This window comes from Amblyomma americanum, chromosome 1 (assembly GCF_052857255.1).
Source record: "Amblyomma americanum isolate KBUSLIRL-KWMA chromosome 1, ASM5285725v1, whole genome shotgun sequence".
Taxonomy (NCBI): domain Eukaryota; kingdom Metazoa; phylum Arthropoda; class Arachnida; order Ixodida; family Ixodidae; genus Amblyomma; species Amblyomma americanum.
The window spans coordinates 56898654-56970742 of NC_135497.1; the positions used below are offsets into that span (position 1 = coordinate 56898654).

The 72089-nt window shown below is 48.8% G+C and overlaps 1 protein-coding gene across 1 annotated transcript; it reads left to right on the plus strand.

Annotated features, from left to right (window-relative positions):
- Positions 1–29684: 29684 nt before the first annotated feature.
- On the plus strand, positions 29685–34191 carry LOC144132927 (uncharacterized). Its single transcript, XM_077665675.1, has 4 exons — positions 29685–29942; positions 31521–31595; positions 31679–31869; positions 32439–34191. Exons 1-4 carry the CDS (start codon positions 29703–29705, stop codon positions 33409–33411), a joined length of 1479 nt encoding a protein of 492 aa, XP_077521801.1. The 5' UTR covers positions 29685–29702; the 3' UTR covers positions 33412–34191.
- Positions 34192–72089: the final 37898 nt, after the last annotated feature.

Consider the following 72089-nt stretch of genomic DNA (forward strand, 5'->3'; position numbering starts at 1 on the left):
CATCCCCTGCGACATTAAGCTGTAGTCAATGGTCGTTTGCCTGTTACGGGATACCCACGTGATTTGTTCCTCACACTTAGTTTCTCTGTTTGCAATAACTAGGTTGTGTCGCTCACAGAAGTCTAGCACCAACCTCCCGTTACATCTGTGTATCCATCCAGATCCTCGATGCGGCCATTCTTGTCACCCGGCCAGCAGAATAATATCGACACCTTCTTCAAACTGCTTTATATCGCGATTGAGGCACTTAGCTAGATCCTTGTTTTCTTGCCTGCATTTGTCCCCTGTCCCTAAATAAACTACTCCTAGCCATGTCCTTTTACCGGCAATTGTACCCGATACCCAGACATGCTCTTTGCAAGTTGACTTTATTCTTTGCCAATTTGTTCCTCCATGTATCAGCACACCTACTCCTCCTCCCTTCGTCTCCGTTGTTCTGTTGCTCCCTTCCCAGACGTAGCCATCAATAAACGGTGGATCTTCTAGATCCCTGAAATGTGTCGCGCATAGCGCATATACACCTACTTTTTCGTCCTTTAACTGGTGTCCTATTTCTAACCACTTCGCTCTCTTTCTACCGCCTTGCATGTTTTCTGTGCCTGATCCTGGTGTTAAATTTCTTTTTTGTAGTTTTCTTCCTGGACCTCCATGTGGCCATTTTGTCGGGGTCAGCCGCCATTGTTCCACTTTCTACTATGCTTCTACCTACCCCTTCGCCGTGAGCTGCAGTGGACCCCCTAAAAAGCCGCAGCCCTTTTTTTCTATCGCAAAGCGGCGTAGGTGTGCCGGCTGGGACCCGCTGCGGTCGCTCAGTTGGGAGGGCGCCCGGCTACTCAGCCGGATTTCCTGGGTTCGAAAACCGGCCGCGGCGGCCGCGTTTTGATGGAGGAGAAACGCAAAGGCACCCGTGTTCGGTGTGGTGTTGCATCTTTCGCTCCCCCTTTGACACCACTCAGGGTGCCAGGTGTCCGCCTAGAAGTGTCACAGTACTATACTCCGGATCATAGGTAGCAGGCAATGCTGCCAAAGACTAACAAAAGGCTTGGTGTAGAGCCGAAGCGAAGTGCTTCCGCTGTCCCCCCCCCCCCCCCCCCATCTTCAGCGTTAGCAATTGTTCCGAATAACTGCATTACGGGCCCTCTTTCTGTCTGCGTGCTTTGGCTTCCTTGATTGAGGTGCCGTCCGTTAGTGGCAGCAAATTCCTCTTTCGTTTCATCTTCACCGTTTCCTTCATTCACCGCTTCCTTTATTCCTTCTCGGAATACTCGGTGTAGGCGTGCACCGACAGCCAGACACTGCACCTTGCCTCTCCTCGTAAACATCTTTCTCGTCCGCCCAGGGCTTCCTCGGCCAATGTTCCCCGGCTTGCGTCGTATATGAGCCGTCATCAATACTTATTTATGTGCCCCCATTTCTGCAAACAGCCGCAACATGATCTTGGATCAGTGCCGCCATGTGCTCGTCTTAGCGCTATCCGTTAGCGGCGAAACGTTAAGGGCGCGACGTGATGAGAGGCACAGATACACGTGTTGTCAGTGAGAAAGTGCTGGCAGCGCATAAGGGCGATTTAACGGAGGAGGGTGGCGCCCTGGCAGTACAGGGCTGGGATCTATAGGAGCTCTCGCCAATATTGCATGGGCTCCTTGTCACTGAGTGTTATCTGTTGCTGAAGCGCCGTCGTCGTTTCAGATGACGCCGTTGTTGCGAAGCGCGTCTTGTGTTTGTATCTTTCCTCTAGCAACTCTTTCAACTCTCCTCTATCTGCACATGGCGGCGATTGTGGCTCAGCTTGAGCCAGTGGACAGGCCCGTCCACTTTCCTTTCCATGCTTCCTTCAGTCGCAATAACAACAACAGGGGCGATTTAACTGTGTTGCAGTGCTTTCGCTAAGGCTCTTCCGTTTCACTAGTCCATGGGTGTGTTACTTCTGCCTTTCGTGCCTCCTGAACGCAGGCGGCACACGGAGTCATCATCATCATACAAACTTCGTTATCATATAACTGGCAGACAGAGACAGAAAAACTTTAACAGAAAGAAGGTTTGGTTTGGTTTGGTTTATCGGTGTGTAACTTTCCAAAGCGACGCAGGGTATGAGGGACGCCGTAGTGAAGCGCTCTGGTAATTTCGACCACCTGGGACTTCGGAGCGCTCGGGTCACTGGGTCCCCCCTACGACCCCACTACACTCCGGCGTTTATGCTCCTTCGGTCCACGACACTGGCAGCCCGGTCGGTAGCGACGGTTTCCGCGACAGGGTCATCGAAGCGCAGCAGAATCTCCCCGTTCTCCCAGGTTTACCAGCGCTCTAGGCCTCGCCGGGAAGAATGCGCCGGGGAATGTGAAAGGAGATGGAAAGCAGAAAGGAGAGGTTCGCGACAGAGTACACACGATTACTTGAGGAAAAGAGGGTGATAGCGCGAAAGTGTGAAAGGAGAGGGGAGAGGGCGTGTAATTTGCGCTAAAGGGTTGCCTGTCCTCTCCCCCTTCCCTTACGGCGCGGTTCAGATGTCCAACGATATATGAGACAGATACTGCGCCATTTACTTTCTCCCCAAGAACCAAATACTTACTCCCCCCATCGCCCCTTCCCGAGAGGACTGGGAGGCGGCCCTGCTCGGCTGCCAGGAACTATCGCCCCAACAGGTTCTGGTTCGGCGGACCGGCGCAGCGGTCGGGATAAACGGGATCCCGGAATGAGGGACGCCGCCTTTTATTGTAAGGGGCGAGACCCACTAGGGGCCCCTCCCCGAGCAAATCTCTAAATATAGACAAATAAATGCTTTTCACCACCACCACCATCACGCAGATGGACACCGCTGAAACCCGGGCAGTGAGCCAAGAAGTGCTTTCGCACTCGAAGATAAAAAATAAATAAAGAAAATAAATTATTTAAAAATGTTTTCGGGTTCAATACAGATAAGTAGTAGTAAGTGCCATGCGTAATTTTCATGCTTACGGCTGTTCGAACGCGTCAGCAGAGTTTTAACATATACCCCTGCAGACAAAGCGCGTGATGTACAAAAAAATTCGCAGTGACTTAGATCGGCTATGCCAGGATGTACGTAACGAGAGGTAGTACGTTTCCCTGGCTGAGCTGGTTGTGGTCCCTATATGTTTAGCAATGAGAGACATTGGGTATACACATCTTGAATTCATTTTGCTTGATAGAGACGAAAACTGCCCGAAGATCTGTGAAGTAGCATGCAGCGGTCTCCATTTTGTCGATACAGTATTTCGATTTGGTAGTGCCTCTTTAGTATACAAGCTCTATAGTAGTTCCCCATTGTGTAGTCAGGACGTGAGGGTCCGAGGCTAAGTTGAAGTCAAACTTTTCTTTCATACACTAACAGAATCCTGTTTCCTGTTGAAATCCCCCAAAGTCGCACACAACTGTGAAACCGTACCGTAGGCTGGTATACACGTGGCAACCACATCAATCGTCTACTTGACAGATGTTCCCAGTGCCACATAGACTCCTTGCATGATAATGCCGTTTTCCAGAAGCGCGAACACAGCAGGCTTCACCATTATTCACCGCGATCAAAGGGAGATTCCTCATAGCGGTGATACCTTGTTTTACGTACACTACACACGGACTCCAGCGTTCTTATTTGGTTCAAGCTAACTGCCAGGCGACAACCTCAGGATCGGAAGAGTTAATCATCTCTCATCTATACCGCCGTTTACCAGCGGCTGGACTCTCTGTGCATGCATGTCAAACGTTGTGATACAGACGCCCACTACATCTCCGCCTTTTATACGCAGTCCTGCGCATGACACGCCGGGTTCGTGGGATAGAGCGGCGTGCGGCGAGGCGACGACGAAGAACGCGGCGCAACTGTGCACGGCGTCTCTCTGGTTACCATGGTATCGGCGCATGCGCACAACTTTCCTCTCCAATGTACCGCGAAATGCTCTACTGGTAGCCCAGTGTAGCTCTCGCGACAAAAATTAAGCCTACACACCACCAACCAATGTACATTGCTACCGTGCACTACGCTACGTTTTCCTGTCCGGCATTATACGCGGGCCGCGAGTGGATCTATGGTACATGCCAACATGACTCAAAAGATCCTATATTAATAATATTAATTGGTTGTTGGGGAAAGGAAATGGCGCAGTATCTGTCTCGTATATCGTTGGACACCTGAACCGCGCCGTAAGGGAAGGGATAAAGGAGGGAGTTAAAGAAAGGAAGAGGTGCCGCAATGGAGGGCTCCAGAATAATTTCGATCACCTGGGGATCTTTAACGGGCACTGACATCGTCAGCACACGGGCGCCTTAGCGTTTTGCCTCCATAATCCTCCATAGATCCTATCTACCCCGAGGAATTCGCGACGCAATTCGATGCTTTCATGACTGAAGAAGTCACCTCAATTCGGGACGTATGACTTTAATCAACCAAATGATCAGGCAGGCTTTCGTAAAGGATATTCCACAATAGATCATATTCACACTATCAATCAGGTGATAGAGAAATGCGCAGAATATAACCAACCTCTATATATAGCTTTCATTGATTACGAGAAAGCATTCGACTCAGTGGAAACCTCAGCAGTCATACAGGCATTGCGGAATCAGGGGGTAGAAGAGCCTTATGTCAAAATACTGGAAGATATATATAGCAACTGCACAGCTACTATAGTCCTCCATAAAGTCAGCAATAAAATTCCAATAAGGAAGAGCGTCAGGCAAGCAGACACGATCTCGCCAATGCTGTTCACCGCATGTTTGCAGGAGGTATTTCGAGGCCTGAATTGGGAACAGTTGGGAATAAGAATAAATGGAGAATACCTAAATAATCTGAGATTTGCTGATGACATTGCCTTGCTGAGTCACTCAGGAGGTGCACTGCAAATCATGATCAACGAGTTAGACAGGCAGAGCAGATCGATGGGTCTAAAAATTAACATGCAGAAAACCAAGATAATGTTCGACAGCCTAGCAAGGGAACAACAGTTCACAATTGGCAGCGAGAGCCTAGAAATTGTGCCAGAATACGTCTACTTAGGGCAGGTAGTGACAGCTGATCCGGATCTTGAGAGGGAGATAACTAGAAGGATAAGAATGGGGTGGAGCGCATATGGCAAATTCTCGCAGATCATGAGTGGCAGTTTACCAATTTCCCTCAAGAGGAAAGTGTACAACAGCATAATCTTACCGGTGCTCACCTACGGGGCAGAAACGTGGAGGCTAACGAAAAGAGTTCAGCTTAAGTTAAGGACAACGCAGCGAGCCATGGAAAGAAAAATGATAGGTGTAACGTTAAGAGATCGGAAGCGGGCAGAGTGGGTGAGGGAACAAACACGGGTTAATGACATCCTAGTCGAAATCAAGAGAAAGAAATGGGCTTGGGCAGGGCATGTAATGCGAAGGCAAGATAACCGCTGGCCTTTAAGGGTAACGGAGTGGGTTCCAAGAGAAAGTAAGCGTAGCAGGGGGCGGCAGAAGGTTAGATGGGCGGAGGAGATTAAGAAGTTTGCAGGCAAAGGGTGGATGCAGCTGACAAAGGATAGGGTTAATTGGAGAGACATGGGAGAGGCCTTTGCCCTGCAGTGAGTGTAGTAAGGCTGATGATGATGATGATGATGATGATGATGACGACTTAACTGCACTTGACGGCCCTACTTATAGGTTGCCAAAACTGCACAGGTGCTTCTGTGAAGACATGACCGTAGATGAAGCTTTTTTTTTTTCCTTAATTTCCAAATTGACGTAAAAAAACGTTCGGCTTAAAACAGCACACATATACACGACACTGTCCGCTAAACCAAGCATTCTGCTGCAGCTGCTCCGCCAGACCATTCTGTAGAAGGCGCAAAGGCGCGCTGGTTTCCAGCGTAAGTTGCGCTTAACTACGTGTGGTATTTAAAATACACACATTATCCTGCAGGATTAACGGAATCGCTTGCAAAAGAACCCTTTGCCTTCTTATCCAGAGGTTAGGCAAACAACCTAACAACGCAACAAAATTAGTATAGGCTGTTGCTTTCGCACAACTTTGAAGGTTGACGTTTCACTGAGGCTACATGTCTGTGCACAGCGCGAGAGTGTCAGTAAAAATGAACATTGGTTTAGAGGAAAGTAAATGTCTCACACGTTTTGCTGGACACCCGAACAGCGCCGTAAGGGAAGGGATAAAGGAGGGAGTGAAAGAAGAAAGGCAGAAAAAAATTGCGGCAGTTCAGCTATGCTGAACCTGGTTAGAGAGCGAAAGCTGTGGTGTATCCGGCAAGTAGATGCGGCTTGGCCTCTATGAGTGCGTTCCGCACACTGGACAACGCGCCTACCCTGCCAGGTGGCGGTTAAATTAATGCTTAATCGCGAGAGGTTGGTCACCCAACGAAAGCTGATACGGCTTTTTGCCGCCGCGGTGGCTCAGTGGTTAGGGCGCTCGACTACTGATCCGGAGTTCCCGGGTTCGAACCTGACCGCGGCGGCTGCGTTTTTATGGAGGAAAATCGCTAAGGCGCCCGTGTGCTGTGCGATGTCAGTGCACGTTAAAGATCCCCAGGTGGTCGAAATTATCCCGGAGCCCTCCACTATGGCACCTCTTCTTTCTTTCTTCTTTCACTCCCTCCTTTTCCTTTCCCTTACGGCGCGGTTCAGGTGTCCAACAATATATGAGACAGATACTGCGCCATTTCCTTTCCCCCAAAACCAATTATTATTATTACTTTTTGCTGCAGTGGTGTGTCTGCCACAACGTTGAAAATTGGTTGGTTGTTGGGGAAAGGAAACGGCGCAGTATGTGTCTCACATCTCGGCTGACACCTGAACCGCGCCTAAAGGGAAGGGATAAAGGACGGATTAAAAGAAAGAGGTGCCGTAGTGGAGGTCTCCAACAAAAATTTCGACCACCTGGGTATCTTAAACTAGGACTAACATCGCACAGCACACGGGTTCCTTTTGCGTTTCGCCTCAATCGAAACGCTGCCGCCGCGGTCGGGTTCGAACCCGGGTACACCGGATCAGTAGCCGCGCGTCCTAATCACTGAGCCACCGCGGCAACGTTCTCAGCGCTAATGCATGCAGCCGACATTTCTCTCTCCCCACCGTCACATACCTGAAAGCGCGATTGAGGCGTCTACTGCCCCAGGGAGGCAGTTATGCATGCGCCTTCGTTTCCCCAATATCATCGGAGTCTAGAGGAGTATAGATTGTTGTGAACGCTAACGCCAATGAACAAAGAACGCAGACGGTCTATAGCTTCAGTGTCGCGTTTCTGCTACAACTTTGTGAATGCCAACGCATGGAGCACACATCTGTCACGACCGCCACGTAGCTTAAAGCGCGACTGAGGTGTCAACCATCCCAGGGGGCCAGTTATTAGCCTTTGTTTTGCTTTATATGAAAATTTAAGATTGATTCGGTGGACACCCGAACGCCCCCACCACGGCACCTCTTTCTCCCTTTATTCTTTCACTTCCTCCTTTATCCCTTCCCTTACGGCGCGGTTCAGGTGTCCGCCGATATGTGAGACAAATACTGCGCCATTTCCTTTCCCTAAAAACCAACCAACCCGAACCGCGCCATAAGAGGTTGGACCTCTGGCTCACTTGAAGGTCAAAACCAGATGCAATACGAAATCGTTACGAGGTAGCGATGGCTTGTAGAGAATGATCATTTTAGTTACGAGCTACAAATACGAGGGCAAGAGGTCATAAAAGTGAGGCAATGCGAATATACGTCAAACGGGGTACATTATTATAGAAGTAGTCTCGATGAGCATTTCGACTTTTGTCCCACAGACTAACGAGTCACGTGATTCCCGTCTCATAAAAATGCTTTGGTTGCTGGTTCAAAATGTCTGTACGTTACTCTCTCACGTCATCGTTCGACACGAATCTGATTCCGTTGAGCTGTTTTCTCAAGCGCCCAAAAATGTGGAAGTCGCAAGGCGACAGGTCTGGGCTGTAAGGCGGATGTTGTAGCGTTTCCCTCTTGACTTTTCCAGTTTTGTGGTAACCACATCAGCGACGTGAGGACGGGCATTGTCTTAGAGCAAGATGACTCATTCGTCAATTTTCTACGTCGTTTGTACCCGCCGCGGTGGCTCAGTGGTTAGCGCGCTCGACTACTGATGCGGAGCTCCCGGGTTCGAACCCGACCGCAGCGGCTGCGTTTTTACAGAGGAAAAACGCAAAGGCGGCCGTGTGCTGTGCGATGTCAGGGCACGTTAAAGATCCCCAGGTGGTCGAAATTATTCCGGAGCCCTCCACTACGGCACCTCTTCCTCTTCTTTCAATCCCTCCTTTTTCCCTTCCTTACGGCGTGGTTCAGGTGCTCAACGATATATGAGACAGATACTGCGCCTCTTCCTTTCCCCCAAAACCAATTATTATTATTATGGTAACCACATCAGCGACGTGGGGACGGGCATTGTCGTGGAGCAAGATGACCGCATTCGTCAATTTTGTACATCGTTTTTTCTTGATTTCCACATGCATACAGCCGCTGCAGCTTTTCACAATATCGGAAAAGATTGGTAGTCTGCAGGTTTACAAAGTTCGAGCAGTAATGGTCCCTGACGATCGAAATAAAAAAGTGAACAGAACCTCTCCGGTGGAAACGACGGCTCATCAGCTCATCAACCTTTGCAATTGTGTCGGGGGTAATTGCACGGTGTTGGATTGCCATTGCAACTTTCACGTTCTTTTTTGAACCGTTTACCCCAACGCTTCACAGTGGCCAATGAAATGCAATGTTCGCCGTACACGGCAGCCCCACGGCGACTAATCAGTTATTGGGAAACACCTTCAGCTGTCAAAAACCTCACGACACCACGCTGCTCAACTTTTGGAGCGTCCATTATGTGGCCCAACCGTGTTCAACCCTGAGTATGTGACCATTAAAGAACATTGATCCTCACACCTGAGTGTCAATTTCGGAAATGAGAGATGCTTGTGTGCTACCCGCATGCCCCGCAGCTAATGGACCGAACCATTATTGCGCGAGGCGGGTTGGCTAACTTTCATCTGACTCGCCCTCGTCTCGTATTTGTATAAAAAAAGAAAACAGAGTACAACAAAAAGTGTCGATATAGCTGCTCTTTGCTGTTCGGCTTTTTGCTTTCACTGCCTGGGCATTGGGCGCTTACAGTAACTACTTTTTTCTAGCATTTTAGGAAGAAATAAATCAATTCAGACCTAGTTGCCATAATGAGCAAAGTGCATCCGACACTCGCAATGGCAGTTTAGTAACGACTGTAAAGGCAACGACTTCCACGGATGCTGCTCAATCCCTACCGGATGGCTTAAAGACACCTCTAACCCGCCGTCCCCTGGCTCTAAACTTTTGAGAAAAACTGTACGCCCACCAAGTATAGAGCCCCTCAATGTTCTTCAGCTCTTGCTTTTCGTGACTGTCGATTTCTGCGGTCATATCATGCACATGTTCTGGCCTTGCGATTATGCAGCGCTATCGGTAATGTTGAAGCACGAATAAATTTTTAAATGCATCTGTAAAAAAATCATGCCAGCATGTACGACGACTTTGATGACAGAGGGAAGCAGTGAAAGAAAACTGCAACGAAGTCCCAAGCAGCCCATTTCCTCATTATCCTTTGCGCATTCTTTAAAAACGCGCCTCGCTATTTAGTCACTTGAAAGTTTGCTAATCACAAATTAAGACAGCAAAAGAAGTGAGCCAAAGGAAAAAAGATAGAGCCAAATAAAAGTAAACATAACCTCAAAGTTCATCACATGGGTGTCTTACAACGGTAAGAGTTTACGTGCTATATTGGACATGCATGGTTCCAGGAAGTGAACGCATTAACGATTTAAAGGGAAATGGTAGTTGTTGCCATGCTGCGACATACGCCTTAATGTACTGTATTTTTTACACTGCTTTTGAGATTGGTTTTAGTTTTGCACTCTATGTATGCCTGTGGATTGAAAAAAATAGCGACTCTGTCAGTCTGTAGTGTGTGTACTGAAGATTAACTTAATTACTTTGCAGGATTGAACAGCGCACACAGGGCGAGGACACTATCGATCCTTGCAAAGCGTGAAAGTACCCTCACACTGGCGGGTCTGCATGCTCGTGCAGGGTTTTGCTTCATTGTTTTCGAGACTATGTTACATTTATGTTGTTTAAATGTTTACGTAATGTTAGGAAAAGATTATTTGAACATTTCGAACATTTGACAAGAGAAGGATAACTCTTCCGATCCTCAGGTTGTAGCCTGGCAGTTGGCTTGAACCAAATGAGAACGCTGGAGTCAGTGTGTACGTGAAACAAGATATCACCGCTGTCGGACATCTGCCTTCGATCGCGGTGAATAATGATGAATCCTGCTGTGGTCGGCTTCGATAATGCGGCATTATCATCCAAGGGGTCTACGTGGCACCGGGAATATCTGTCAAGCAGGCGATTGATGTGGTTGCCACGTGTATACCACCCCACGGCACGGTTTCACAGTTGTATGTGACTTTGGGTGATTTCCACGGGAAACAGGACTCTCTTAGTCAATGTATGAAACAAAAGTTTGTTTTTAAGTTTGCTTCGGACCCTCACGTCCAGGCTACACAATGAGGAACTACTATAGAACTTGTATACTAAAGAGGCTCTACCAAATCGAAAGACTGTATCGACAAAATTGAGACTACTGCAACCTACTTCACAGAACACCAGGCAGTATTCGAAACAGTCAAGCAAAATGAATAAAAGATGTGCATACCCAATGTCTCTCATTGCAAAACATAGAGTGACCACAAGCTCAGCCAGGGAAACGTACCTCTCGCTACGTATATCCTGGCATAGCTGAGCTAAGCCACTGCCAATTTTTTATTCTTAATCTTGTGCTGTGAATATGGATTAGCACGTAACTGACAGCGCGTGCATTAGGCCCACACACACCGTCAGCGCACATACGAAGCGCGTTCACCACGAAGCTTGGGGCTTGCTGCCCGTTCGTTCGGCGCGGAAGCTATGCTGGAGTTCGTGGCATCGGGTTTGTCGAGAACGATGTGCCGAGGAACTACGACTGCAACTTGTGTCCCGCACGTTTCAGCAAGGCGCCTGGCAGCATATCATCAAATCACCGCATTCTACAAATTCAGCCGCATGACATTACCACCACCCCACAGTACTTTGTCGCCCTTATCCAGCGCCACATGGCGACAATTATAGACGGGCTGCTTTATTTCACCGGCCGTCTCTCATGCTTTCACCCCACCTTTCCTCCTCACTGTAACACCTGTGGCGTGCCCAGATCCACACTTTTTCACTACGTTTGGGAATGTCCTTCCCCAGAGGCAGTACCCCCCATCCCTAATCCCACTCATTCTTCCTGCGAGGCTGCTTTACGGACCGCTCAGCCCGCCGGCCAGAAATGGCTGGTGGATCGGGCCTTATGTGAGGCACAAGCCCGTGGACTCCTGGACCTGTAGGAGACCACCCTGGAAGATTTTTTCTTTCCTTTTTTTCTATAAAAGTTGTTTCCATCCATCCACGCTGCCGCCGCGGTCGGGTTCCAACCCGGGTACACCGGATCAGTAGCCGCGCGCCCTAACCACTGAGCCACCGCGGCAACGTTCTCAGCGCTAATGCATGCAGCCGACATTTCTCTCTGCCCACCGCCACGTAACTCAAAGCGCGATTGAGGCGTCTACTCCCCCGGGAGATAGTTATGCATGCGCCTTCCTTTTCTCAATATCATCGAAGTCTGGGGTGTTTCGAACGCTAACGCCAACGAATAAAGAACGCCGACGGTCTATAGCTTCAGAGCCGCGTTTCTGCTACAACGTTGTGAATGCCAACGCTTGCAGCGCACATCTCTCACTACCGCCATGTAGCTTAAATCGCGACTGAGGTTTCAACCGTCCCAGGGTCTAGTTATTCGCCTTTGCTTTGCTTTCGAGGAAAATTGAAGATTGATTCGGTGGACACCCGAACCGTGCCATAAGAGGTTTGACCTATGGCTCACTTGAAGGCGGTGGGGAGAGAGAAATGTCGGCTGCATGCATTAGCGCTGAGAACGTTGCCGCGGTCGCTCAGTGATTAGAGCGCGCAGCTACTGATCCGGTGTACCCGGGTTCGAACCCGACCGCGGCGGCAGCGTACTTGTCGGGCTCCCGCATGGTTCTCGCCTGCGGTAATTCTCAGGCCCGACTAATCGCATCAGGCTCTGTCAATACAGACTCATCGGAAATTGCAGAGGAAGCGGCCATTGCACTCGCTCTCATCTCCACCTCTGCCACCAAATTATTTGCGACTCAAAGTCCGCCCTATCCAATTTCGCCAAAGGCCTGATATCCCGCACCGCAGCTCGGCTTCTACGCTTCTGGCACACCACCCACCCCGTAACCCTTATCTGGACCCCCGCACACGCAGGTCTCCCGGGTAACGAGGAGGTCCCCTCCCTCGCCCGAGGTCTCACATTCCGGGCCGGAGTTGGACCTCCTCCACCATCCCAGGAGCGTCTGCTTACGTTCTAAGATATTCTTAACTACTACCGAGATACCCGGCGCGTTTACGCACCGCCGGCTCCCTCCCTAACCTTAAGCCAGGCCTCCCACTGGCGCCGACTCCAGACTCGAGCTGCTCCCTACCCTATTCTCCTTCATGCCCGCTGCCCCGATCAATTCCTTTATTCTTGTAAGCTCTGCGGGAAACCGGGAGACTTCCTTCATGTCCTCTTCACATGTGCTGCCTTCCCACACCCTGCATCCCCAACCACGGCGGAGTCATACTGGGAGACTCTCCTGGCCAGCTCCGCTGCTGCTGACTAGCGCCGCATAATTAGCGACACCCTGAAGCGGATAGCCCTCCAAGGGCTGTCCTTTGCCCTGTAAGGGCAGCCCCCTAAGCGTTACCTCGTGCCATGTTAGGGGTTTTCCCCCAATTTTCCCAAATCACTCAAAACTTAATATGGTCTATTCATATTGACTACGTGAATAATAACGCTAACCGCATGTTAGGTTACTTACATCGCAATTTCTTTGCCGCTCCCTCATCCCTTAAACTTATACTCTACAAAACAATCATACGTCCTAAACTAGAATACGCAGCATCAACATGGGACCCTACGCATGAAAACCTCGTATATTCCTTGGAATTAGTCAAAAATAATTCCGTTCGCTTCACTCTTTCAAATTACAACCGTACGGCAAGCATCACAGCCATGAAATCTAACGCCTCACTCCCACCGTTACAATATCGCCGCAAAATTGGTCGCCTAACACAATTTCACAAGCTATATCTTCACTTTGCGCTTTACGACTATTTCGTGTAAGCCCCCGAATACATTTCACGCCGCATCGATCACCGCCACAAGGTTGGCATCCCAACATGCCACACCAAATCATCTTTTCAGTCACAACTTCCCCGCACATCTGCGGAATGAAACTGCCTTCCCCCCGATAATGCAGCGATTGCTGATAAAATCTTTCACGACGCTGTAGCTAATATTGTTTATTCTGAAGAAAGTTGATTGTGTGTTATATCTGCTTCCACTGTATTTTATACATAGCTTTTATGCTATTTACGTTTTCTGGATGTTGTTGTGTGTTCTGGAGGAAATTTATTTTGTAATATCTATTTTCACTGTATTCTATTCATTGTTGCTTATCCTAATTAACCCACTCCCCTCTGTAACGCCTTTGGCCCTGTGGGTACAACATATAAATGAATAAACAAATCTGCTTAGACCTTTCTTTTGGTTTTTGATATATAGGGACGAGGCTGCTTGGGTAGGCCCAGCCTCCACGCTTCTTCTTCACGTATTACGGGTTGCAGGACCACATGTCGCCTCCTTATATACCCGCCGGAAAGGTCACGTGACGATGGGGCACGCGAAACAAACGACCACGCGCCCCTGCGCGCTCGGCTTTTTTTTTCTTGGTCACGTGGGGGTTGAATTTCTTTCTGCATTGAAAATTGGTTTTTGGGGAAAGGAAATGGTGCAGTGTCTCTATCACGTATAGGCGGATGCATGAACCGCGCCGTAAGGGAAGGGATAAAGGAGGGAGTGAAAGAACAAAGGAAGAAAGAGGTGCTGCACTGGAGGGCTCCGGAATAATTTCGACTACCTGGGGATCTTTAACGTGCACTGACATCGCACAGCACACAGACGACTTTGCGTTTCGCCTCCATCGAAACGCTGCCGCCGCGGTCGGGTTCGAACCCGGGTACTCCGGATCAGTAGCCGAGCGCCCTAACTTCTTTCGGCATTGCTGCAATTTTCACTACGGAGAGAGAGAGAAAAAACTTTATTGTTGGAGAGGAAGTCGGGGCACGCCCCTGGGTCTCCGCACGACCCCACTGCACTCAAGTGTTTATGTCCCTAAGGTCCATAACACTGGCAGCCCGGCCGGTGGCGATTGTCTGCACGGCCGGGTCCTCCGAGCGCAGTAGGGTCCCCAGTCCTCTCAGGTCTTGAGGTCCACTAGGCCGCGCGGGGGAGGGTCCGCCGGGCAGAGGGAGAGGATGTGGAGGGAAGAGGCGAATGGTTCTGGGCACAAGGTGCAGGCAGGAGTGGGGAAGGAGGGGTGATAGTGGGCTAGGGTCAGGGGTGATTATTACTTCACCCCTGACCCTAGCCCACTATCACCCCTCCTTCCCCACTCCTGCCTGCACCTTGTGCCCAGAACCATTCGCCTATTACTTCACCCCTGACCCTAGCCCACTATCACCCCTCCTTCCCCACTCCTGCCTGCACCTTGTGCCCAGAACCATTCGCCTATTACTTCACCCCTGACCCTAGCCCACTATCACCCCTCCTTCCCCACTCCTGCCTGCACCTTGTGCCCAGAACCATTCGCCTATTACTTCACCCCTGACCCTAGCCCACTATCACCCCTCCTTGCCCACTCCTGCCTGCACCTTGTGCCCAGAACCATTCGCCTATTACTTCACCCCTGACCCTAGCCCACTATCACCCCTCCTTCCCCACTCCTGCCTGCACCTTGTGCCCAGAACCATTCGCCTATTACTTCACCCCTGACCCTAGCCCACTATCACCCCTCCTTCCCCACTCCTGCCTGCACCTTGTGCCCAGAACCATTCGCCTATTCCCTCCACATCCTCTCCCTCTGCCCGGCGGACCCTCCCCCGCACAGCCTAGTGGACCTCAAGACCTGAGAGGACTGGGAGACCCTACTGCGCTCGGAGGACCCGGCCGTGCAGACAATCGCCACCGGCCGGGCTGCCAGTGTTATGGACCTTAGGGACATAAACACTTGAGTGCAGTGGGGTCGTGCGGAGACCCAGGGGTGAAGGGAGTGTGTGTGTCTGTAGTTTGCGCCAGAGTGTTGCGTGTTTGTTATCTAGGGAGGGGTGGGGCGGGGGGTAGAGCTGGCGCGAGGCTCTGTAGGCCTGCGTCATGTCGCTGAACGAGTGCATTCGCTCCCTCGCGAATCCCCGATCCGAGGCCACCTGAACCCGGTTTAAAGAACCTCGGGCTAAAAGTTTGGCGGCCTCGTTTCCGGGATTCCCGGAGTGCGCAGGCACCCATATAAGCTCTACATGGCGGGGTGGGGGTGCATCGGGCGAGCCCAGTATGCCAAAAGCAGGGACGTGGACTCGGCCTCGCGAAAAATTTAGAATTGCAGTTTTAGAGTCTGGTTCGAACCCGGGAACTCCGGATCAGTAGTCGAGCGCCCTAACCACTGAGCCACCGCGGCGGCTGCGTTTTTATGGAGGAAAAACGCTAAGGCGCCCGTGTGCTGTGCGATGTCAGTGCACGTTAAAGATCCCCAGGTGGTCGAAATTATTCCGGAGCCCTCCACTGCGGCACCTCATTCTTACTTTCTTCTTTCACTCCCTCCCTTATCCCTTCCCTTAAGGCGCGGTTCAGGTGTCCAACGATATATGAGACAGATACTGCGCCATTTCCTTTCCCCAAAAACCAATTATTATTATTATTATTATTAATATTATTATTATTATTATTATTATTATTATTATTAATATTATTATTATTATTATTATTATTATTATTATTATTATTATTATTATTATTATTATTATTATTATTATTATTATTATTATTATTTTAGTCTGTTAAAATGTACTGGGCTTCCGTGCGGGTGATGGCAATTGCGATGGCGGCTTCCTCTGCAGCCTCTGGGGTGGTGTCAGGGGGGAGAGGTAGTGTGAGGAGGGCGGATGAAGAGCAGTCCACCACGGCTGCGGTTGCTTCGTCACCCGTGCAGGCGGCGTCCGGCTCGGAGCCGTACACTCGGTGGAGTGCCTTCGCACGGGCTCTGCGGCGCTGCTCATGGTGGGAGGGGCGCATATTTTTTGGCAGTGGCTTGATGACCAGCTCTCGGTGAAGGGATCAAGGAATGGGGAGGAGGGTTGGGTCGTTCGCCGGTATTCTGATTCGGAGGGAGTCCAGGATATACCGGCCTGTGGAGGTTTGTGTAAACCTTATGTATTGGGCCTGTCGATGGGTCTCCACGAGTTCCCCGATCGTGTTGTGGAGGCCCAGGCCTAGTAATCTGTCTGTAGGGGTGTTGAGGGGAAGATGAAGTGGTACTTTGAATGCCTTGCGGATCAAGGCATCCAAACTATTTATGTCGTGTTTGGATAGTTCTAGGTATGGGGTAGTGTAGAGCACATGGCTGAGGACAAAGGCATGAATGAGGCGACAGAGGTCGCGCTCCTTCATGCCTCTATGATGGCCCGAAACTCTGCGGATGAGATGCGATATCGCGCCTGCAACCTGCTTGAGTTTCTTGAGGGTGGTGGTGTTTTTGCCAACGTTCTGGATATGCAGGCCCAATACGCGGAGGGTGTCAACCTCCGGTACCGGGTCCCCATTCAGTTCGACATCAATGGGGGAGCGGGGGGAGCGTTGGTTCTTAGGCCGGATGAGGAGCAGTTCGGACTTCTCTGGGGAACAAGACAGTCCGATGTTCTGTGCATAAGTTTGGGTGAGGGTGGCTGTTTCCTGTAAGGTGTTCTCTATGTCGCCGTCACTGCCGTGGGTGGTCCACAGTGTGATGTCGTCGGCATAAAGAGTGTTCTTAAGGTGGAGAATAGTTGCCAATTTTCGGGCGAGGGGGATGAGGGTGATGTTAAAGAGGAAGGGGGAGAGGACGGACCCTTGAGGGGTTCCGATACTCTGAAGCGTGTAGGAGGGGGAAGAGAGAGGGCCAAAATGTATCTCAGCCGTGCGGTCAGTGAGGAATGCTTGAATTTATGCGTACGTGCGCGCACCCACATTCAATGGAGATAGGGCAGTCATGATCGCCTGATGTTCGATGCGATCAAAAGCTTTGGAGAGATCCAAAGCTAAGACTGTCTTTGTGTGACCAGGCAGAAGCGGATCGAAAATGTCACGTGTAAGTTGCAGCATGGCGTCCTGTGCGGATAGATGGGGCGGAATCCCACCATGCTATGCGGGTATAGATTGTTGTCCGCCATGTGCGTTGTGAGTCTTGCTAACACAACATGCTCGAAGAGCTTTCCGAGGCATGAGGTTAGCGAAATCGGGCGAAGGTTTTGAAGTTAAGTGTTTTGTTGGGTTTGGGTATGAATATTACCTTCGCGTGGCGCCAGGACTGCGGGAGGATACCCTCCCTCCAGCACTGGTTGAAGTATTGCGTAATTTGGGTGATCGATTGGTCGTCCAGATTACGGAGCATGGAGTTTGTGATTTGGTCTGCACTAGGTGCGGAGTCGGTTCGGAGTGTCAGGAGGGCCGCTCTGGCTTCCGTCTCAGTGATTTCTGTGTCGAGTGTTGGATTGGCTGGTCCTGTGTAGGTGGGTAGAGGTGTGGGGGCACCCGGAGAGGTGTATGTGTTCTGAAGTGTGTTTATGAGGGCCTCGGGATCGTCAATATGTCACGTGGTGTTGTGTTGATGATTTAGTGTTTGTGGGGTCGATGAGGTGCCGGAGGAGTTGCCATGCGCGTTTGCTGGACAGGTTTCCGGCGATGCCGTCACATATCTGTCCCCAGTTGGATCGGCAGAGCTCCTCCGAGTGTTGTTGGATTTTTGTCTGCAGCGCGGCCAGCCGCTTTTCCAGTGTCTTATTATATTTATTGCCTTTCCAGCGTTCCAGGAGGCTGTGATAAGCCTCCCAGAGGTGGACTAGGTGTGTGTCCAGGGTAGGGGTTTCGGTGGTCGTTTCAATGTGTTGCGTGTTGTGGTGAACGTCATGCTTGAGTGATTGCACCCACGCGTCGATCTCTGTGATAGGAGTGTCTGGGTGGGCGGTGCGTGCAGCGCGAAGTGCGTCCCAGTTAACCAGTTTGTGTTGTATAGGAGTGACGGGGTGGTTTGTACGGGACAGTGATTCGTATAATGTAATGATCACTGCCCAATGTATGTTGAGTTCTGTTCCAGGATGTAGCGGCTCAGCGTCAGGTCCGGACTGGTGTCCATGCTGACACTGTGGACTTAGGCTCACCTTATTCCGGCACGAGAAATTTAAAAGCAGGAGAATTAAAAGCGCACACACTGGTAGCCAAGTCCCTGGGCGGTTTTTATGCGAAGCATATTAACGTAGGTTTCGGGCCTTCGCGCGACGCCCGGCGGTGGCCACCATTGACCCTGAAGTGGGGTCACGTGACATGACGTCACGTGATGACGTCACACAGGCTGCAGATGGGGCCTCATATCGCGCCGTCGGTCGCCTCCCGGCGGTGGCCCCATTGACCTTCAAGTGACCTTCAAGTAGGTCACGTGACATGATGCCACGTGATGACGTCACACCGGCTGCAGATGGGGCCTCATATCGCGCCGTCGGTCGCCTCCCGGCGGTGGCCACCATTGACCCTGAAGTGAGATCACATGATGTGACGTCACGTGATGACGTCACACCGGCTGCAGATGGGGCCTCATATCTCGCCGTCGGACGTCGCCCGGCGGAGGCCTCCACGCTTCGGTTCGCGCCGTCGCGCGCGACTGGGCGGCGGCGCCACCATCGCTGCATCACGTGATATGTGACGTCACGCCAGGGATGAAGCGGCGCGCGCCCGCCGTCGCGTCAGTCTCTGTGCCCGCAACCGCGCCAGCGTCTTTGCGCCGGGCGTGCAAACCAAGAGTCATGCATTTACGGACCATAAGAGTGTGTTTGTCGGGCTGCAAAGAATAAAGTACGACGATTAACCTAAAACCACGTCTCCGTTACTTAGCCCCATCCACACTGAGGCAGCTGCTTAACATGATTCGCATCCACTGGGCTTAACCTTGATAAGCCTCCAATTATTATTATTATTATTATTATTATTATTATTATTATTATTAATATTATTATTATTATTATTATAGTTGTTTTCTGGGGAAAGGAAATAGCGCAGTATCTGTCTCATATATCTTTGGACACCTGAACCGCGCCGTAAGGGAAGGTATAAAGGAGGGAGTGAAAGAAGAAAGGAAGGAAGAGGTGCCGTAGTGGAGGGCTCCGGAATAATTTCGACCACCTGGGGATCTTTAACGTGGACTGACATCGCACAGCACACGGGCGCCCTAGCGTTTTGCCTCTTATCAGTGCCCTTCTCGAGCGACATTAAGCAATCTTTGACCCACGTGGTCAGGAAGCGATGTCGAAAAAAGATTGACGAATTCAGTTTGAGTGAGAGCGGATGAAGCGTTTTCGTCAGAGCATTGCTGTTTTAATCCCGGCACGCAGCGAATAAGGCGCGCAAAAGGGAATTGAGTAATGACAATCTCAGTACCTATTCTATTTGGGAAATTTATGAAAGTTTTATTAGTCTCGAATCAGTACAGTTAGGGAGTAGTTTAGGCTAATCATTAGCATAACCATGAACACTATCTTGTTAGCTGTGTCCCGAGCACAACACAGATGAAGTGAAGGCAGCATTGACGTAACCATCAACGTTTTTTTTTTATAAAGCAGCGCAGATTAAGAAGAATCATTCGTTATATTTTTAACGATTACCATTCCGCATTCCTCTCTTACCGTCCCTCTTAACCTTGTCTCAAGTGCCTATTTTCTACTGCAGCCTTTTCAGCCGGCTGCAGGTCAAGTGTCTGAGGAATTATGGCCGTTTCCGCTGTCGGCACTCTCAATTTTCTAGTTGAAATTGAAACACACAATTGTAGCTGCCGCCAGGCAATGTACGTTTTGCTGTTTTCTGCGTAAATTCATTTACTATGGTAATATTATAGAATTTTATTTTGCAAACACAAGTATCAGACACCCTTTTTAGCAGTTCTTGCTTTTGTACCGCACCCGCCGCGGTGGCTCAGTGGTTAGGGAGGGTGGCTCAGTGGTTAAGGCGCTCGGATACTGATCCGGAGTTCCAGGGTTCGAACCCGACCGCGGCGGCTGCGTTTTTATGGAGGCAAAACGCTAAGGCGCCCGTGTGCTGTGCGATGTCAGTGCACGTTAAAGGTCCCCAGGTGGTCTAAATTATTCCGCAGCCCTCCACAACGGCACCTCTTTCTTCCTTTCTTCTTTCACTCCCTCCTTTATCCCTTCCCTTACGGCGTGGTTCAGGTGTGCAACGATATGTGAGACAGATACTTCGCGATTTCCTTTCCCCAAAAACCAATCATCATCATCATCATCATCATCATCATCATCATCATCATTATATTATTATTATTATTATTATTATTATTATTATTATTATTATTATTATTATTATTATTATTATTATTATTATTATTATTATTTGTACCGCGTGTACATACAGGGACTTCCGTTTTTATGTGCCGGATTTTAAAATCTTCCTGTGCGCAAAATACTCGCCTAATTAGGAGCAAACACCACCCACAAGGTAGAATATTATTGCCTAAGTTCTTCCAGATCTAAATAAACATCGGTACCTGTCTCTATTTGGTGGAACTAGCGAGAAACTGTTTTCGGCTACGAGTACAGTTTTTGCAGACGCGAGCCAAGCAGCCGGTCTAGGGTGCCTCGAAGCGCCGCCCCGCTTAGGGTGAAGTCACCCTTTGAACCACTCGACGCCGCCGAAACCTGTTTTCGCGAGCTCCCTCCGCCATTGCGTTCCCCGCGTCGACCTCGCCGCTCTGCTGTCGTGCGGGCGTCACTGCTGTGTGCCTGCGTATGCGCGCCTTTCATCGCTGTGCAATGCCTGTATGTTGTTCTCCTCAGTGCTCCAACCATTCGAGATATGGTTGGAGGATGTTCCATTTTCCAAGAGGCCCGAAAAGGAGGCTTCTGTGGCTGGTCCGGATCAAGCGTGACAAGTGGCAAGCGACGAACTCCTCATGTGTCTGTAGTGTAAGTGCCGCATGTTGGTTCAGTGCTGTTTTTGTTGCGATTTACCGCTTTTGCGTTTAGCCAGCTAAGTGTAGTACTACATTTGTATTGGTCAGATGTCATTTCGCACAATTCGTTTTGCTCGGCGTAAAAAAAAAAAAGGCACGCTTCTGCGCCGAACCGTCCATTGCCTGCCACTTGCTTGTTTGCATCCGAAATTGCATGACACAACGTTTTCGCTCTTGAATGCGTACCGAACGTGCTTTCGCCGCTCCTGTTCATTGGAGAATAATTGCTTTTACGAGGCGTTTGTCAGCGAACCGCGGCCGGCACGAATCAAGGCACAGAGCACGAGAACAAGCGATGGCACATACGCTGTTGCAATTACTGCGCATTTGGGTCGTCTAGGAACCAATACAGATTAATTTACTTAAGATTTTTTTAGTTTTTGACACGTATGCTGCGTTGGGTAGCGTGCGCTGACTGTTAGCTCGATGCTTCGTCCAACGACGCCGCATTAGATCAGTAAATGAGATTAACACAATATGTTATGTGCAGATTGAGGCGTTCATTATAATAATTCAACAGATATATTTGGACTATTTTGTTTTCTTGCCTTCTTTGTTCATTGTTTTGATTCTCAAGCAGGAAATGTGGGGCTAATTCCAATAAAAAATTCATCTGCAGGCTCATTTTGAAGACAAGAACTTCGAACAAAACCGCGCGGAAGGATGGAAGAAGCTCAAGCCCAATGCTGTCCCAATGGTGTTCCCATTCAAAGCACAGATACCTGCTAACCTTAAAGTGTTTGTTGCCATGTTGCTCATCACCTCGTCGTCTACATTTGAAAATATTGAGGGAGGAAGTGGTTGGTGTGCCAAACCAGCTTTGCAGTAAAAAAAAGGTGCAATGCTGCAGACATATATAGGCTGAACAATGCCGCGTTCCTTTCCTTTACACGACAAGATGTCGGGATAAAGGAATTAGCACCAGCTTTGCCTAGCCACTCCTTTTGTTGAAGGGGGGTGAACAATAGCTGCACCTGACGTTTAAGATGGGCCGCGTGGTGAAGGGTCCTTTGCAATGCAGAAAAGCTTACTTTCGGAGTTTTGCGAAAGGACCACTATTTAAAATATGGAATGTGCTATTTTCGCTTATCTGCTTCCAGAACTTGCTAAAGAGCGAAGGCCACCAAGGGACCGAAGTGTGCATGTGCCTGCATTATTCAGTGATGACGCTGCTGCACAAGGTTCGTCGCCAGAAGTGAGAAACATCCTTCCCTTAAACACGCAAGAATATCCTCCAGCATATTCATCGTCAGACGGAGTAATAAATGAGTCATTGGTGGGGACAGAAGACAGCAATGCTAGTGAGTCCGACCACCACGGACGTACAGCCTCAAGAAACTGCAGTGGTTCGTGCGACCCAACAGTAATTTTTTGATGGTCCGTTGGGTTCTTCGGAAGGGTGCAGACCCTTCCAAACGTTTTTGTTCGGCGGTGATGAAGGGAGATGTGCAAATGAAGGTCAAAGAGAGAATATATTTACAGTATGTACAAGGGCGAACTGCGTTACAAGTTGAGTCACACAGACGGTCAAGCTGTAACTGACAAAGACAATTCTCACACAGAGAAACACTCTCTACAAGCCCTTACTCATCGACGCGAGGTTAGAGTCTAGGGTTGCAGAATTACGTGCCACTGCACGGAGCCAGGACTGCCCTCCAATGATTTTACATGCAGTTTTAAAGCTTTTGCAAACAAAGAAATTAGGGCGGCCATATATCGAGGCCCACCCTAAGCTTCGATAACCAATGGAGGTAGCCACAGCCCCTGAAGGTTGGACCCAACTTCGAGCCCGGGGCTTGGCTATAAAGAAAAAGAAACATATACAGAAAACATTTCGAAAACCCTCTCCCCGAGGGGAGTTCTCGGCCTTAGCGCTTGATGCTTTCCCTTTCCCTGCCGCACCCGCGCGTCGCCTCTCAAAGGATGAAGCGTTTTTTTTAGCTAATTGGCGGGACCACTGACCCACTGGCTCGCCGCAGGAATGTCAGACGGCGGAGAACAGCGACGCCTCGGTGCCATCGAGAATGCCAGAAAAAAAAGGGGGCCCATCGCGGAATGCGGGGTGGTTCGCATTCTGCCGCCGTGGGAATGCTGCCTGAGATCAAGCGGCCCCACGTGCTAGTTATTCGCGCCTCGCATGCTTTCTTGGCGCCAGGTGTCCTCGGCCCTCACAGTGGTGCTGTCAAGCAGCCAGTGCTTCCTGCGCCTTTGCCACTGCTTGCGGGGGTAGGGGGGGGGGGGGGCGTAGACCGCAGACCCGCAGTGACCACAAGCTAAAGGAATAAAAAAGATATGCGCGTTGATGAAGCGCGGCCATACACCAACCCTTTGATTCGGAGGCAGCAGAGCTTAGAAAGAAGATAGTAGATCTCACAGCAGCCACTAATAATATGAAACAACACCATAGAGAATCTAAGAACACTGTCAGAAAACTACAGAAGCGGAATCGCAAGCTGCAGAAAGAGGCAGCTAATTTCTCACGAAATACGAAGTTTTTAAATAAAGACGTAATTCGCGGCCTTTCTAGGAACAACAATCGTGGCAATTCATGGTCAGCGCAAACAGTAAAGCAAGGCCTAAAAATTAAATTTGCTTGTGGAACCCCTGGGTATGAAACTCTCAGAAAGATTGGCTACCTTCTCCCATCAAGAAGAACGCTAGCAAGAAGAATGCAGAGCCTGAAGTTTCTGCCACGCAGCCTGCATGAAGTGATGGACGTAATCAGGTCGAAAACAGAGGGAATGGAGGACGCGGAAAAGGCTGTGTTCGCTTTCTAGATGAAATGGAGATAGCACCCGGATTTGAACTCGACCGTGGAGAAAACGTGCTTTTGGGAAGAACGACCTTGCCCTCGAAGCCTGAAGAGGCAGCCAACCATGCTTTAGTGTTTATGCTAGGTGGGGTAAACCAAAGATGGAAGCAAGTGATAGCCTATGAATTTACTGGTAGGCACGTGGACGGCTCTGTACTCAAGACATAGGTTCTGGAAATAGTCCAGATATGCAGCCAGATTTCTCAAAGAGTACGGTTAGTCACCTGTGACATGGGTGCAGCAAACCGCGCTATGTGGAGAGAATTTCGCTTTTCGAGTCACCGCCATTCGACAACTTCGTACTCAATACCCCACCCAACCTTAGACGGGAAGGAACTTTTTTTCATCTCTGACCCAGCACATGTCCTTAAGGACCTGAAAGGACAGCTTCTAAGCTCTAAAGTTTTCACACTCAGTGATGATACAGTAAGGATGAACGGATTGACTTCCTCGAAGGTGAATCTAGAGCATGTGCAGGCCGTTTTGGTCTATGACGCTGCCAGTGAACTTAAGGTAGCACCAAATTGATCAGAAATCCACATTAGTGGTGGACGCTTCACCAAGATGAAAGTTGGAGTCGCTGTCCAGCCCTTCGGCAAATCCCCGCCAGCTATTCGGCTCCCAATAAAAGAAGGAGTGATTGAACCAGAGGCCGAAACAGCAGCGTGGTTTACAGACCGCGTTTCTAGGTGGTACGCCCTTATGTAATCGCGTCATTCCACCATAGCGCTAAGCGGCAGAAACATGACTAAATATCATGCCGCCTTGGACACACTGCGTATGGTAATAGACACGATCAGAGAACTGAAAACGGTCACTCTCAGTGGAAGCCATCGCAAGCAGGGGTCCTAATTGCAACAACGCTGTCCTTCGCCTTCAAGAAGTGCTTCTTGGCAGTGAAAGGTATGAATTCTTTCTCATGAGCAGGCTCTTGCAAGACTGCCTAGAAAATCTTTTTTCTGTGGTGCGGCTCATGAAGCCAGTGCCCACTGCGTACGACTTGAAGTGTGCACTTCGGCTCATCAGCGTCAGCCACTTCCTTCATACTCTCAGGTATTCAAGTTACGAGCTTGACGACCGCGAATACCTTGTCGATCTGCTTGCACACGCCAAGAAGGAAGGTACAGACGAAATCAATGATCCGCAAATCCTGTTCATTGAAGAGCTCACGTCAACCGAGTGCCGTATCTGTTTTACCTTGGCGGTTTTATTTTGAGGGTAATTCTAAAATCCACAACTTGTGCGCAGCGCAAGGCTGCTCTCCTTGGCAACACTGACGATGAGTATGCTTCCCTCACTGCACTCAATGAATACGTCAGGGATGGACAAAAGCTCATATATCTCAGCAGGGATGTGATGAAAACACTGAAAAACTATGAAGAGCATTTTACCGTCGTCAATTCATGGTGTACCGGCACATTGTTCAGAATGAAGTCGCCGCTTCGTTCTTTGATCGCACATCTTGAAGAGATAGACAAGCCCTCTGTGAAGACTTGCATGGCTCACAAAGAGCGAATAAGAAAAATGTTGACTGCTGCGTATGCCAGAGTGCGGCTCCGAATTCATCTTCGGCAAATTCTGAGCCCTCATTATAGTGGCCACGGAAGCAAAACTTGCGCTGGAGTCACCCTTGCGTAACTAAACCGGAATATGAAGTTCCGCGAAAGTTTAGCTTCGAAGCCTGAATTCTGCATCTATGTATATATGCATTCACAACTGTTTTGTCAATTACGGTCATCTATTTAACACAGATGTCTACTTTGAAAAAGGCCAATAGTGTTCACGTTTCCATTAACAATAATATTGGTACCTTTATTATGTTTTCATAACCACTGAATGAATGATTTCATGTTTGCTTGGGTAACAGTATATGTGTTCATCTATGTATACCCAGACGAACAGGCGAGTGCTTATATCTTATTACCGTTGCTGATAATCTTCGTTTCTTCAAAACTTGCGAAACCAAGATGCTCTGTCATTGACTGCGTCTGCTCAGTTTTCTTACCCATCCATTGCACTCACTTGTGTTGGGACATTTCTAGCTAAAAATTTAAAAAAGAACGCCAAACAAGCTTGGACATAAATCTCCCTTTGCGTTTCAGCAATTCTATTAAACTTGATAGTTTAAAATAACTACAAAAAAGTGAACAGAATTAAATACTTTCAATTGAGGGAGGTGTACTCTAAAATGAATCTTCAAACTCCACCCTCCACGCAGTGGTTTGTGGTATTTTCAAGCGTTTTGTTCGCCCGGAGATTAAACATGCGTAGGAAGGACAGCACCAATGGGACTGCCAATAACCGCGGTATTATGCAGAATATGACTCATCTTAAAAGCGGGTCTAAAATTTTTATTGCATGCTCCTCTGCTTAGTAACGGTTCCCTTCATCCTAATCTATCGCAAATCTTGGTAAATAAAAGTTTTCAGGATATTTTTTTTTTCCTCTGCTTCTCTAGGAGGATGGTCGCTTGACACGAGTAAGGTAGCTGACGACGCAAATTTATATTGGGGTTGAGTGCTGTTTCAACGCACCAACGGGGTCAGTGCATAAGAGATAGGTTTTGAACTATAGCGACAGATTCTAGAGAAGCTTCACTGACATAACTGGCGCATATCTTGCATACCCGCTTTCCTTGTTACTGTCGACGCCTTGATGTTGGCTGCTTGTCCCGTTTTTAAAAGCCGAAATATCTCCAACAAAATTTAGTGTTCTATTCTCATGAAAAACAGAAGCGCACAGCAAGACTCCTTATTTTTCTTATTTTAAGCGCCCGCAGCAAGTGAGAAGCGAGCAGCCACTGCAATACCGGGCCAACCGGTGGCGGGAGTGAAGCATTCTTCAAACTATCCGCCACATTTCCAAAAATATGTCCAACCTGGACCCGTAACAAATACTTTACGGGTCCGGACAATCGCTGCTATAGACCGTTTACAGCGCGCAGTTCTTCCACTTCACATTGCTCGAGGGGATGCTTGTAGCGCGACAAAAAACACAAGGGACAGAGACGAACGGGACAAGCGCCACTCTCAACTGGTTTTATTCAAAAACACGATCGCAACATTTATACATTTCCCCTTCTTCTTCAAGAACATAATCACCCGATCCCACATGCGAATGACACGCAAATATCACGCTTGAATCAAATCAGTTTATCTAAAAACCTGTACTCCTTAGAAAACATCGTCACCGAAGGGCTGCTGACGCATTCCCACCCTTTCTTTTTGATATGGAACGCCTCAATTAGCTCACGCGTCAGCGCATCTTTGCTTCTGCCAATGACCTCTGTTCTGTTTAAAAATGGTGAGCATTTGCATGACTTGCAGTGAACTACCATATTTGTTCCGCTCCCATTTTCGAGGCATTTTTCATGCTCGCGCAGGCGCTTGTTCAGGCATCGTCCAGACTGGCCAACATACACTTTTCCACATGAAAGTGGAATCTGATAGACAATTCCCACCTTGCAATCAACATATCGGTGTTTATGCCTCGTTTCGCAATCCTTTTTTGCTTTTTCCTCATTCACCTTAGGACAAAGGCTTTTGAGCTTGCAGGGCGCTGAAAAAACCACAGGAATTTTGTATTTATTCGCCACTTTTTTCATGTTGTGGGCCACGCGATGCAAATACGGAATCACCTGTGGCCTTACGTTATTCACCTTTTCTCTTCTAACCTTCTTGTTCTTTTGCAGCAATGTTTCTGCGATCATAACCAACAGGGACAAAGGAAAGCCTGCCGATAGCAGCCTAGAAACTTGGTCATCAAAACTTTCCTGGACAGCATGAATACAAGACTTGTTGATGGCTTCTAGAATGCACATGGTTGCAACGGCTCTTTTTACTGTCTTGGACTGGGCTGAGTCAAACGGCATTATTTCCTTGAGGGCACGAGGCTTATAGCCCCAGCAAGCATGCACATCATTCACAGAAATCTGTAGATCTAAAAACTGCAACTTGTTGTCTATGGCAACCTCATGAGTGAAGTTAAGCCCCCTTCCAAACTTTCTAAAAGCAGATAAAATTTCCACCACAGTCTCGTGGTAGGTCACAGTTTCTAGTTTTTCTAAAAACACTAAAAAATCGTCAACGTACCTAAAAACTTTAATTACTTTTTTCTTGTCTAAAACTTGGTCTAAATCGCGGTCAATGGAAGAGAGAAAAATCTTGCACAACACAGGCGCCACACATGAACCAATACATATGCCACTCTTTTGCACATACGCTCTGCCTTCGAAATTAACCACCGTTGCACCCAGATAAAATTCAAGAAGTGACATGAAGTTTCCAACATTTATGCCAGCTGAATTTTGAAATGCTATCACACCATTTTCTTCATTGCAGTTCTGAACGGAGGTAAACAATTCTTCGTGGGGAACAGAATAATAAAGGTCTTCAACGTCTATGGAGAACATGCTGCCAATTGAACGGCTGTCTTGTAGAAAACTAGCTATGACATGCGAATTCCTGGTCTCAAAAGGATCTTTGACACAGAGAGGGTTCAAGTTTCTGAGGAGGTACTGGCTCAGCATTTGCTGCCAAGTGTGTCGTTCACTCACGATACTCCTGAAAGGTATTCCCGGTTTATGAGTCTTAGCAGTGAAAAAAAATTTTTGCCGTTTGACTCAGCCCAGTCCAAGACAGTAAAAAGAGCCGTTGCAACCATGTGCATTCAAGAAGCCATCAACAAGTCTTGTATTCATGCTGTCCAGGAAAGTTTTGATGACCAAGTTTCTAGGCTGCTATCGGCAGGCTTTCCTTTGTCCCTGTTGGTTATGGTCGCAGAAACATTGCTGCAAAAGAACAAGAAGGTTAGAAGAGAAAAGGTGAATAACGTAAGGCCACAGGTGATTCCGTATTTGCATCGCGTGGCTCACAACATAAAAAAGTGGCGAATAAATATAAAATTCCTGTGGTTTTTTCAGCGCCCTGCAAGCTCAAAAGCCCTTGTCCTAAGGTGAATGAGGAAAAAGCAAAAAAGGATTGCGAAACGAGGCATAAACACCGATATGTTGATTGCAAGGTGGGAATTGTCTATCAGATTCCACTTTCATGTGGAAAAGTGTATGTTGGCCAGTCTGGGCCTGAACAAGCGCCTGCGCGAGCATGAAAAATGCCTCGAAAATGGGAGCGGAACAAATATGGTAGTTCACTGCAAGTCATGCAAATGCTCACCATTTTTAAACAGAACAGAGGTCATTGGCAGAAGCAAAGATGCGCTGACGCGTGAGCTAATTGAGGCGTTCCATATCAAAAAGAAAGGGTGGGAATGCGTCAGCAGCCCTTCGGTGACGATGTTTTCTAACGAGTACAGGTTTTTGGATAAACTGATTTGATTCAAGCGTGATATTTGCGTGTCATTCGCATGTGGGATCGGGTGATTATGTTCTTGAAGAAGAAGGGGAAATGTATAAATGTTGCGATCGTGTTTTTGAATAAAACCAGTTGAGAGTGGCGCTTGTCCCGTTCGTCTCTGTCCCTTGTGTTTTTGTCGCGCTACAAGCATCCCCTCGAGCAATATGAACCAACTCGCCCAGCAAAATGTTTTATTGAATTCCACTTCACAACAGATGTCGCCACAGGCACCCGACGCTCTCGGCGCCATTATGCACCTCCTAAGTCGCAGCATTTGTTGCATTGGTGATATCGCGGATGGCTGCCGTATGTGATCTGAGAAGCAATATGTGGAATGGCAGAGGTAAAACCTGTTGCGTTGTTGATTGCAAAAATTGCGATAGAGACTTAAAGGTGTGGGATGAGTCAGTCTGCGAGCTTCACGGTCCCGAACTCCACAAGGACTGCCCCTGTTTGCGCCCGTTCGCCATGCACTGTTTTCCGGCGGGCGAACGCAACAAACTCGTCCGCCAGCGCTGGATAGCCAACCTACAAAGAAAAGATTTCAATCCTGGAAAGGCTGCGAGGGTAAGTGCGCAACATTACCGCATTACAAGCTGTTCTGCAGACGAAACCGTGACGGCGTTGTCAGTTGCATCTGCCTGTGTAGCGATCGAGGTGGCGTTGCAGATAACATGTTAAGATGTGCGGCGATAAGACAGGATCTCCCGTGGCTGAATTGGGAACGGAAAAGAACGTGTTACGCTCCTACACATATCGTCACTGTCGAGTATGCACCGCGCAGCAATGCGAGCGGGCAGCGCTCACCGCCGATCCGTGTATTGCATGCAGCCGTGTAGTGCTACTCTTTAATTCCACTCCAAGGTTCAGAGTCTTCGCGGACAATATTCGGAATAAAGCACTTCCCTTCAGGCTGCCGTGCTGTCTGGCTGTCCCATCCTCGATCGCGGTCCATGCGAGACAAGGGATTAAAAGTGACGTCGCAGTCCAGCGCTCACAGTGAAGCTGATCACTTACAACCAAATACAACTTGAGACAGGGACCCCGGAACAGGGGGGCAGCCCCCCCACCCACAGTCTCCAAGTTCTTGCACTTGGGTCAGGTTTATAACAATTGAAGCACTTCAGTTCTATGACTCTTAATGCAAAGCACAATGGAGCTGAGCTACTTGGCTTCGTAGCCAGTTGTAAAGCATTTCGTATATGAGTAACCTAAACTAGCATTCAGTTATTCTTAGTGGGCGCGAGACAGCCCCTTAAACAGTTTCTTTTGGAAGCCTTTTCGTTGCCTTCCTGACTGCTGGAGTGTCGTCACCACAATGTGACAATTTGCATCATCTTTTCGACATTGAAAAGTAAAAAAAAAATTAAAAATATAAAATTTATTATGTAAATTAGCATTAAATAAATAAGTAACAAAATAGGCTTGAAGTCTTGCCCCCTCCCCTAAAAATATTCCAGAATGAAAAATAAAATAATAATAAATATAAATTTTATATGAAAATGAGCATTAAATGAATAAATAACGAAATAAGCACGAATTCAATTACCCCCCCCCCCGCCCACTCAAAAAAGTTCTGGAGTCCCTGATTTGAGACCTCGAGCTGTTTCAGCGCGCATAGTAAGCGTGGTTCATAACGTGGTTTTATGTGCGAGGCTGACAGAATTGTGAACTGCTTGTAGGATAAACGCATTGCCATGCGTGCATCATGTTTACATCAGGAAATCCCTTCAAACGATTGCGCACTAGCTAGAGAAGGCTGCTTGAGGAATCATATCACTGCCATTGTAGTGCCTACGGGTGGCAAAATGTCTTGCCTTCGTGCCTTTTCATTTATTTTACAATTGGATTAAGCCTGTTATACGTCAGTGGTGCAGGCAGGAGCCTTTTTGGTTTACATTCTTTTTATGGCAGCTCCACCATACTGTATATGTAGTTAACATTCGCATCACCTTGCTGCTATCATGTTATGAGCAGGGGCGTTAAGGAACATTAAGGAGAAGCGCTTGTGGTCCCGTTACAGTTTGTGCACACTAGTGAGTCAAGAGGCCAGGTGCACCTTTAGATCATGCCTGTTTTCTGGTGTGAGACCTAGTTTGCACATTGCAAATACCAATGAGCCTTTCAAACCCATTTTTCCTGCAGGTGTGCTCCATTGATTTCATTGACGGCCGCCCAACACCAAATAACCCATACCGAACACTGCATCTTGGAACATCTGTAAGTATTATTTACTCTAGTTCTGTTGAGATCTTTCTACAGCACAAGAACTGAATTATTTTTTTTCTTTCACCAAACACTAGACTGTCCGTCACAAGGGGAGAAGAGTGCTGAAGCACCGCTTGGTCATCGCACCTATGGTTGAGACGAGTTCAACTGGGGCGTCAACATCACATAATACGAGCATACAACATTCCCCTACACAAGAGGAAGAAGAAAGCTTGTCAGAAACAGATGGCACTCGTCCTACTGCCACGTACCTGAGGCCAGCAAGGTATGATGCAGGGATTGTAATTGGTGCTTGTCATTGGGCCTTGCCTGTACTTTTGTGTCGGCCGAAGAATTCTAGTGGGCTCTAAATGATCAGCGCGTGAACAGACGGGGACTCGAGAAGAAAAAACACTGTTGACACTAAGTGTGTGCAGACTGAAATGTTACTAACTGAAGCACTTGCCACCTTATGCATCCACTATTACATTAATAATTATATGTTCCACACAGACGCGTCACCATGGGACAAGACTGTACTGTGAACTACAGCTTTGAATAAATACAGCAAAGGTCTGTAAGGGTTGGAGTGTAAATTGGAGAATGCTTAAGTGTCAGTAATGTTGCATGGAAGTAGCCCTCTCAATCAGAGTCATGTTTGGTTGTTTGCATGCGCTCCTATTCTGCTGATAGCGTCCTTCGAAATTATTTTAAGGCATGTCTCATGCAGTTTTGCTAGCTAGCTAGCACATTTCATTTTCAGTGTACTGAAAATTGTTAGAAAGGGTTTATATGCTCTGGCAATAGCGCAGTAGTGTGATACTTACTTAATAATCAGTGCCATTTATTTTGCAGGAGTAATGGAGAGAGGACTGCAGCAGGGTGTCAGACCTGCGGCTGCAGGTGCAAGACTGTGAAGAAGATGGAACAGGCTGTCCAAGTTGACATGAAAGGAGACGAGGACCACACATACTGTGCAGCCTCATCACCTCAGCGCTCAACTGAAGCAGCGTGCCAGGCAGCATTTACTGTTTGCTCCACCTTGCAGCCTCACACATTCAAATTTTTCACAGGGCTCTCAAAAAACTTATTTGACGAGCTGGTGAGAGCCCTTGCAAGCACAATGAAAACACCCTTCGAATTGCCCTTTGAGGATCAGGTGCTACTGACGCTGATGAGGCTGCGGCTGGGTCTCCTTGTTCACGACCTGAGCTTTCGTTTTGCGATATCAACTGCTGCAGTCAGTCGCATTTTCTGTACTATTTCGTCAGGGCTTGCCAAATTTGCTCGGCAGTACCTTGTTTTCTGGCTTGCCAGGGACACAATCAAAGCATCAATTCCAGACAGCTTTAACAGGTACGAGCTTTCAACATGCATCATCGACTGCTTTGAGATATTTATTGAGCGGCCAGGCAACCTGAAACGCAGGAACAGGACATATAGCCGATATAAGTCTCACAATACTGCAAAGGTCCTGCATGCAATCGCACCGTGTGGCTTTGTAATGTTCGTTTCAAAGCCATACGGTGGTCGTGCAAGTGACCGTTTCATAACCCAGCACAGTGGGTTTTTGAAGTTCTTGGCACCAGGTGACACAATCCTCGCTGACCGGGGCTTCACCATAAGTGACCTCCTTCCTGCAGGAGTTAAGCTGATGCTTCCGAGCTTTTCGAAAGGTCGGTCTCAGATTAGCCGCCCAGAGCTTGTGGAATCACGTCGCCTGGCCAGGCTACGGATCCATGTTGAGCGTTCGATAAGGCGGATAAAGTGCTTTAGACTGCTAAAAGAGCTCCCATCGAGATTTTTTGCCAAAAAAACCACTGGTTGATGACATCCTTGTAGTTGTAGCCGGTCTCTGCAACCTTCAGCCACCCCTAATCAAAGAGACATTGTGCTAAACTGTTTTTAGGAAGGGCAAATGACTTGTGTGCTGTCCATAAAAGTTCTGACTATGAAGTTTACCTTTGGGCTGTATAATGTGGTTTGTTTTGCACTACATTTACTCCAAACCTATTGAGATTGACAAAACTATACTCGGTTTCTTACATCAGGTGCAACGCTGTGAAAAGTAGGGAGTAACCCACATGAAAAAACAAACAGAGGCGTGTTACTCCACGCTTGTTTTGTGACCGATTGGCCAAAGGCACTAGAAAGCGACAGCGTGATGTCAGCAATAAGAGCACATGTAATAAAGCTCCCGACATATCATCACATAAATAGCCTGCAGGCAAAAAATTTATTTCTCGCTCATGACAAGGAACGTAGTACTTTTTGATCGTGGATGTAGGCAGCGCAAACAAGTGCGCTAGCTTTGACAGTGTCTCGCCTGATGTATGAAATAGAATATAGTCCTCACTACTGCAAAGCTTAGGAGCTTGGCTGTTTATGGTTGCTCAGATTGCTAGTGCATACTCCTTCCTCACTGTATTGCGATTGCTAGGAACTGATTTCCACTATAAGCAACATGTAATGTTTACTACTTGTGTGTAAATGTTAAGCCGCAGAGGGGACAGGAACTTGGCTACTCAGAAAAAGAAGTCAGTGGCTGTACATATTGTGTGAGCATTCTTTTATTTCAACTCTGTATTTTACAGAACATACACGGCTACTTTACCGCTTACTGTCTGCAAGCGCAGGGAGCAAGTGTGAAAAATAAAAGTTCTCCAAACTTGGAACATATCATTTTCAGAAATTCCTCATCACGAGACACCTGAACTATGTGCGCTTCATTGGGTGACCAAATTATGAAATCGCACTGTTTTTTCTCACAGCAAAACAGCTGCAACTGCACCTGTGTGTAATATTTGTTTTTTGCACCCTTACGAAGATGAAGCACGTCATCTTTGTACCCAACATCATACCTACCGCTCCTGAAGAGCGCTTCCAGGCTGCCATGTTTCTGCAGTGTTTGTGGAGTGGGGCACTTTATCTCGACCAGCAGGTCCAGTTCTGGTACAAAGCCATCAGGGCTAGCTCCTAGCCACGGTGTTGCAGGATGGACGACGAGTCCACATTCTTCAACACGAGTCTGCTTTGTTTTTTCGTACCAGGCACGTGCTTTGGGCTCAGACTGTGATCCATACCTTCACAGGAGGAAAACATCACACATTACTCAATGTGACCTTATGCTATTTTATCACTATAATGCTGCTCGACCATGGGACCCTTCTGTAGATACAGCATGCAGAAAAGATAATTATCTGCACCAAGATACTGCTTATCACCAGTCTTGATTCAACTATTCGGATATGGAGAGCTCCCAGGGCTAAATTTCAGCAGAGTATTTGAAAATCCTGTGATCATGTCTGCATTACTTTGAAATAAGTGTATGCTTTGTTGACATCAGAAAAAGAACTGACGACAACACAGGGTCTATGGCAATTAAGTACACACTTATTTCAAACTTCATGTATCAACTAATGCGTGAAAAAGTCTTACTTCTGCATTACCTGCTTGGGCTTGGAAACTACTTGAAACTTTTTGCAGGAAGTAAGTAGTTAACTAAAGAAAGGCAATTAAATGTACTGATTCCAGTAATAGTATTGCTTTGGTGGGTGAACCGCTACACTGTTAGGTGGGCGGCCCAAGAAAAGCAAAATTTTCCTGCCTACACCACTAGGTGTAGAAGGCTAGTATACAGTTGCAGACAAAATTGCACAAAGAACGAGAAATACTACGCTGTAGCTTTTGTCCGAGTTTCCTCTGCAGCTTATTGGTAGCTGATCTGCACAACAAGCATGATGTTAGCAAACAAAAGACCGCTTCTGCATGCAGTGCCACAACAAAGTGTTCTGCAGTTAATTCATTCTGCTGCGACTGCTTTAACATTGCATTCAATAAAGAGTGATTCTCCAGTGATCGCAAAAGGCATTTTACTGCACAACAGGCCAAAAAGGCGCTCAGTTCTTTAAGTGACAGCAATATTAGTAAGTTTGGGGTCTGTGCATTGCAATGATTTTTTGTTCTGTTGAAAACATCCCGCTTTAAATGAACAAAATTCAGAGTATCAGACGTTCACCATCTCCAGTTTTTTTCCTTACCATGTACTTGCATTACCAGCAAAGCTGGGGTTCATGTGTGTTTTAACCCATTTATCTGGGGCTGCCTTGACTGGGATCGACCTTGCTTCACTTGCTGTGATGCGCAGATGTCTCTGTTCAAACCAAGCCTTGCCTCCCTGCTGAAGCTTCAACAGTTCGGCTGCACTGCTGATGGTAACCAGTACGTGGTTACTGTAGAACTCTTTACATGGCTTGCACGTAAGCTGGCTGTTATGGAAGCCGTGTGGCTGTGATGAGCCTGCGTACGTAAAGAGATACACACTCCATTATTTCATGAGTTGGTGATGGAAAAAAATGGGTTTACTCAGCGTTCACACAAGGCAAGCTATGAACACTTCTACTGGCACAGGAAGGTTGGAAACCAAGAATTTATATAAGAAAACATCATAGCAATTACAGTGCCATGCATGCCTCTGGACGTAATAACCAACAGTAGCATGCATATATAAAAGGCACAACAGCTCCACAATTGCTTGCTTTACTTTTAAGCTGAATTATCACTTGAAGTGAAAGTGAACATCTTCCTTACGTGCATTGCCCGTTTTACTCCTGGCTTCATTTTTTGGTTTTAAAACAGAGTGCAGCAGTGTTCCTTGCAGCTTGTCAATATTTAAGGGGCCTTTGGCAAAGTGGGCCTCCATCATGTCATGAGTCAGAAACTCTAACATCTGACTTGGCTTCTCTTGGTGGTCATACAATTCCGCCATCGTGCCAGGAGTCACATTTTGTGCGGTGGACGCATTCCACATACATGCTTTGTCAGTGCATGAGGAACCTGTCAGCCCCATGCTCGTCGCCTCAACAATTTTCATTAAAAGAGCACAGACATGGCTGCAGTGTTCACTACGGCCTGCCTTGCAGTTGCAAGCAGCAGAAAAAGTGGTTCCAAAGTTGACCTGAGTGGTGTACACCTGTCCAACTGACTGTGTCGACCTTATCTCAGCCTTAATGCTGCAGTTCTCGGAGTCACGTTTGCACAATGCAGTGCCAACGTGGCCACTGTCCAGAAGGTTCAACCCTTCGGCAAACCCTCGGTAATTATGTGCCGGGTTTCCATCCGTGTCCAGTGCGTTGATCATGTACTCGTACACAACTGGAAAACAAAAAAGCCAAATTAATGCAGGGCACAACATAAATCAGATACCAAGAATGTAACCAGTGATACATTTAACGCCTTAATTTTTTGGAGCAGAACAGCTAATTAAGGGGCTCGAGTCGCTTCCGTATGCCCAAACTTGAAAAACAAAAACTGACCTCGTCACTACCATCTAAAGTCATACACGTCGTACTGGCTGAAAAACCAACAAAAGTAAGTGCGCCCGAGTGCCATATCTAGGTTAGCGGTCGCGAAGCTGTTAGTCACGAAGTGCAACACTGTGATGACCCCCATAATGCGCAGGTCCACACGGGACGGAGAGGCAAAGAGACACCGTATGGCTCAGTTTAAACAAACAGATATATTCAATAATTACACATGATTAAGATTTTTACATCAGAGGCTGGGGCGTCCGAGCTTACGTGCCGACGACTTCATGGGGGCGATGGAGTGGCTCCGGAGTTGGGCTCGAGCGGTTGCTGGCAGAAGCTGCACGCCGTCGGGCTTCGGCGCTGAAGGCCCTCTTGGCGAACGATGTCGTCCTGAGCGTGTATGCAGTAGAATTTCAATAGTCGTCCGTTTCTTCGAGGATGGTTCACAAACCCTTCCTCTAGTGTCGTTCGGCTTGGAAGATGAACAGGAGGCGAGCTTGTAGATGATGACAGCAGAGCATAATTTTACAACATACATATACAGAGAGTTAAACTGGAAAAAAGCAGAACTGAATTTACAAAAGAACAAACTTTGCACTACTTTACTCATCGACCGGGCAGGTTAGTGCCTAAGTAGCATCACATTACATGCTAAGCATGGAGCCCCAGCTCAGACTGGACTGCATCCGTTTACATGCGCTTTTAAGCACTTGATTAACAAAGGACTAAGGGCGGTCATTTTCAGTGGCCCGCCCAAAGCATCAATTCTCCAATCAAAAATAACATGCGAGATGGGGACAACCCCTTGGGTTGGGCTTAGCCTCGAACCCAGAGTCTTGTTAACAACACAAACTAAATAAACAAAAACGCCACAACTCTCTCTCAAGTGAGAGTATCCACAGGCTCTCCCTTCGGAGCTAATCCTTGCCCCATGCATGCATACCGCCACCCACCATCGGTCCGCGTCGCCCGTCAGCAACAGAGGAGGGGGCGAAAGGGCCCACGATGCTGCCGGGCTACCGACGGCGGGACACAGCTAATAAGCATGAAGGGGTTCGTCTGTCGCTCCGGGAAACCAGATTAAGGGTCGCCCCTGTCTTCCCACATTCTTGGCGAGTCTTGCCTGTCCGCCATGACAGGTGTCCGTCACGGCCCTCCTGGGAATGCGCTTTTGTTCACGAGGCACGGCGGGAAGCTGTGGGTGCCTTCCCGGCGATAGCCCACGACAAAGGGGGGGGGGGGGGGGGAGGGGGTCCGTGCGTCAAGCGACAATTTTCGTTCCCCGTATGTACTCGGGGGCTCTCGGTTTCCGCGTGTGCCGGCGTCCTGCTTTCTGCAAAGGTATGCAGCTGGAAAAGAGGGGCGGCCTTAAGCCCCAACTCGATGCACACACAAGGAATGTACCTCGTAGCACACAAGGAATGTCACACTCGCTCACCCTCCAGAAGAATGTTCTCCGAACATTTGAGTCCCTGCAGCTCCCCTTGTCTTTCTGAATCGCCTCGCACAGTGCGTCCGACAAAACACTTTTCGCTGCACTCAACACCACTGCACAACACCATATGCCTCCGCTGTCATAACTGGCATCTCCAGGGGCAGCACTGATCTTCTTTTACAGATAAACATGAAACTCAGCACCCAAGCCTCTCCTTTCTAGTCCAAACTGGACGAAATAAATTTACCACAGTTATAAAGGAGCTCCCACTTCTAGCACGATCACGGCACAGACAAAAATATAGATAACGAAAGGAAGTAGGGCAGGTTCTGCATGCGCTCCGCATGCTCTCCTGTGAAGGTGTTACTTAATGACAGAAAGGTTTAACTACCAACTCCGATAGCTTAACACATAAGCACATAGCAATGTTATGAGCTGTGGCATTACACAATTCTAACCAGTTCAAAACTCCGCTCTGTTTGCGCCATTAGTCCGACTTAGCTTTCCGATTTCGCAGCGGATATCGGCCTTCATGAGTCATACTAAGTAAGTCTGTGCCCCTTTGTCTGCTTTGGGACTCGCGAGGGCTCGTGGCAGGAGCCTCTCCTGGCGTTATCTGCGCGGCAACCTCGCGCGCTTCTTCTTCTAGCAATGCATGAAGTAAATCCGGTGGCATTCCGGCCGTCACCTCGGGCGCCTGCCGAACAAATGCAGGAGAGGGCGTTTCTTGCGAACTATCTGCGCGCTCCGCTTCACTTCTGTCCCCATCAAAATCCGCGCTTTCCCTTTCCTCATTTCGTGAATACTGAACCGGTGCCGACTTGAGGCGATTTGCGTGTATCCTTATCAAACGCCAGTTCACGTCTCGGACTCTGAAGTTTACCGGAGAAAGCTTCTCGACAACCTCGCACGGTCCTCTCCACTTCGTCTGGAACTTACGAGCTAGCCCAATCTGCCTTTGGCAGTTTTCAATGTACACGCTGTCCCCCACATCAAACGGCGCGTCTCTAGCACTGCGATCGTGCACCTCCTTCCTGCGCTTCGCCGCTTTCTTTAAGGACTCCTTTGCGATGTCCCTCGCCACTTGCAAGCGCGATTCTAGCTCAACCTTATAGTCGTCCAGTGAAGCGTATGGGACACGACGGGGGCCCTCTGGCACTTCACTAGGCTGGTCCGGGTCTCGGCCGTAGAGAAGAAAGAATGGCGATTCGCCCGTGCTCTCGTGTGCTGCGGAATTGTAGGCAAACATTGCATACGGGAGCCACAAGTCCCAGTCCCGCTGGTCGCGCGAAACAAAATGCGACAGGAACCCGGCCACGGTTTGGTTCAGTCGCTCCACCGCGCCGTTGCAAGCCGGATGGTACGGTGTTGTCTGCTTCTTAGCGATCTTAAGCAGCTCGCAAACTCTCCTCATTAGCTGCGACACGAAGTTCGTTCCCCGATCTGTCAAGAGTTGCCTCGGGGGTCCATGTCGGAGCACGATCTGTTCGACAAATGCTCTTGCAACCGTGTCTGCTTTCTGATCTGGGAGTGCTACCGCTTCCGCGTATTTTGAAAGGTGATCGACAAATACTAAAATGTACTTGTTTCCGGAAGTGGTCGTGGGCAAGGGGCCCATTATGTCCATACCTGTCCGCTCGAAGGGAGCCGAAACCTCAGGGAACGGCTGAATTGGAGCTGGTCTTCGTCCCTTGGGTGTTTTTCTTTCGAGACAGGAATGACACTTCGCACAGTAGTCTCTAACATCCTGTCGCATGCCACTCCAAAAGTACAAACGCTCCACACGCCTGCGTGTCTTCGCTACGCCAAAATGACCGGCGCATGGCGCATCGTGAAACGCGCGAAGAACCCTTTCTGTCCACGACCGAGGTATGACGACTCTCTCCCAAGCGGTTTTCTCTGGTCTCCCTTTCCTGGTTGGCCTCGTGCGCCGACACAGGGTGCCGTCTTTGCCAATGAAATAACCTAGCTGTTCGGGGTGAGACGGTGCGCCCTCTAAGCTTTCGATTATTCGCTTCAGGTCAGGATCTTTGCACTGCTCTGTGCGTAATTCGGCGGGGTCGACTACGGGGACAAACTCATCTATAGCTGCCACGGCAGCTGTGCGGCTGAGTGCATCAGCATTCAGATGCGTCTTTCCTGACTTGTGTTCAACTTCAAAGCAGTATTCCTGCAGGTGTAGATTCCATCTAGCGAGTCGCGAGGTAGGGTCCCTGACACTCATCACCCATTTCAGAGGATGGCAGTCTGTGACTAGCTTGAATTTGCGGCCGTAAAGGTAGCATCTGAAGTGCTTTACTGCCCAGACAACGGCGAGGCACTCCCTTTCCGTAGCTCCGTACTTTTGCTCTGTGGGGCTCAGCTGTCGGCTAGCAAAAGCAACGGGATGTTCTTTGCCCTCGATAACCTGAGATAGCACGGAACCAACTGCGAACTTTGACGCATCTGTGGCCATAACGAAGGGCAAACTAAAATCCGGGTGGCGCAACAGCGGTGCACTCATTAGCTTCCTTTTCAGGGCCCCAAAAGCATTCTCCCAGCGAAAGGCGACATTTTTGGCTGTTAAGGCGGTGAGCGGCTTAGCGAGCTTGGCGAACTCCTCTATGTGCCTTCGGTAGTAACCGATCAGGCCGAGAAACTGCCGGACCTGGCGGACGCTAGTCGGGGATGGAAAATCCGAGACACACCTTAGTTTCTCAGGGTCCGGTCGCACGCCGTCAGCTGAAACAACGTGCCCGAGGTATTTCACCTCGTTTTTGAGGAATTGGCACTTAGAGGGCTTCAGCTTGAGACCCGCTGCTCTTAGTCGCACCAAAACCTGCTCAATATCGCGCAAATGGTTATCAAAACTGTCACTGTATATGATAATGTCATCCATATACACGAAGCACAGCCTCCCCAGAAGACCTGCCAGGATAACATCAGCGGTTCTCTGCCAGACAGCAGGGCTGTTGGCCAGACCCATCGGCATTCTTTTCCATTCATAGTGCCCTGAGGGCGTGTTGAATGCCGTTTTCTCGGCATCTGCCGGATCCATTGCTATCTGCCAGAATCCCGCCGCCATGTCCACTACCGTGAAGTACCTGGCAGAGCCCAGCTGAGAAAGCGTCTCCTGTATATTGGGGATGGGGTATGGATCGATGCGAGTTACGGCATTTAGTTTGCGGTAGTCCACTACCAATCGATACGAGCCATCTGGCTTTTCCACCAATAGTGCTGGTGCTCCCCAGGGTGACTTTGAGTGTTCGACAATGCCGCGATCAATCAGGTCCTGCACCTGCCGCTCCATCTCCTCACGTTGGGAGTAAGGAATCCTGTACGCACGCTGGTAAACGGGCGATGAAGTGCCGGTTTCTATCCTGTGCTTTATAACGCCACAGCAGCCCAAATCCAGGTTGGACACGGCGAATACCTCCGAGTAGTCGTTCAGCAAACCAGCCAGAGCCTCCCTCTCCCTGGATTTTACGTGAGAAAGATCGAACGACACCTTTGGAGCAGCCGAAGGACTAGCATGCTCTACAGTTGCGAGTACCGTATCGGTGGGCTCACGTTGCTCTATCGCAGAGGTGAAGAAAGCCAATGTTTTGTTCTTGGGAAGGCTCAGTGGCTGCTGGCTACAGTTAACCACCCGTAGGGGCACTCTGTGGGCGTCATTAACTGTCACGAGGCACGCGGCTGCCTTCAGGCCATTGCTGAGAGAGTCGACCGGCTCAAGCACTCCCACGGCGCCGCTCTCTACATCTGAAGGCACAAACGCGTACAAAATGTGCTCCGACCAAGGAAGGACGACCGCCTCCTCGACCAGCCGGACGGCAACCCGCGAATATACCTTCTCCAATGATCCCACTGTTTGACGGGTGTCAATATCGGTAATGCGAATCTCAGCCCCTCTCCTGTTCAAAAACGGAACTTTTGAGCCGCCCGCATTAACCTCTTCCTCAGAGAATGAGACTACTACCTTCCCTTTTCTCAAAAAATCCTGCCCTAATATACCTGACACTCCGTTTGGCAGAGACACCGTGTCCGGGCATACGTAGCAGGGGTGCTCCAATGCAATTCCGCCGAGAGAGAAGTGTAACCGGTAGAGTCCACTTATGCCAAGAGGATCCCCCGTTATGCCTACAAATTTGGTTGCCATACCACCAGACGCTTCCAACACCTCGCGGTCCCCCTTCCTTCGAAGCGTGTTAAAACTGCTCTCCTTAAGCAATGTCACCTTTGACCCCGTATCTATCAACAATTCCATGCAACAACCATTTAACTTGCAACGCACAACAGGGCATGCCTCGTCGGCCACACAAACTACCACCACCTCATCATCCACTGCTCCCTCCCCACGCTCCTCAGGCTGGGGAGGACTAACTAGTTTTTTGTCTCGGTATCTGGAGCCCCGCTGTAGGCTTGCTTAGGGCGTGTCTCGCCTGCTTCTCTTTGTGGCTCCCCACGGCGCACGTTTTGGCAGAACCTGGCGATGTGTCCGCGACCCTGGCAAGCGAAGCATACGATTTCTTCAAAATCTCGCATACCGCGCCTGTAGCTTTGTGGCGGTCTCCGGTTTCCAGCGAATGGGCGCTGTTGAGCGCGCGCTTCAACCTGGCGTTCTACCTGCTGAGATAGCAGCTGTTCCAAGCGATCTAACCGCTCTGTCAAGAGAGCAACCTCAGGGTTGAGCACCGCTCTCTCTATGACGCGTACTCTCGCTGCGGCTGTCGTTAACGCCTCATTTCGTTCCTCATCCAATGCGGCCTCCACGGCTTGGTCGAAATTGCTCGGCTTCCGCGAGAGCACGAACCGGCGCACGGGGTCTTGCAGACCAGCCACGAACAAAGCGGTCATTTCCTCTTTAAGTAGATCCTCCGCGTATTTCTTCCTTAGCTGGTCTCCTTCCTCCTCCCTGCTTAACGTATCGCGTGCTAGGCGCTGAAGCCGCGACGCAAATGTTCGCACGTCCTCCCCTACCATCTGTCCGGCGTCACGGAACCTCTGTACCCGCACGTGACGTGGTTCAGTGTCGAAATGCTCAAACGCGAGCTTCTTAAATTCCGCAAATGATTTTGTGGATTTTACTTTTTCGTCTCGCCATGCAAAATCATGAGCAGCTCCTGCCATCTTACACCTCGCCATTCCCAGCATTTGAGCATCGGACCATCCCCCCATTTTCCCAATCTCTTCTAGCATGGAAAAGAAATCGCAGATTGGAACCCCTGTCTTATCTTCTGTAAACGTCGGAATGACGCTTCCTAATGCCAGCATGCTTGCTCCGAGCGACGGCTGTGGAGTGGGAGCTCCCTCAGATAAAGACATTTTTTTTTCAAGCCCTCCGGTGCCTCAAGCCTCTCAAATGGGGGTAAAAGTCCCACAATCAGTCCCGTGATTCCCTTTTGATTACAATTTTGAAGTCATGAATGTCGCAGCATTCAGAGGACATTTGCTTTTGAGACCCCACTTCTGACACCAGTGTGATGACCCCCATAATGCGCAGGTCCACACGGGACGGAGAGGCAAAGAGACACCGTATGGCTCAGTTTAAACAAACAGATATATTCAATAATTACACATGATTAAGATTTTTTACATCAGAGGCTGGGGCGTCCGAGCTTACGTGCCGACTACTTCATGGGGGCGATGGAGTGGCTCCGGAGTTGGGCTCGAGCGGTTGCTGGCAGAAGCTGCACGCCGTCGGGCTTCGGCGCTGAAGGCCCTCTTGGCGAATGATGTCGTCCTGAGCGTGTATGCAGTAGAATTTCAATAGTCGTCCGTTTCTTCGAGGATGGTTCACAAACCCTTCCTCTAGTGTCGTTCGGCTTGGAAGATGAACAGGAGGCGAGCTTGTAGATGATGACAGCAGAGCATAATTTTACAACATACATACACAGAGAGTTAAACTGGAAAAAAGCAGAACTGAATTTACAAAAGAACAAACTTTGCACTACTTTACTCATCGACCGGGCAGGTTAGTGCCTAAGTAGCATCACATTACATGCTAAGCATGGAGCCCCAGCTCAGACTGGACTGCATCCGTTTACATGCGCTTTTAAGCACTTGATTAACAAAGGACTAAGGGCGGTCATTTTCAGTGGCCCGCCCAAAGCATCAATTCTCCAATCAAAAATAACATGCGAGATGGGGACAACCCCTTGGGTTGGGCTTAGCCTCGAACCCAGAGTCTTGTTAACAACACAAACTAAATAAACAAAAACGCCACAACTCTCTCTCAAGTGAGAGTATCCACAGGCTCTCCCTTCGGAGCTAATCCTTGCCCCATGCATGCATACCGCCACCCACCATCGGTCCGCGTCGCCCGTCAGCAACAGAGGAGGGGGCGAAAGGGCCCACGATGCTGCCGGGCTACCGACGGCGGGACACAGCTAATAAGCATGAAGGGGTTCGTCTGTCGCTCCGGGAAACCAGATTAAGGGTCGCCCCTGTCTTCCCACATTCTTGGCGAATCTTGCCTGTCCGCCATGACAGGTGTCCGTCACGGCCCTCCTGGGAATGCGCTTTTGTTCACGAGGCAAGGCGGGAAGCTGTGGGTGCCTTCCCGGCGATAGCCCACGACAAAGGGGGGGGGGGGGGGGGGGGTCCGTGCGTCAAGCGACAATTTTCGTTCCCCGTATGTACTCGGGGGCTCTCGGTTTCCGCGTGTGCCGGCGTCCTGCTTTCTGCAAAGGTATGCAGCTGGAAAAGAGGGGCGGCCTTAAGCCCCAACTCGATGCACACACAAGGAATGTACCTCGTAGCACACAAGGAATGTCACAACACTGTCGATCATTCTGCACATCAGTGTCATGTTGTAGTTACAGGCGCGCGTGACTATCATGCGCGCAACGCTAAGATTAAGATTTCACAGCAGCAGAGTCCGAACGGTTGAACTGTGGGCAGACATCGCTAGCAGGGTAATTCATCTATCGTTGGCAATACAGCGTCAGAATACAACGTTAACATTGCAAATGCAACGTAAAAATGCAAATGCCCAGTCGCTCGACTTCTCGCCGGCACTCGCACACGGCCACACGTATGTATTTAATTTGTCGCCTTTATATGTTCTACAAACAAGAAGAAATACTGTAGGTTTCCGAAGCGCCGCTGGATAACAGGCACCCGCTCGTGACCGGTTGTAAACAAACGGGTACGGTGCGCATGTGAACGCTTTGGAGCGATGTTTACGGTCATTTACTGCCCTCTAAGACAACGACCTGCGCTGCCAAACGCGGATTTTAACCTGGCCACTTTAGACGAGAACAACAAAGAGACTGCAAACAAGCGCTGAAGCGATCCATTCGTTACTTCGAAGAGACGGAGACGAAAGCCGAGCGGTTCTCCGCGATATGAAGCGCGATCAAGTTTTCATGCGTCAAGTGATTAATTTCAGGTACTTACATGTCCGTTGAAGCTTTGGCCAAAGCCTAGTATCGTCTTCCCATTTCTTCCCGACTGCATCTGCCGAAACATTGGCTGTGAGAACTGATCCAGCAGACGCAGCAGCCATCGCGACGAGGCAGGTGGCGAACGGTTAGGAGGCGTGTAATGGCGGCATGATCACGTGATCAAACATGGCAGCACCCATGAAACGGCGCTGTAAAGCGTCTATAGGGTGAGGACATCTGCGTCGTCTGCTACGGCGGCCGCCATTCTCGCTCCCGCGGCATGCAGGTTTCCTTATCGTGGGGGGAGGGCTGCTCGCTTCTCACTTGCTGCGGGCGCTGAAAATGAGAAAAATAAGGAGTCTTGCTGTGCGCTTCTGTTTTACATGAGAATAGAACACTAAATTTTGTTGGAGATATTTCGGCTTTTAAAAACGGGACAAGCAGCCAACATCAAGGCGTCGACAGTAACAAGGAAAGCGGGTATGCAAGATATGCGCCAGTTATGTCAGTGAAGCTTCTCTAGAATCTGTCGCTATAGATCAAAACCTATCTCTTATGCACTGACCCCGTTGGTGCGTTGAAACAGCACTCAACCCCAATATAAATCTGCGTCGTCAGCTAGCTTACTCGTGTCAAGCGACCATCCTCCTAGAGAAGCAGAGGAAAAAAATATCCTGAAAACTTTTATTTACCAAGATTTGCGATAGATTAGGATGAAGGGAACCGTTACTAAGCAGAGGAGCATGGAATAAAAATTTTAGACCCGCTTTTAAGATGAGTCATATTCTGCATAATACCGCGGTTATTGGCAGTCCCATTGGTGCTGTCCTTCCTACGCATGTTTAATCTCCGGGCGAACAAAACGCTTGAAAATACCACAAACCACTGCGTGGAGGGTGGAGTTTGAAGATTCATTTTAGAGTACACCTCCCTCAATTGAAAGTATTTAATTCTGTTCACTTTTTTGTAGTTATTTCAAACTATCAAGTTTAATAGAATTGCTGAAACGCAAAGGGAGATTTATGTCCAAGCTTGTTTGGCGTTCTTTTTTAAATTTTTAGCTAGAAATGTCCCAACACAAGTGAGTGCAATGGATGGGTAAGAAAACTGAGCAGACGCAGTCAATGACAGAGCATCTTGGTTTCGCAAGTTTTGAAGAAACGAAGATTATCAGCAACGGTAATAAGATATAAGCACTCGCCTGTTCGTCTGGGTATACATAGATGAACACATATACTGTTACCCAAGCAAACATGAAATCATTCATTCAGTGGTTATGAAAACATAATAAAGGTACCAATATTATTGTTAATGGAAACGTGAACACTATTGGCCTTTTTCAAAGTAGACATCTGTGTTAAATAGATGACCGTAATTGACAAAACAGTTGTGAATGCATATATACATAGATGCAGAATTCAGGCTTCGAAGCTAAACTTTCGCGGAACTTCATATTCCGGTTTAGTTACGCAAGGGTGACTCCAGCGCAAGTTTTGCTTCCGTGGCCACTATAATGAGGGCTCAGAATTTGCCGAAGATGAATTCGGAGCCGCACTCTGGCATACGCAGCAGTCAACATTTTTCTTATTCGCTCTTTGTGAGCCATGCAAGTCTTCACAGAGGGCTTGTCTATCTCTTCAAGATGTGCGATCAAAGAACGAAGCGGCGACTTCATTCTGAACAATGTGCCGGTACACCATGAATTGACGACGGTAAAATGCTCTTCATAGTTTTTCAGTGTTTTCATCACATCCCTGCTGGGATATATGAGCTTTTGTCCATCCCTGACGTATTCATTGAGTGCAGTGAGGGAAGCATACTCATCGTCAGTGTTGCCAAGGAGAGCAGCCTTGCGCTGCGCACAAGTTGTGGATTTTAGAATTACCCTCAAAATAAAACCGCCAAGGTAAAACAGATACGGCACTCGGTTGACGTGAGCTCTTCAATGAACAGGATTTGCGGATCATTGATTTCGTCTGTACCTTCCTTCTTGGCGTGTGCAAGCAGATCGACAAGGTATTCGCGGTCGTCAAGCTCGTAACTTGAATACCTGAGAGTATGAAGGAAGTGGCTGACGCTGATGAGCCGAAGTGCACACTTCAAGTCGTACGCAGTGGGCACTGGCTTCATGAGCCGCACCACAGAAAAAAGATTTTCTAGGCAGTCTTGCAAGAGCCTGCTCATGAGAAAGAATTCATACCTTTCACTGCCAAGAAGCACTTCTTGAAGGCGAAGGACAGCGTTGTTGCAATTAGGACCCCTGCTTGCGATGGCTTCAACTGAGAGTGACCGTTTTCAGTTCTCTGATCGTGTCTATTACCATACGCAGTGTGTCCAAGGCGGCATGATATTTAGTCATGTTTCTGCCGCTTAGCGCTATGGTGGAATGACGCGATTACATAAGGGCGTACCACCTAGAAACGCGGTCTGTAAACCACGCTGCTGTTTCGGCCTCTGGTTCAATCACTCCTTCTTTTATTGGGAGCCGAATAGCTGGCGGGGATTTGCCGAAGGGCTGGACAGCGACTCCAACTTTCATCTTGGTGAAGCGTCCACCACTAATGTGGATTTCTGATCAATTTGGTGCTACCTTAAGTTCACTGGCAGCGTCATAGACCAAAACGGCCTGTACATGCTCTAGATTCACCTTCGAGGAAGTCAATCCGTTCATCCTTACTGTATCATCACTGAGTGTGAAAACTTTAGAGCTTAGAAGCTGTCCTTTCAGGTCCTTAAGGACATGTGCTGGGTCAGAGATGAAAAAAAGTTCCTTCCCGTCTAAGGTTGGGTGGGGTATTGAGCACGAAGTTGTCGAATGGCGGTGACTCGAAAAGCGAAATTCTCTCCACATAGCGCGGTTTGCTGCACCCATGTCACAGGTGACTAACCGTACTCTTTGAGAAATCTGGCTGCATATCTGGGCTATTTCCAGAACCTATGTCTTGAGTACAAAGCCGTCCACGTGCCTACCAGTAAATTCATAGGCTATCACTTGCTTCCATCTTTGGTTTACCCCACCTAGCATAAACACTAAAGCATGGTTGGCTGCCTCTTCAGGCTTCGAGGGCAAGGTCGTTCTTCCCAAAAGCACGTTTTCTCCACGGTCGAGTTCAAATCCGGGTGCTATCTCCATTTCATCTAGAAAGCGAACACAGCCTTTTCCGCGTCCTCCATTCCCTCTGTTTTCGACCTGATTACGTCCATCACTTCATGCAGGCTGCGTGGCAGAAACTTCAGGCTCTGCATTCTTCTTGCTAGCGTTCTTCTTGATGGGAGAGGGTAGCCAATCTTTCTGAGAGTTTCATACCCACGGGTTCCACAAGCAAATTTAATTTTTAGGCCTTGCTTTACTGTTTGCGCTGACCATGAATTGCCACGATTGTTGTTCCTAGAAAGGCCGCGAATTACGTCTTCATTTAAAAACTTTGCATTTCATGAGAAATTAGCTGCCTCTTTCTGCAGCTTGCGATCCCGCTTCTGTAGTTTTTTGACAGTGTTCTTAGATTCTCTATGGTGTTGTTTCATATTATTAGTGGCTGCTGTGAGATCTACTATCTTCTTTCTAAGCTCTGCTGCCTCAGAATCAAAGGGTTGGTGAATGGCCGCGCTTCATCAACGCGCATATCTTTTTTATTCCTTTAGCTTGTGGTCACTGCGGGCCTCCGGTCTACGCCCCCCCCCTACCCCCGCAAGCAGTGGCAAAGGCGCAGGAAGCACTGGCTGCTTGACAGCACCACTGTGAGGGCCGAGGACACCTGGCGCCAAGAAAGCATGCGAGGCGCGAATAACTAGCACGTGGGGCCGCTTGATCTCAGGCAGCATTCCCACGGCGGCAGAATGCGAACCACCCCGCATTCCGCGATGGGCCCCCTTTTTTTTCTGGCATTCTCGATGGCACCGAGGCGTCGCTGTTCTCCGCCGTCTGACATTCCTGCGGCGAGCCAGTGGGTCAGTGGTCCCGCCAATTAGCTAAAAAAAAACGCTTCATCCTTTGAGAGGCGACGCGCGGGTGCGGCAGGGAAAGGGAAAGCATCAAGCGCTAAGGCCGAGAACTCCCCTCGGGGAGAGGGTTTTCGAAATGTTTTCTGTATATGTTTCTTTTTCTTTATAGCCAAGCCCCGGGCTCGAAGTTGGGTCCAACCTTCAGGGGCTGTGGCTACCTCCATTGGTTATCGAAGCTTAGGGTGGGCCTCGATATATGGCCGCCCTAATTTCTTTGTTTGCAAAAGCTTTAAAACTGCATGTAAAATCATTGGAGGGCAGTCCTGGCTCCGTGCAGTGGCACGTAATTCTGCAACCCTAGACTCTAACCTCGCGTCGATGAGTAAGGGCTTGTAGAGAGTGTTTCTCTGTGTGAGAATTGTCTTTGTCAGTTACAGCTTGACCGTCTGTGTGACTCAACTTGTAACGCAGTTCGCCCTTGTACATACTGTAAATATATTCTCTCTTTGACCTTCATTTGCACATCTCCCTTCATCACCGCCGAACAAAAACGTTTGGAAGGGTCTGCACCCTTCCGAAGAACCCAACGGACCATCAAAAAATTACTGTTGGGTCGCACGAACCACTGCAGTTTCTTGAGGCTGTACGTCCGTGGTGGTCGGACTCACTAGCATTGCTGTCTTCTGTCCCCACCAATGACTCATTTATTACTCCGTCTGACGATGAATATGCTGGAGGATATTCTTGCGTGTTTAAGGGAAGGATGTTTCTCACTTCTGGCGACGAACCTTGTGCAGCAGCGTCATCACTGAATAATGCAGGCACATGCACACTTCGGTCCCTTGGTGGCCTTCGCTCTTTAGCAAGTTCTGGAAGCAGATAAGCGAAAATAGCACATTCCATATTTTAAATAGTGGTCCTTTCGCAAAACTCCGAAAGTAAGCTTTTCTGCATTGCAAAGGACCCTTCACCACGCGGCCCATCTTAAACGTCAGGTGCAGCTATTGTTCACCCCCCTTCAACAAAAGGAGTGGCTAGGCAAAGCTGGTGCTAATTCCTTTATCCCGACATCTTGTCGTGTAAAGGAAAGGAACGCGGCATTGTTCAGCCTATATATGTCTGCAGCATTGCACCTTTTTTTTACTGCAAAGCTGGTTTGGCACACCAACCACTTCCTCCCTCAATATTTTCAAATGTAGACGACGAGGTGATGAGCAACATGGCAACAAACACTTTAAGGTTAGCAGGTATCTGTGCTTTGAATGGGAACACCATTGGGACAGCATTGGGCTTGAGCTTCTTCCATCCTTCCGCGCGGTTTTGTTCGAAGTTCTTGTCTTCGAAATGAGCCTGCAGATGAATTTTTTATTGGAATCAGCCCCACATTTCCTGCTTGAGAATAAAAACAATGAACAAAGAAGGCAAGAAAACAAAATAGTCCAAATATATCTGTTGAATTATTATAATGAGCGCCTCAATCTGCACATAACATATTGTGTTAATCTCATTTACTGATCTAATGCGGCGTCGTTGGACGAAGCATCGAGCTAACAGTCAGCGCACGCTACCCAACGCAGCATACGTGTCAAAAACTAAAAAAATCTTAAGTAAATTAATCTGTATTGGTTCCTAGACGACCCAAATGCGCAGTAATTGCAACAGCGTATGTGCCATCGCTTGTTCTCGTGCTCTGTGCCTTGATTCGTGCCGGCCGCGGTTCGCTGACAAACGCCTCGTAAAAGCAATTATTCTCCAATGAACAGGAGCGGCGAAAGCACGTTCGGTACGCATTCACGAGCGAAAACGTTGTGTCATGCAATTTCGGATGCAAACAAGCAAGCGGCAGGCAATGGACGGTTCGGCGCAGAAGCGTGCCTTTTTTTTTTTTACGCCGAGCAAAACGAATTGTGCGAAATGACATCTGACCAATACAAATGTAGTACTACACTTAGCTGGCTAAACGCAAAAGCGGTAAATCGCAACAAAAACAGCACTGAACCAACATGCGGCACTTACACTACAGACACATGAGGAGTTCGTCGCTTGCCACTTGTCACGCTTGATCCGGACCAGCCACAGAAGCCTCCTTTTCGGGCCTCTTGGAAAATGGAACATCCTCCAACCATATCTCGAATGGTTGGAGCACTGAGGAGAACAACATACAGGCATTGCACAGCGATGAAAGGCGCGCATACGCAGGCACACAGCAGTGACGCCCGCACGACAGCAGAGCGGCGAGGTCGACGCGGGGAACGCAATGGCGGAGGGAGCGCGCGAAAACAGGTTTCGGAGTAGTGTTCACTTTTAATGTTTTTATGCAGTGTATATCTATTTTATGTAGTGTACTATTTACCTCCCCCCATGTCTTTCTTCTGTCCCGTCACCTCTTTTATTTCATTTCTCCCACCTGCCTGCGATCCTTCTTTCCGCTGCCCCAGCTCAGGTGCCGCCGCACGTGATGGCAGATGCCGGGGCTAGCAAAAATCTTTTACCTTCCTTTTATGGTATTTAAATAAACCACTACCACCACCGTCGAGTGGTTCAAAGGGTGACTTCACCCTAAGCGGGGCGCGCGCTTCGAGGCACCCTAGACCGGCTGCTTGGCTCGCGTCTGCAAAAACTGTACTCGTAGCCGAAAACAGTTTCTCGCTAGTTCCACCAAATAGAGACAGGTACCGATGTTTATTTAGATCTGGAAGAACTTAGGCAATAATATTCTACCTTGTGAGTGGTGTTTGCTCCTAATTAGGCGAGTATTTTGCGCACAGGAAGATTTTAAAATCCGGCACATAAAAACGGAAGTCCCTGTATGTACACGCGGTACAAATAATAATAATAATAATAATAATAATAATAATAATTGGTTTTTGGGGAAAGGAAATCGCGAAGTATCTGTCTCACATATCGTTGCACACCTGAACCACGCCGTAAGGGAAGGGATAAAGGAGGGAGTGAAAGAAGAAAGGAAGAAAGAGGTGCCGTTGTGGAGGGCTGCGGAATAATTTAGACCACCTGGGGACCTTTAACGTGCACTGACATCGCACAGCACACGGGCGCCTTAGCGTTTTGCCTCCATAAAAACGCAGCCGCCGCGGTCGGGTTCGAACCCTGGAACTCCGGATCAGTATCCGAGCGCCTTATCCACTGAGCCACCCTCCCTAACCACTGAGCCACCGCGGCGGGTGCGGTACAAAAGCAAGAACTGCTAAAAAGGGTGTCTGATACTTGTGTTTGCAAAATAAAATTCTATAATATTACCATAGTAAATGAATTTACGCAGAAAACAGCAAAACGTACATTGCCTGGCGGCAGCTACAATTGTGTGTTTCAATTTCAACTAGAAAATTGAGAGTGCCGACAGCGGAAACGGCCATAATTCCTCAGACACTTGACCTGCAGCCGGCTGAAAAGGCTAGAGTAGAAAATAGGCACTTGAAACAAGGTTAAGAGGGACGGTAAGAGAGGAATGCGGAATGGTAATCGTTAAAAATATAACGAATGATTCTTCTTAATCTGCGCTGCTTTATAAAAAAAAACGTTGATGGTTACGTGAATGCTGCCTTCACTTCATCTGTGTTGTGCTCGGGACACAGCTAACAAGATAGTGTTCATGGTTATGCTAATGATTAGCCTAAACTACTCCCTAACTGTACTGATTCGAGACTAATAAAACTTTCATAAATTTCCCAAATAGAATAGGTACTGAGATTGTCATTACTCAATTCCCTTTTGCGCGCCTTATTCGCTGCGTGCCGGGATTAAAACAGCAATGCTCTGACGAAAACGCTTCATCCGCTCTCAGTCAAACTGAATTCGTCAAACTTTTTTCGACATCGCTTCCTGACCACGTGGGTCAAAGATTGCTTAATGTCGCTCGAGAAGGGCACTGATAAGAGGCAAAACGCTAGGGCGCCCGTGTGCTGTGCGATGTCAGTGCACGTTAAAGATCCCCAGGTGGTCGAAATTATTCCGGAGCCCTCCACTACGGCACCTCTTCCTTCCTTTCTTCTTTCACTCCCTCCTTTATACCTTCCCTTACGGCGCGGTTCAGGTGTCCAAAGATATATGAGACAGATACTGCGCTATTTCCTTTCCCCAGAAAACAACTATAATAATAATAATAATAATATTAATAATAATAATAATAATAATAATAATAATAATAATAATAATTGGAGGCTTATCAAGGTTAAGCCCAGTGGATGCGAATCATGTTAAGCAGCTGCCTCAGTGTGGATGGGGCTAAGTAACGGAGACGTGGTTTTAGGTTAATCGTCGTACTTTATTCTTTGCAGCCCGACAAACACACTCTTATGGTCCGTAAATGCATGACTCTTGGTTTGCACGCCCGGCGCAAAGACGCTGCCGAGGTTGCGGGCACAGAGACTGACGCGACGGCGGGCGCGCGCCGCTTCATCCCTGGCGTGACGTCACATATCACGTGATGCAGCGATGGTGGCGCCGCCGCCCAGTCGCGCGCGACGGCGCGAACCGAAGCGTGGAGGCCTCCGCCGGGCGACGTCCGACGGCGCGATATGAGGCCCCATCTGCAGCCGGTGTGACGTCATCAGGTGACGTCATGTCACGTGACCTACTTGAAGGTCACTTGAAGGTCAATGGTGGCCACCGCCGGGAGGCGACCGACGGCGCGATATGAGGCCCCATCTGCAGCCTGTGTGACGTCATCACGTGACGTCATGTCACGTGACCCCACTTCAGGGTCAATGGTGGCCACCGCCGGGCGTCGCGCGAAGGCCCGAAACCTACGTTAATATGCTTCGCATAAAAACCGCCCAGGGACTTGGCTACCAGTGTGTGCGCTTTTAATCCTCCTGCTTTTAAATTTCTCGTGCCGGAATAAGGTGAGCCTAAGTCCACAGTGTCAGCATGGACACGAGTCCGGACCTGACGCTGAGCCGCTACAACCTGGAACAGAACTCAACATACATTGGGCAGTGATCATTACATTATACAAATCACTGTCCCGTACAAACCACCCCGTCACTCCTATACAACACATAAACTGGTTAACTGGGACGCACTTCGCGCTGCACGCACCGCCCACCCAGACACTCCTATCACAGAGATCGACGCCTGGGTGCAATCACTCAAGCATGACGTTCACCACAACACGCAACACATTGAAACGACCACCGAAACCCCTACCCTGGACACACACCTAGCCCACCTCTGGGAGGCTTATCACAGCCTCCTGGAACGCTGGAAAGGCAATAAATATAATAAGACACTGGAAAAGCGGCTGGCCGCGCTGCAGACAAAAATCCAACAACACTCGGAGGAGCTCTGCCGATCCAACTGGGGACAGATATGTGACGGCATCGCCGGAAACCTGTCCAGCAAACGCGCATGGCAACTCCTCCGACACCTCATCGACCCCACAAACACTAAATCATCAACACAACACCACGTGACATATTGACGATCCCGAGGCCCTCATAAACACACTTCAGAACACATACACCTCTCCGGGTGCCCCCACACCTCTACCCACCTACACAGGACCAGCCAATCCAACACTCGACACAGACATCACTGAGACGGAAGCCAGAGCGGCCCTCCTGACACTCCGAACCAACTCCGCACCTAGTGCAGACCAAATCACAAACTCCATGCTCCGTAATCTGGACGACCAATCGATCACCCAAATTACGCAATACTTCAACCAGTGCTGGAGGGAGGGTATCCTCCCGCAGTCCTGGCGCCACGCGAAGGTAATATTCATACCCAAACCCAACAAAACACTTAACTTCAAAACCTTCGCCCGATTTCGCTAACCTCATGCCTCGGAAAGCTCTTCGAGCATGTTGTGTTAGCAAGACTCACAACGCACATGGCGGACAACAATCTATACCCGCATAGCATGGTGGGATTCCGCCCCCATCTATCCCCACAGGACGCCATGCTGCAACTTACACGTGACATTTTCGATCCGCTTCTGCCTGGTCACACAAAGACAGTCTTAGCTTTGGATCTCTCCAAAGCTTTTGATCGCATCGAACATCAGGCGATCATGACTGCCCTATCTCCATTGAATGTGGGTGCGCGCACGTACGCATACATTCAAGCATTCCTCACTGACCGCACGGCTGAGATACATTTTGGACCTCTCTCTTCCCCCTCCTACACGCTTCAGAGTATCGGAACCCCTCAAGGGTCCGTCCTCTCCCCTTTCCTCTTTAACATCACCCTCATCCCCCTCGCCCGAAAATTGGCAACTATTCTCCACCTTAAGAACACTCTTTATGCCGACGACATCACACTGTGGACCACCCACGGCAGTGACGGCGACATAGAGAACACCTTACAGGAAACAGCCACCCTCACCCAAACTTATGCACAGAACATCGGACTGTCTTGTTCCCCAGAGAAGTCCGAACTGCTCCTCATCCGGCCTAAGAACCAACGCTCCCCCCGCTCCCCCATTGATGTCGAACTGAATGGGGACCCGGTACCGGAGGTTGACACCCTCCGCGTATTGGGCCTGCATATCCAGAACGATGGCAAAAACACCACCACCCTCAAGAAACTCAAGCAGGTTGCAGGCGCGATATCGCATCTCATCCGCAGAGTTTCGGGCCATCATAGAGGCATGAAGGAGCGCGACCTCTGTCGCCTCATTCATGCATTTGTCCTCAACCATGTGCTCTACACTACCCCATACCTAGAACTATCCAAACACGAAATAAATAGTTTGGATGCCTTGATCCGCAAGGCATTCAATGTCGCACTTCATCTTCCCCTCAACACCCCCACAGACAGATTACTAGGCCTGGGCCTCTACAACACGATCGGGGACCTCGTGGAGACCCATCGACAGGCCCAATACATAAGGCTTACACAAACCTCCACAGGCCGGTATATCCTGGACTCCCTCCGAATCAGAATACCGGCGAACGACCCAACCCTTCTCCCCATTCCTTGATCCCTTCACCGAGAGCTGGTCATCAAGCCACTGCCAAAAAATAAGCACACCTCCCATCATGAGCAGCGCCGCAGAGCCCGTGCGAAGGCACTCCACCGAGTGTACGGCTCCGAGCCGGACGCCGCCTGCACGGGTGACGAAGCAACCGCAGCCGTGGTGGACTGCTCTTCATCCGCCCTCCTCACACTACCTCTCCCCCCTGACACCACCCCAGAGGCTGCAGAGGAAGCCGCCATCGCAATTGCCATCACCCGCACGGAAGCCCAGTACATTTTAACAGACTCTAAAATAATAATAATAATAATAATAATATTAATAATAATAATAATAATAATAATAATAATAATTGGTTTTTGGGGAAAGGAAATGGCGCAGTATCTGTCTCATATATCGTTGGACACCTGAACCGCGCCGTAAGGGAAGGGATAAGGGAGGGAGTGAAAGAAGAAAGTAAGAATGAGGTGCCGCAGTGGAGGGCTCCGGAATAATTTCGACCACCTGGGGATCTTTAACGTGCACTGACATCGCACAGCACACGGGCGCCTTAGCGTTTTTCCTCCATAAAAACGCAGCCGCCGCGGTGGCTCAGTGGTTAGGGCGCTCGACTACTGATCCGGAGTTCCCGGGTTCGAACCAGACTCTAAAACTGCAATTCTAAATTTTTCGCGAGGCCGAGTCCACGTCCCTGCTTTTGGCATACTGGGCTCGCCCGATGCACCCCCACCCCGCTATGTAGAGCTTATATGGGTGCCTGCGCACTCCGGGAATCCCGGAAACGAGGCCGTCAACCTTTTAGCCCGAGGTTCTTTAAACCGGGTTCAGGTGGCCTCGGATCGGGGATTCGCGAGGGAGCGAATGCACTCGTTCAGCGAGATGACGCAGGCCTACAGAGCCTCGCGCCAGCTCTACCCCCCCGCCCCACCCCTCCTTAGATAACAAACACGCAACACTCTGGCGCAAACTACAGACACACACACTCCCCTCACCCCTGACCCTAGTCCACTATCACCCCTCATTCCCCACTCCTGCCTGCACCTTGTGCCCAGAACCATTCGCCTCTTCCCTCCACATCCTCTCCCTCTGCCCGGCCGACCCTCCCCCGCACGGCCTAGTGGACCTCAAGACCTGAGAGGACTGGGAGACCCTACTGCGCTCGGAGGACCCGGCCGTGCAGACAATCGCCACCGGCCGGGCTGCCAGTGTTATGGACCTTAGGGAAATAAACACTTGAGTGCAGTGGGGTCGTGCGGAGACCCAGGGGCGTGCCCCGACTTCCTCTCCAACAATAAAGTTTTTTTCTCTCTCTCTCCGTAGTGAAAATTGCAGCAATGCCGAAAGAAGTTAGGGCGCTCGGCTACTGATCCGGAGTACCCGGGTTCGAACCCGACCGCGGCGGCAGCGTTTCGATGGAGGCGAAACGCAAAGTCGTCCGTGTGCTGTGCGATGTCAGTGCACGTTAAAGATCCCCAGGTAGTCGAAATTATTCCGGAGCCCTCCAGTGCAGCACCTTTTTCTTCCTTTGTTCTTTCACTCCCTCCTTTATCGCTTCCCTTACGGCGCGGTTCATGTATCCGCCTATACGTGATTGAGACACTGCACCATTTCCTTTCCCCAAAAACCAATTTTCAATGCAGAAAGAAATTCAACCCCCACGTGACGAAGAAAAAAAAAGCCGAGCGCGCAGGGGCGCGTGGTCGTTTGTTTCGCGTGCCCCATCGTCACGTGACCTTTCCGGCGGGTATATAAGGAGGCGACATGTGGTCCTGCAACCCGTAATACGTGAAGAAGAAGCGTGGAGGCTGGGCCTACCCAAGCAGCCTCGTCCCTATATATCAAAAACCAAAAGAAAGGTCTAAGCAGATTTGTTTATTCATTTATATGTTGTACCCACAGGGCCAAAGGCATTACAGAGGGGAGTGGGTTAATTAGGATAAGCAACAATGAATAGAATACAGTGAAAATAGATATTACAACATAAATTTCCTCCAGAACACACAACAACATCCAGAAAACGTAAATAGCATAAAAGCTATGTATAAAATACAGTGGAAGCAGATATAACACACAATCAACTTTCTTCAGAATAAACAATATTAGCTACAGCGTCGTGAAAGATTTTATTATCAGTAATCGCTGCATTAACGGGGGGGAAGGCAGTTTCATTCCGCAGATGTGCGGGGAAGTTGTGACTGAAAAGAAGATTTGGTGTGGCATGTTGGGATGCCAACCTTGTGGCGGTGATCGATGCGGCGTGAAATGTATTCGGGGGCTGACACGAAATAGTCGTAAAGCGCAACGTGATGATATAGCTTGTGAAATTGTGTTAGGCGACCAATTTTGCGGCGATATTGTAACGGTGGGAGTGAGGCGTTAGATTTCATGGCTGTGATGCTTGCCGTACGGTTGTAATTTGAAAGAGTGAAGCGAACGGAATTATTTTTGACTAATTCCAAGGAATATACGAGGTTTTCATGCGTAGGGTCCCATATTGATGCTGCGTATTCTAGTTTAGGACGTATGAGTGTTTTATAGAGTATAAGTTTAAGGGATGAGGGAGCGGCAAAGAAATTGCGACGTAAGTAACCTAACATGCGGTTAGCGTTATTATTCACGTAGTCAATATGAATAGACCATATTAAGTTTTGAGTGATTGGGGAAAATTGGGGGAAAACCCCCTAACGTGGCACGAGGTAACGCTTAGGGGGCTGCCCTTACAGGGCAAAGGACAGCCCTTGGAGGGCTATCCGCTTCAGGGTGTGGGTAATTATGCGGCGCTGGTCAGCAGCAGCGGAGATGGCCAGGAGAGTCTCCCAGTATGACTCCGTCATGGTTGGGGATGGAGGGTGTGGGAAGGCAGCACATGTGAGGAGGACATGAGGGAAGTCTCCCGGTTTCCCGCAGAGCTTACAAGAATAAAGGAATTGATCGGGGCAGCGGGCATGAAGGAGAATAGGGTGGGGAGCAGTTCGGGTCTGGAGTCGCCGCCAGTGGGAGGCCTGGCTTAAGGTTAGGGAGAGAGCCGGCGGTGCGTAAACGCGCCGGGTATCTCGGTAGTAGGTACGAATATCTTTGAACGTAAGCAGACGCTCCTGGGATGGTGGAGGAGGTCCAACTCCGGCCCGGAATGTGAGACCTCGGGCGAGGGAGCGGACCTCCTCGTTACCCGGGAGACCTGCGTGTGCGGGGGTCCAGATAAGGGTTACGGGGTGGGTGTAGTGCCAGAAGCGTAGGAGCCGAGCTGCGGTGCGGGATATCAGGCCTTTGGCGATATTGGATAGGGCGGATTTTGAGTCGCAAATAATTTGGTGGCAGAGGTGGAGATGAGAGCGAGTGCAATGGCCGCTTCCTCTGCAATTTCCGATGAGTCTGTAGTGACAGATCCTGATGCGATTAGTCGGGCCTGAGAATTACCGCAGGCGAGAACCATGCGGGAGCCCGACAAGTACGCTGCCGCCGCGGTCGGGTTCGAACCCAGGTACACCGGATCAGTAGCTGCGCGCTCTAATCACTGAGCGACCGCGGCAACGTTCTCAGCGCTAATGCATGCAGCCGACATTTCTCTCTCCCCACCGCCTTCAAGTGAGTCAGAGGTCAAACCTCTTATGGCGCGGTTCGGGTGTCCACCGAATCAATCTTCAATTTTCCTCGAAAGCAAAGCAAAGGCGAATAACTAGACCCTGGGACGGTTGAAACCACAGTCGCGATTTAAGCTACATGGCAGTAGTGAGAGATGTGCGCTGCAAGCGTTGGCATTCACAACGTTGTAGCAGAAACGCGGCACTGAAGCTATAGACCGTCGGCGTTCTTTGTTCGTTGGCGTTAGCGTTCGAAACACTCCAGACTTCGATGATATTGAGAAAAGGAAGGCGCATGCATAACTATCTCCCGGGGAGTAGACGCCTCAATCGCGCTTTGAGTTACGTGGCGGTGGGCAGAGAGAAATGTCGGCTGCATGCATTAGCGCTGAGAACGTTGCCGCGGTGGCTCAGTGATTAGGTGGCGCGGCTACTGATCCGGTGTACCCGGGTTGGAACCCGACCGCGGCGGCAGCGTGGATGGATGGATGGAAACAACTTTTATTAGAAAAAAAGGAAAGAAAAAATCTTCCAGGGTGGTCTCCTACAGGTCCAGGAGTCCACGGGCTTGTGCCTCACATGAGGCCCGATCCACCAGCCATTTCTGGCCGGCGGGCTGAGCGGTCCGTAAAGCAGCCTCGCAGGAAGAATGAGTGGGATTATGGATAGGGGGTACCACCTCTGGGGAAGGACATTCCCAAAGGTAGTGAAAAAGTGTGGATCTGGGCACGCCACAGGTGTTACAATGAGGAGGAAAGGTGGGGTGAAAGCATGAGAGACGGCCGGTGAAATAAAGCAGCCCGTCTATAATTGTCGCCATGTGGCGCTGGATAAGGGCGACAAAGTACTGTGGGGTGGTGGTAATGTCATGCGGCTGAATTTGTAGAATGCGGTGATTTGATGATATGCTGCCAGGCGCCTTGCTGAAACGTGCGGGACACAAGTTGCAGTCGTAGTTCCTCGGCACATCGTTCTCGACAAACCCGATGCCACGAACGCCAGCATAGCTTCCGCGCCGAACGAACGGGCACCAAGCCCCAAGCTTCGTGGTGAACGCGCTTCGTATGTGCGCTGACGGTGTGTTTGGGCCTAATGCACGCGCTGTCAGTTACGTGCTAATCCATATTCACAGCACAAGATTAAGAATAAAAAATTGGCAGTGGCTTAGCTCAGCTATGCCAGGATATACGTAGCGAGAGGTACGTTTCCCTGGCTGAGCTTGTGGTCACTCTATGTTTTGCAATGAGAGCCATTGGGTATGCACATCTTTTATTCATTTTACTTGACTGATACGAAGACTGCCCGGTGTTCTGTGAAGTAGGTTGCAGTGGTCTCAATTTTGTCGATACAGTCTTTCGATTTGGTAGAGCCTCTTTAGTATACAAGTTCTATAGTAGTTCCCCGTTGTGTAGCCTGGACGTGAGGGTCCGAAGCAAACTTAAGAACAAACTTTTAATTCATACATTGACTAAGAGAGTCCTGTTTCCCGTGGAAATCACCCAAAGTCACAACTGTGAAACCGTGCCGTGGGGTGGTATACACGTGGCAACCACATCAATCGCCTGCTTGACAGATATTCCCGGTGCCACGTAGACCCCTTGGATGATAATGCCGCGTTATCGAAGCCGACCACATCAGGCTTCATCATTATTCACCGCGATCGAAGGAAGATGTCTGACAGCGATGATATCTTGTTTCACGTACACACAGACTCCAGCGTTCTCATTTGGTTCAAGCCAACTGCCAGGCGACAACCTGAGGATCGGAAGAGTTATTCTTCTCTTGTCAAATGTTCGAAATGTTCAAATAATCTTTTCCTAACATTACGTAAACATTTAAACAACATAAATGTAACATAGTCTCGAAAACAATGAAGCAAAACCTTGCACGAGCATGCAGACCCGCCAGTGTGAGGGTACTTTCATGCTTTGCAAGGATCGATAGTGTCCTCGCCCTGTGTGCGCTGTTCAATCCTGCAAAGTAATTAAGTTAATCTTCAGTACACACACTACAGACTGACAGAGTCGCTGTTTTTTCAATCCACAGGCATACATAGAGTGCAAAACTAAAACAATCTCAAAAGCAGTGTAAAAAATACAGTACATTAAGGCGTATGTCGCAGCATGGCAACAACTACCATTTCCCTTTAAATCGTTAATGCGTTCACTTCCTGGAACCATGCATGTCCAACATAGCACGCAAACTCTTACCGTTGTAAGACACCCATGTGATGAACTTTGAGGTTATGTTTACTTTTATTTGGCTCTATCTTTTTTTCCTTTGGCTCACTTCTTTTGCTGTCTTAATTTGTGATTAGCAAACTTTCAAGTGACTAAATAGCGAGGTGCGTTTTTAAAGAATGCGCACAGGATGACGATGAAATAGGCGGCTTGATACTTCGTTGCAGTTTTCTTTCACTGCTTGCCTCTGTCATCGAAGTCGTTGTACATGCTGGCATAATTTATTTACAGATGCATTTAAAAATTTATTCGTAATGCAACATTACCGATAGCGCTGCATAATCGCAAGGCCAGAACATGTGCATGATATGACCGCAGAAATCGACAGTTAACTCGGCAGTTAACTCTCCTAAACAGCTGAAGAACATTGAGGGGCTTTATACTTGGTGGGCGTACAGTTTTTCTCAAAAGTTTAGAGCCAGGGGACGGCGGGTTAGAGGTGTCTTTAAGCCATCCGGTAGGGATTGAGCAGCATCCGTGGAAGTCGTTGCCTTTACAGTCGTTACTAAACTGCCATTGCGAGTGTCGGATGCACTTTGCTCATTATGGCAACTAGGTCTGAATTGATTTATTTCTTCCTAAAATGCTAGAAAAAAGTACAGTTACTGTAAGCGCCCAATGCCCAGGCAGTGAAAGCAAGAAGTCGAACAGCAAAGAGCAGCTATATCGACACTTTTTGTTGTACTCTGTTTTCTTTCTTTATACAGATACGAGACGAGGGCGAGTCAGATGAAAGTTAGCCAACCCGCGTCGCGCCATAATGGTTCGGTCCATTAGCTGCGGGGCATGCGGGTAGCACACAAGCATCTCTCATTTCCGAAATCGACACTCAGGTGTGAGGATCAATGTTCTTTAATGGTCACATACTCAGGGTTGAACACGGTTGGGCCACATAATGGACGCTCCAAAAGTTGAGCAGCGTGGTGTGAGGTTTTTGACAGCTGAAGGTGTTTCCCAATAACTGATTAGTCGCCGTGGGGCTGCCGTGTACGGCGAACATTGCATTTCATTGGCCACTGTGAAGCGTTGGGGTAAACGGTTCAAAAAAGAACGTGAAAGTTGCAATGGCAATCCAACACCGTGCAATTACCCCCGACACAATTGCAAAGGTTGATGAGCTGATGAGCCGTCGTTTCCACCGGAGAGGTTCTGTTCACTTTTTTATTTCGATCGTCAGGGACCATTACTGCTCGAACTTTGTAAACCTGCAGACTACCAATCTTTTCCGATATTGTGAAAAGCTGCAGCGGCTGTATGCATGTGGAAATCAAGAAAAAACGATGTACAAAATTGACGAATGCGGTCATCTTGCTCCACGACAATGCCCGTCCTCACGTCGCTGATGTGGTTACCACAAATTTGGAAAATTCAAGAGGGAAACGCTACAACATCCGCCTTACAGCCCAGACCTGTCGCCTTGCGACTTCCACATTTTTGGGCGCTTGAGAAAGCAGCTCAACGGAATCAGATTCGTGTCGAACGATGACGTGAGAGAGTAACTTACAGACATTTTGAACCAGCAACCAAAGCATTTTTATGAGACGGGAATCACGTGACTCGTTAGTCTGTGGGACAAAAGTCGAAATGCTCATCGAGACTACTTGTATAATAATGTACCCCGTTTGACGTATATTCGCATTGCCTCACTTTTATTACTTCTTGCCCTCGTATTTGTAGCTCGTAACTAAAATGATCATTCTCTACAAGCCATCGCTACCTCGTAACGATTTCGTATTGCTTCTGGTTTTGACCTTCAAGTGAGCCAGAGGTCAAACCTCTTATGGCGCGGTTCGGGTTGGTTGGTTTTTAGGGAAAGGAAATGGCGCAGTATTTGTCTCACATATCGGCGGACACCTGAACCGCGCCGTAAGAGAAGGGATAAAGGAGGAAGTGAAAGAATAAAGGGAGAAAGAGGTGCCGTAGTGGGGGCGTTCGGGTGTCCACCGAATCAATCTAAAATTTTCATATAAAGCAAAACAAAGGCGAATAACTGGCCCCCTGGGATGGTTGACACCTCAGTCGCGCTTTAAGCTGCGTGGCGGTCGTGGCAGATGTGTGCTGCAGGCGTTGGCATTCACAAAGTTGTAGCAGAATCGCGACACTGAAGCTATAGACCGTCTGCGTTCTTTGTTCATTGGCGTTAGCGTTCACAACAATCTATACTCCTCTAGACTCCGATGATATTGGGGAAACGAAGGCGCATGCATAACTGCCTCCCTGGGGCAGTAGACGCCTCAATCGCGCTTTCAGGTATGTGGCGGTGGGGAGAGAGAAATGTCGGCTGCATGCATTAGCGCTGAGAACGTTGCCGCGGTGGCTCAGTGATTAGGACGCGCGGCTACTGATCCGGTGTACCCGGGTGCGAACCCTACCGCTGCGGCAGCGTTTCGATTGAGGCGAAACGCAAAAGGAACCCGTGTGCTGTGCGATGTTAGTCCTAGTTTAAGATACCCAGGTGGTCGAAATTTTTGTTGGAGACCTCCACTACGGCACCTCTTTCTTTTAATCCGTCCTTTATCCCTTCCCTTTAGGCGCGGTTCAGGTGTCAGCGGAGATGTGAGACACATACTGCGCCGTTTCCTTTCCCCAACAACCAACCAATTTTCAACGTTGTGGCAGACACACCACTGCAGCAAAAAGTAATAATAATAGTTGGTTTTGGGGGAATTGAAATGGCGCAGTATCTGTCTCATATATCGTTGGACACCTGAACCGCGCCGTAAGGGAAGGGATAAAGGAGGGAGTGAAAGAAGAAAGAAAGAAGAGGTGCCGTAGTGGAGGGCTCCGGATAATTTCGACCACCTGGGGATCTTTAACGTGCACTGACATCGCACAGCACACGGGCGCCTTAGCGTTTTTCCTCCATAAAAACGCAGCCGCCGTGGTCGGGTTCGAACCCGGGAACTCCGGATCAGTAGTCGAGCGCCCTAACCACTGAGCCACCGCGGCGGCAAAAATCCGTATCAGCTTTCGTTGGGTGACCAACCTCTCGCGATTAAGCATTAATTTAACCGCCACCTGGCAGGGTGGGCGCGTTGTCCAGTGTGCGGAACGCACTCATAGAGGCCAAGCCGCATCTACTTGCCGGATACACCACAGCTTTCGCTCTCTAACCAGGTTCAGCATAGCTGAACTGCCGCAATTTTTTTCTGCCTTTCTTCTTTCACTCCCTCCTTTATCCCTTCCCTTACGGCGCTGTTCGGGTGTCCACCAAAACGTGTGAGACATTTACTTTCCTCTAAACCAATGTTCATTTTTATTCACACTCTCGCGCTGTGCACAGACATGTAGCCTCAGTGAAACGTCAACCTTCAAAGTTGTGCGAAAGCAACAGCCTATACTAATTTAGTTGCGTTGTGAGGTTGTTTGCCTAACCTCTGGACAAGAAGGCAAAGGGTTCTTTTGCAAGCGATTCCGTTAATCCTGCAGGATAATGTGTGTATTTTAAATACCACACGTAGTTAAGCGCAACTTACGCTGGAAACCAGCGCGCCTTTGCGCCTTCTACAGAATGGGCTGGCGGAGCAGCTGCAGCAGAACGCTTGATTTAGCGGTCAGTGTCGTGTATATGTGTGCTGTTTTATGCCGAACGTTTTTTTTTACGTCAATTTGGAAATTAAGGGGAAAAAAAAAAGCTGCATCTACGGTCATGCCTTCACAGAAGCACCTGTGCAGTTTTGGCAACCTATGAGTAGGGTCGTCAAGTGCAGTTAAGTCATACGTCCCGAATTGAGGTGACTACTTCAGTCATGAAAGCATCGAATTGCGTCGCGAATTCCTCGGGGTAGATAGGATCTATGGAGGATTATGGAGGCCAAACGCTAAGGCGCCCGTGTGCTGACGATGTCAGTGTCCGTTAAAGATCCCCAGGTGATCGAAATTATTATGGAGCCCTCCACTACGGCACCTCTTCCTTTCTTTAACTCCCTCCTTTAGCCCTTCCCTTACGGCGCGGTTCAGGTGTCCAACGATATACGAGACAGATTCTGCGCCATTTCCTTTCCCCAAAAACCAGTTAATATTATTAATATATAGGATCTTCTGAGTCATGTTGGCATATACCATAGATCCACTCGCGGCCCGCGTATATAATGCCGGACAGGAAAACGTAGCGTAGTGCACGGTAGCAATGTACATTGGTACAATCATACGGCGCTAATCGCTCTTCAAATACTTCGCAGGTAGGGCCAAAGAAATCCGTGGTGCCGTATTTGAAAAGCAACAAGCATCCGTTCGAGCTTCCAAAAGTGATGGCCGTACGCTCCAGATAAGGGTCGGCTGATAGCGCGCGCTGCTCGCTGGCGACCGAGTTAATCAGTTAAGAGCCGCCTTTAAAAAGCGCTGCGACACGGTTTGCCATGCTCTCGCGCCTTCCAGTTGCTTTTGACTGCACCTGTACAATCTACCGAGCTGAGCCGCCGGGGCACGACTTGCCACTTGAGGAACAGAGATAGCAGCACAGTAGAAAGAAAAATTAAGGTTAAAAACCTTAAATACTCCTAATAAGAAATCGTGCCTAAAATATTAAAACTCTCCCCCACATTAATTTCATCATAACGCGCGATTCAAATTCATTTGTTCGCGTGGCTACGGCCGTTAGCAACGCAACGCCGCAGCGCAAAAAAGAATAACAACCGCAGCCTGCGATTGTAACTAATGCATACGGACCTCACTAAAAGCCGAACTAGCGCTGGAACGTTGATATCCACGAGAAGCGTCTTGCAGAACTTTGAATTCACGGCAGCGCACACCACGACAAACCGAACACCTGGCGCGCGCACAAGAAAGCTAAAAATAAAACAATCAAAATTACCCAATGTTGCCGGCTTTCGACTACGTTTTCGCTACCAGTTCGCTAAATTCTGCATAATACTCAGTCGACAACTGAAAAAGAGTATGTTAGTAACACTAAAATATCACAGTGGTCTCAGATTGCGGTTTTGGCCACTAGACCGTAACAGAGAAGAAAAATAATACTTATCGCCTTACTCATATGGTCCTACCTTGGAGGGTCGGCATGCGGGCAACCACCACTGGTGGTCATTTTTCTTTCTTGTTTGCTTTCCTGCTGACTTGAGGAGAGAGAAAGTAACTTGCCAGATGCGAGCGCTGGTCCTCTCTCTCCGCTGCCGGCACCGCGTTCTCCGCGGCTTGTGGCGTCAAACTCAAACGTAGTTTGAGAGCGTTGCGCGCCGGATCCTCTGGAACTTCAGGCGGCAGTTTTTCTGTATGCCTCAGCGTGCTTTATTCTTAATGTGGCAAATATTTTACGTTACTGCAATGCCTCGTAAGCACCATGGGATCGGCATGTGTTGATTTTCAGATCAGAGCCTGAGATGAATGATGATCGAAGCAATGAAAAACAACTAGAACCACCAACCGACTGTTTTTGTAGGGCCCATTGACTAGTGCATGTCAGTCCCATGGACAAATAGGTATTGGTCTATGCGGCGACTATGAATCAGTCGATAAGGTGCACTGGATTCTGTATTGGTCTAATGTTTTTCATATTCAGCCCATAGACCGATACAGTTAGTACCATAGCCTATAAGACATATCGATATATATAGTATCGGTTTCTGTTTTGGTCCAGTACAAATGCAGATACAACCCGAAGATAAACTCTAGCACCAATACTAACGAAGATATAAGACCAATAAATTTCCCTATGGTTTTTTTTTTGTTTGCTAGAGCAGTTTCACGTCAGTGCCAGAAAAGCCATTTGCGCCATGACTATCGCAAGATCTGCAAAGGGGATTTCACCAAGCAGTTGCGATCAGCGACCGCCAGGACGCCGACCGGAACTAATCACATTTCTAGCACTCCACTTTGGTGAGAACCGGAAGCTGAAGCAGCAGCAGCACACCACAACGGCAGCAGCAAAAGGGAGGCGGAGAGGCTTCGTTCAGTGCACGTGCAAAATTTCACGATGGACAGCCAGCAGCAACTGCTGTATATTGATCAGTTTGGTGCAGCGCACGTACTACAGCCCCTGGGCAAGACTGGTGCCGAAGGTCCCGGTACTGCGGCGATGGACCCGACATTTGACGTCGTTTACGAAGCGGATACGGTCTACCTAAACCTGGACGGCGTCGACGATACTACCACGTCCACAAGTCATGAGCAAGGCACATCACCGGAAGCAAGCAGCGCGTCTAGCGCAGAAGTACCAGAAGACAGACGAGCGCGCCATAACGATGTAGAACGAAAGCGACGAGCCCGGATTAAGAGCGCTTGCGACACCCTCAGAACTCTGGTGCCGAGTTTGGATCGCAGCACGGACGCCGCCACGGTGTTTGAGAGTACTGTGCTGCACATTAAGCACTTACAGCAAGGAATGTCCCACGAGGAACTTTTAAAGACATCCAAAGAGTTTTTTGAAACCCACTGCCTGTATGCTGAGAAATATAGTGAGTGCTGAAATCTACACCATGGTGTGCTGTCCTTTTCAAAAGCTTACATGCCATTGGGTTTGCTTCTGGGCCACATATTGCAGCTTACGTCACTCCCAGCACTCAAAATCCCTGGAAGGTGGCAATAACTCGCCTCCTTATGATGTACAATAGCTAAGGGCACTACTATTACTACTGAAACAGCAATGCGCAACAGTGGTCTAAGGCCCACCAAGGTGCTTCACACAGCAGTGAACGAAATCTTCCGTTCCGTTATATATGTCAAAGGCATCAAAATTCTGACCTCTCTACAGGAGTCTCATAAGTGGGGTATATACAGGGTATTTCACACAAGAATACACAATTTTTAAGATAGGCTTTTTGAGTTAGAGGAGCGCTGCTTTTGGCATCATTAGAATACAGTCAAGACATGCTATCTACCAGGCTGGTTAACTAATATTGAACAGTTAACTTTGTAACATCAATTGTGAGCCTCCTCTGAGAGGCGTGTAGCCCACCGTAAGTAATATCCATGTCAGTTTTTAGAATTTCGAAAATACAGTTACCCTCAGCGCTGTGGCCCAAAAAATTTCGGCTGTTTCGACGAATCACGACCACTGAAGAGATCTTTTTGTCCGCAAACTTCTCGAAAGCGCATGCATTTTGGCGCGATGTAGCAAAACTTTGTCGGGACACAGTGCCCAGGGCTACCGCGTCTTCGAAATCCTAAAAACAGATATGGATATTACTTACGGTGGGCCACATGCTTCTCAATAAATAAGGAGCCTAACTATGATAGTTAAAAAGTTAACTATTCAAGATTAGTTAACCAGCCTGCTTGTTAGCACCTTTCAGCTGTTTTCTGATGTACTACACAGCTGACGATGCCATCAAGAAGAAAGCGCTCATCTAACTCAAAAGGCCTTTTTTTTTTAAATTGTGTAAAGTCCTAGGTGAAACGCCCTGTATATGGGACAGAAGTGTGCTCTGTGGATGCATACATGCAGCTAGTATGTTATTAGTGCCCGACTACAGTATGTTTCTTGTGAGCGTGCCTTCATTTCCATGACAACATATACAATTCTCAGTTTCCATTCTCCTGTGAAAATGTTGGTACCGAGCTGGGCGCTGCCCTGCAGTCCTCACAAATAAGTTTTCCTTTTGCACCTTAATAATATGTAAGGTGATTAAAGGCATAACTGGAACCAATTTCAAAACCCAATTTGAACCTTGGCTCATTGGTTACGGTGCTCGGCTGCTGGTTTGAAAGATGCGGGTTCGACCCTGGCCATGGTGGTCGCAGTTCGATAGAGGTTTTCGAAATGCTAGAGGCCCATGCACTGCGCGCTGTCAGTGCACGTTAAGGAACCACAGGTGGACAAAATTTTCCGGAGCCCTACACTACGGCATTCCTCATAGCCTGAGTCGCTTTGGGACATTAAACCCATAAACATAAACCTTAACCGATTGGAATTGTCTGAAAAAATCACTCGGTTCCAACCGAAATTTCCAATGATTTATTAAACCAGCAAGTTCCAAATGGTCCCTTCCGCCAGATGGTACCTCTTGCAAGACGCCCCTGTCCAATACCCCACTACATGCGTCCCCACTAATGAAATTTCCACCACTTTGAAAGCTTTACCCTGGCCTGGTGCTCTGGTTCACAGAGGTGAAATGCTTAAAGAAAGGGTCTCTGACCCAGCTTTGTGGAAAGAAAAATGCCTCTTGCTATGGTGCTCTTAGGCCAAAGCTGCCCTTGCGCCATTAAAATTCAACATCCTAACATTATTCCAATATTCAGAGCAACTGGTACACACACTACACGATTTAGAATAACGCAGCATGCTATAAAAAGGAAAATAGCAGACGTCACCTTGAGACAGAGAGCAATGCTAATGAGGGCAAAAATTTGGAAATTAAGAAGAAAATGGACTTGGACGAGCACGAGTTCAAAGAGCTGCCTGGAATACTGTGGCCGCGGCGGACAGCGATAATTGGAGGGAGAGAACTGGGGTACGTTTTTGTCCTGCAGTGGCGATAAGACAGCTGTTTCGAGTTGAACCGAGTATGAAAAACCTAGCTACCATCTCGATTTCAACTGTGTGCGCAGAGGACATGTCCACACGAGGTGATGCGCGCACGGCAGCACCGTGCCTGCACAGGTCGGGCCGTCGCAAAATGTGCACTCTTTGAAATAGTGTTTGGTAGATACCAAAAGGCCTATAAGACCAGTACGCTCACACACCCATAGCTGTCAGCAATCTCATAGGCTACTGGTTTCCTAATTGTTTTGTAGTTTTAATGGTGTATGGGTCTCATTGTGTCTACTGGTTCAGATTTCTGGAGGGTATGGACAGCAATCTTCCTTGTCCCTCCAGAGTTCAGAAGTTCCAGGAATTGAGAGTTAGGCAGCAGTTTCATGTATACACAATTTAATACACAATGAGAGCAGCAACTCAGAATGGAACATCACAAAAACTTTGACAGCAAGTAGAGCTGGGTTGCAAGCTTGTGAGCTCCGGCCCATTGGTGCAGTCTCGCCAAACCTAGAGCACCTCAAAAATAAAAAAAGCAGATTGTAGTCTGCAAAAAAAAAAAAACATTGATCACAAGGGCAAGACACTGCACCACCTGTACTAACAATTGGTACTTCCAACTGTACAGCAGTCACATGCCACTGATGCATGCATGTAAATTCCTTGGTGCATTAAAAAGATGAAACATCTCCAACGCCAGGTCAACGCACCACTGGTCTCTCCTGCTGACGGCACCGTATGTTTGGAAGAACTGTTCAAAAACTCTGGCAGGCAAATGAGCCGGGAAAAAGCCCTGTCCACTCTGCTTTCAGCTCCAATGCGATTATGCGCAAGCTACGGCCGTCGGTAACGCGCGTGGCTCGGCATGCTTGGCGTACCTCGATCCGATACGCGAATACGCGTCGGCATAGTCTCTTGATACGACTTTTAAGCTTGGAACACGCCTGTGCCAGCCGATTAGACCGGCTATCGACCTCCGAGGCGGCGTGCGCTACCGGCGACCGCCGGCGGGAAGATAGTCGCGTTGAAATCGAAAGTAGAGCATCCCCCGAACCTCGACAGCCGGAGTAATCATCTCGCAGAGGTGCGCCCAAATCTTAAAAAGGCACAGCAAAACTTTATATGGACGCGTATCCGCGTGAAGGGAGGGAGAGAGGGAGGGGTGGCGGAGCAACGCCAACGAGGTAACTGCCGAGCTGTAGCTCGCGCGTCGCAAGAATAAAGCGAGTCTCTGTGAACGCTTAGCATCTGGCACGCCGGCGAAACG

Bases quoted from the DNA above. Each gene is read 5' to 3' on its own strand.
- LOC144132927 (XM_077665675.1), top strand. From the start codon at position 29,703: ATGTGGAATGGCAGAGGTAAAACCTGTTGCGTTGTTGATTGCAAAAAT. The intron at 31,596-31,678 runs GTAAGTATTATT...ACCAAACACTAG, and splicing joins CACTGCATCTTGGAACATCT to ACTGTCCGTCACAAGGGGAG. The intron at 31,870-32,438 runs GTATGATGCAGG...TTTATTTTGCAG, and splicing joins ACGTACCTGAGGCCAGCAAG to GAGTAATGGAGAGAGGACTG.